Raw genomic sequence first — 72,089 nt, 5'->3', positions numbered from 1 at the left:
GGCAGAGCGGTTGTCCGGTCGGCGAATCTCAACTGGGCTAAAGGCCGATCACGACTGCAGCATGGATGTTTGGGAGTCGGTGTTCATTTATTCATTCATTTATTATTCCTTGAGGGCCCGTTAGGGCATTATACAAGGGGGGTCAATAACACACTAATAATCATAGTTTAAAATAAATTAACACTCAAAGAGAGGAAGTCAGCGATACAGATGAATCAAAGAACAACAAAATACAAGTAGTTATCAACATTAAACAATATTATTAATATTTTAACGGTATGCACTGTGAACATAAAAAGGAAGAAAAAATTTAGCAGATAGACATGTTTGTAAGTTCCAGGTAATTGATCAGTTCTTCGGCAAATCTATCAGAGTTAGTCTCGGTTACAACACTATCGGGTAATTTATTCCAGTCCTTGATTGTCATGGGCAGATAGGAATTATAAAATGATACAGTTGAACTAAAAATCGGGCGAACTTTGCGGGAGTTATCATGGCGGAGAGATATACTGTGGGGTGGAAGGAAGAGACATGCTCTAATAGAGGCATTGTTATAGTATAAATTATGAAACAGGGCTAGTCGAGAAAGAATGCGCCTAAATGAAAGTGTGTGAAGGTTAGCTTTGCTTTTTAGGCCTGTTACGCTAGTGAAACGAGAGTAGTCTGAGAAAATGAACCTTAAAGCTCGGTTTTGAATTGCCTTTAATTTCATAACTAGGTAATGCTGCCATGGGGACCATACAGAAGACGCATACTCTAGACGAGATCTAACAAATGTTATGTATGATAACTGTTTAATTTCAGGTGAGGCCAGTTTGAGGTTGCGCCGAAGATATCCTAATGATGAATTAGCCTTAGATAAAATAAAATTAATGTGAGTTGCCCAAGATAGATCACAGGTTAAATGAACGCCGAGGTATTTATAAGATGTACAGGGGTCAATTATTGTGTCGTTGAGTTGATATGAAAAGAGTGATGGGGACTGTGATCTGGTGAAAGACACTAGTTTCGTTTTATTTACATTAACTGTCATTTGCCATGTTTGACACCATTCTTCTATTATTAGTAAGTCAGCCTGTAAGAGTAGGTGATCATTATTATTACTTATCGGTCTGTATAGAGCACAATCGTCAGCAAAGAGGCGAATTTCAGATGTTAGGTTAGCAGGAAGGCCGTTAACGTATATTAAAAACAGCAAGGGGCCGAGAACACTACCTTGGGGTACGCCGGACGTTACACGAGAAAGAGGTGAACGGGACTCGTTTACAACAGTATATTGTGTACGATCGGATAGGAAATTTTTGAACCAAGTATTATCGTAAGACACGAATATGCCTTACGAAAACCATGCTGATTTTTAAAAAGCAGATTGTAATTTTCCAGATATTTCATGGTAGAAGAGAAAATGACGTGCTCTAGTAATTTACATGAGATGCTGGTGAGAGGTATTGGGCGATAGTTCGATACAACATTACGATCCCCACTTTTAAAAATAGGGATGACTCTACCAATTTTCCAATCAGACGGAAGCTTGCCGACATCAAGTGACTGTTGAAAAATAAGGGTTAAAAATTGGGATGAGATATGTTTTGTGTTTTTCAGCAATTTAGAATTTATTTGGTCATCACCGGAGCTGGCAGAATTTTTGAGATTTTCTATCGCTTTCACTATACCCAAATATGTTATTTCGATTGAAGGCATAGCAGAATGAGAAAGGTGATTTAGGAGAGGAATATTGTCATTGTTTTCTAGTGTAAATACTGAGCTAAAGTAGGTATTTATTAGTGAGGCGCTTTCACTATCAGACGCGGGAGTTCCATTCATATTAGTCAGGTGGATGGATTTATGCCCTTTAGGATGAATGATCTCCCAGAACTTATTAGGCTTATTCTTCAAAATGTTAAGAAGGTCGAAGTTAAAAAAATTTGATCTTTGCATTTTTCACTTCTCTTTTATATTCCTTAGCAGACGCGTTGTAATTATCCCATGCAATAGTATTGTCCTTTTTTTTAGCTTGCTTGAAATGTCGTTTCTTCCGAGCACTTAATTTGGAGATTTTCTTGTTGTACCAAGGCTTTGCATTGTTTGTTTTAATTCTGATGGTTGGAACGTACGTGTCAGTCAGAGTTGTTACCTTGTTTTTAAAGAGATTCCAATTTTCCTCAACTGTTCTTTGATAAAAGTTGATATGAAAAGTATCATAAAACTGTTGAAGATTTCTATTAATTGCATCATAGTCAGCTTTATTGTAGTCTTTAATAAATTTATAATGGCATGATCTGATGACGACGTCAAACTGCAGGTTTAAGTGTATAACATTGTGGTCACTAATAGCGGGAAGATGAGTGATGTTATTCACATGTGAGGGGTCAGTAGTAAGGCACAGGTCAAGAATGTTGCTAGAGTGATGGCTAAGTCTTGTTGGTTTAGTTATCATTTGGGAGAGGTTAAACGTAAGAGCTAGGTCGATGAACTCATGATCAAACTGATGACCTGATGAAAGGGAGTTCCAATCAATATTCGGAAAGTTGAAGTCGCCAAAGAGGATGACCGACGCATTTGGTTTAAGGGTATTAAAGATGGACGAGAGGGAGTCATGAAGTTCGCTAATGAAACTAGCGTGATGATCGGGTGCTCTGTAACATACACCAATCAAGATATCGGAACACTGAGAGTGAAGTTGAAGCCATACCATCTCGAGGTTACCTGGAACGTTAACTTGTGACGCACTAATATGATTGCGGATAGCGATTAGGACACCGCCACCCCTCTTTGTTAGTCTGTCGCATCTGTGTAAGGTATAATTCATATTGGGGGGGGAACACTTCTGAGTCAGCAATTTCGGGTTTCAGCCACGTTTCTGTCAGAATGACGAGGTCGGCAGTGCATGATTCAATTAGTGATAATAGGTCATCGAGGTTTGTTAAAACATTCTTATATTTGTAAAAACGACCGAACATGACTTGGTGTTTCTGCGTACTCGGGAAGACTGGGGTGGGCGGCGACGTGTACACATCTCCTATGGCTTTTTTTCTTCACATATACTGTTTTTTGCAGAGTCGAAGCAAAATGTTTTGTTATCAATGACTAATCTGTTCGAGCGCAGCTTGTACTGCTTTCCTTGTTGTTTCGCAAACTCAATCAGTTTTCGCCGTGCCTCGCGTACTGCTGGTGAAAAATCCTCGCTGACGGCAAAACCGGTATTTTTTAATTTGTAACACGCGCTCAAGATACTATCTTTATGCTTAGTAGAAGAAAGCTTGACAATGATAGGGCGTGTTTTATTATCGTTAAAGCGACCTAGCCTGTGCGCTCTGTCTACGAAACTAGATTGTAGCGAAAGACCCAGGTTGCGAGAGCACATGTCAAGAACCAGTTTTTCTGATTGGGCCCACGTTTCATTTTGTTTGTCAGCGTGACCATAGAACACAAGATTGGAACGTGGCATTCTATTCTCCGCGTCCTCACACCGTGATTCCAAAGTATGAATTTGTTCTGTCATGCTTTTTAAAGATATTTTTGTGCTTTCTGCATCTTTGCGTATCTCGTCCAAACTAGACACGCATGCTTCCACATTCGCTACTCTTTTAGTCAGGGCAGTCACGGCTGATTCAGTACGAGACTGATCTTCTCTCAGTTTTTTTAGTTCGCTTAAAACTTCATTTTGCCCTTCTTTAAGGTTTCGTACAATGGCCAGGACAGATTCTAATTGGGCTTCCTGAGCCTTAGTCATTCCAGGGTTAGTCTCTACATCACCGGATAATAAGAGAAGTAATTGGTTACAACAGCCACCGATGTAAGTAATGCTATCAATGATGAACAGATACCAATGGGTCGGGCACGACACCGCTATTAACAAGAGGTCATCGTTTTTGTAACAATCAAGGTGAATTACACCAACCTGAACGAGAGCGAGCGGTAAGCCTTCCATTTCCTAGAGCGGTGACGTGCCCGAAGTGCCGGTCCGGAGATTGTTGTTTAAGTAGTCGCGGGCTTGTTGTAGTAGAGCAGTGTTGCCAGCCAAGGTCTGCGCTGAGTTCCGTGATTGGCGGGAAAGGCGTTCCGATGGTTTCAAGTTGAAGAAATGGCAGGGCTGTTCTGTTGTCGATCATCCAGCCAAGCCGTTGAGAGTCGTTAGTCAGTCCGGTAGCTGTAGCTGGTGCAGGCAGGCAGGAGAACCAGACAGGCAGCCATGCTTGGATGAGCACCTGAACGAGAGCGAGCGGTAAGCCTTCCATTCCTAGAGCGGTGACGTGCCCGAAGTGCCGGTCCGGAGCTTGTTGTTTAAGTAGTCTCGGGCTTGTTGTAGTAGAGCAGTGTTGCCAGCCAAGGTCTGCGCTGAGTTCCGGGATTGGCGGGAAAGGCGTTCCGATGGTTTCAAGTTGAAGAAATGGCGGGGCTGTTCTGTTGTCGATCATCCAGCCAAGCCGTTGAGGGTCGTTAGTCAGTCCGGTAGCTGTAGCTGGTGCAGGCAGGCAGGAGAACCAGACAGGCAGCCATGCTTGGATGAGCACCTGAACGAGAGCGAGCGGTAAGCCTTCCATTCCTAGAGCGGTGACGTGCCCCTCGGTGACGTGACTCGAACGAGCACAGGCACTGTCTATTTAATTTAAGTATAGTCGCATCTTTGAAATGGCTCGTTTTCCCTAAGTCCCTACGTAGGGAATTCGAAGCCGCAGTTGCAAACCAGCAAGCCCCACCTCTGTTCCGTTCGACAGAATCGACAAACCCATATTCGCTTTTGCAAAGCCGCGCGAAAGCTCTGCCGTCAATCCACAGAAGCCGCGTTTAACTCGAAAAGTGAAGGCGGCGCCAAGGAGAGACAAGGGGTAGCGGGCGCCTTTCCTAAAATATGTCCCGCCACCCTAAGTTCAAACGGCATTGTATACAAATAAATGCCTACGGCGTCGGCTTGAGGCCCCCGTGTAAGCCTCGTACCGTTTATCTTTCTTTTATTAGCTTCCCGCCATGAGAAGTCGTACCGCAGGCAGAATGAAGCCCATTAGAGGAAACATCTTCCCCTTCTGGCGCTCGTCGGCTTCTTTCTGTATTCCGCGCTGCGGCGCTGATCTTCAGTGAGGGATGGAGGCGAGGACGAAAGCGGGCTTATGTTTAAGCCAAGGTCGTGGGGAAGTCCGGAGCGTCTTCAGGAGAAGCTCAGACCCAGACTACACTGTACCCAGAGCACTTGCTTCCTCTCTCAGTTGAGAAGAAAAGCAATTGGTCACCTGGTTGTACAAGCTGCATCCCCCCCCCCCCCCCCCCTGGAAAATCTCCTCGTGGTACTTCCCCTCCGCACTTCCCTTGGCAATGAGCACACCGTGCCAATAAGATACCTTTAGCGAGCCCGTGGGCGACAGCATCTCAAAGCAAGCCAAAAAAGACATGCCAAAAGACAAGCCCAAAACCAGAAGAATCCATCAAACGAAAAGTGATGAAAAGGCGGCCGCTAGAGAGGAAGGATAATCGGATCGTATCCTTGAGGAAGGCTGCTTGGCGTCTGCGTTTGGGAGCTTTCAGAGCATACATTTTTCGCAGACAACCTCCAAAAAGAGAGAGGGAGACAGAGAGAGAGAGAGAGAAAGGGGACTAGATATGTTGAAGGTATTTTCCCGCCGTGCTCGACGTGCGGGCCTTGTTTGGAAGTCTGCCTGCAGTCGAGGACCCTGATGTTTGGTGCGCCTAGGGTGCCTACATGTTTCCGCTCCGCCTTAGGGTGGCGCCAACTTCTTGTTACCCTTTCCCAGATCCTCTCCCACCTCCATTTTTTCCCACTTCATATTTCGCTAAACGTAAACAACGTTGAGTTTCTGTAGTATCGACACACCGGCAACACTGTGAGGCCACTTCCGTTTCCGTTCATATGAGGAGTCGGAGTCTCAGCGGGATGGCGGTGAACGTGGCTGTCGCTCTCTTTATCCGGTTGTTTCATACTTAGAAGTTGCGAGCAGCAAGTGTGCGTTGCTTTTATCGAAACGCGAGTTCCCGCGACAAAATGGAACGCAACAGACCGGCATTGAATGCCGAAACCTCGCCGTCGGAACGAAAGCGGTGAGCGCTCCCTAGCTTTAACGAGGATTAGTGGCGTAGTGCGAGCGCACGACCGGCGAGTGTGACAAAATGGTCGACGAAAACAGTGGAGTTTGTCATGGTAACGAGGTAGGCAACGCTGGTTTGTCGGCAACAGATATCACAACAAGGAGGTTAGAAGTACTAGGAGGGGGCACGTTGAAGTATTGGTGAAGCCTAGTCATAAAAAATTTAAACGATTTTGTGCCCAGCGTGACCGCAGATCTCTCTGGCGATTGGTGCGCGTGACACGTCACGTGTGAGATGGATGGTTGATTGTAGAAGGACGCCTTGCAGGCTTGCGCGCGCTCCGTCCGGTAGGTTTTATCAGATCGAAGTCTAGACTGTGGTGTATTGTACCCCATAGCAAGACGAAGGCTAGCTACAGTCACGTGATGTGGTCACGTTGGCCTGGTAAGTGAGGAGAGTAAGGAGGAAAATGAGAAAGAGGCGAGGCGGCAAGGGAGCATGGCTTGTGGAGGCTACGCGGCCGACGTCATGCCCTCTCCTACCCTTCTATTCTCCTTGTATCACAAACGTTGTCACCACCCTAAACAGCGGAGCGGCCGAAGCATGTAGGCACCCTAGGTGCGCCTACCCCACTGACTCTTTACTTCGAAACTCCTGGCGCCGTCCCTGTCGGGAAGACGTGCCTTGACCTTGACGGAGATAAACCCCACTTTGGAAGCGCCTATACTCCGTTCCACCTGCAGTCTGAGCGCAGTGGACGCCACAGGCCATCCCAGCCGATTCAGCGCCCGGAGAAAATCGCGTGACCTGCCGGTTGGGCAGAGGGACACAGGGAGCTCAAGGTCACATGACACTCTCCCCACGCTGGATTGGCTGGGATTACCACTAGCGTCCGCTGTGCTCGGACTGAAGGTGAAACGGAGTATAGCAGGCGCGTCCACCCACCGCTGTTTTAATCTTTTGTCCCTCGCGTCGATTGCTTGCGTTTTTTTCTTCGAGCTGACGAAGAACCCCGGGGGGGGGGGGGTTGCCTGGCGAGGCGTTTGGGGGGGGGGCGATCGCCCCCACCGCCCCCCCCCCCCCCCCCCCCCCCCTTGGATCCGCCACTGCGTCAGTTAGAGAACAAAGAAACCCCCACGGCGGCAGAAGCAGCCACAGCGGCGGCACAGCGGCGGCAGTATGACAACCAACGGCATCGGAGAATACCAGCTCGGAACAGGGAGCGCATGGGAAGAGTATGTCGAAAGGTTGGACGTGTACTGCGTGTGTCACAAGCTGGCTGGCGAAGAACCAAAGCGCGCGGTTTTACTCACTTGCTGCGGCGCCGAAACGTACTCGCTCATAGTTACGCTGGTAAAGCCTAGTCGTCCGACGACAGTGAACTATGCAGACATTGTGGCAGCAGTGAAGTCGCACATGCACCCGCGGCCTTCCGAGCTCTACGCAAGATCAAGTTTCACAAACGGAATCAAGCGGCGGGGGAAAGCATCGCTGACTACGTGGCAGCTCTCCGCAAGCTAGCGGGCGACTGTGAGTTCGGGGACGAACAGTTGCCGCTCGATGTCATGCTCCGTGATCGTTTTGTGTGTGGAATTCGCAGCGAGGCGATACAACAGAGGCTGCTCGCCGAACACAAGTTGACGTTCGACGCGGCGTATGACTTGGCGCTCACGGGGGAAGCCGCAGCCAGGCAGCTGAAGGACATCAACGAGGATCGAAAGACGGTCGCGGACGCCAGCGTGCATGCAACCGCAGAGAAGAGCTCGCCTCGCGAAAAGAAAGAGAGTTGCTACCGTTGTAACGGTAAGCATCTTCCAACTTCATGCAAGTTCAAGACCTCGACATGTTATAAGTGTCAGAAGCTAGGGCACATCGCGGCAGCGTGTCGTTCGAAGAAACAGGCGGTGAAGCCAGCGACGGGAAGCAAGCGTGGAAACGCAAAACAGGTGCACGAAGTGGATGAGTTATTCTCCATCTGCGAGCTAACCGAGGCACCAAAGAAGTACATGGTCGAGGTTTCCATTGCAAATGAGCAAGTCACCATGGAAGTGGACTCTGGTGCATCCTGTTCGATAGTCAGCGAAGACGCGTTCAGGAAAATTGAAGCAAGCTCAAGAAAAAAGATCCCTATCTTGGAATCGAGCACCAAGCTGGTCACATGGTCCAGTGAAACGCTGCCGACCCTCGGTAAAGCGATGGTGGACGTCATGTTCAGAGATCACGTTGCAACATTACCGTTGCTAGTGGTCGGAAGGCAAGGCAACAGTTTGCTGGGCAGGAACTGGTTTCCAGCGTTGGGGATTGGAGTGCAAGGCATCCAAAAGCTGAGCAGCTCCGAAGAGAACCTAGCGGAAGCTTTTCAGAAGATTTTCGGCAGCGACTTGCCAGGATTCACCCCTTCACATTGAACTGAAAGACACCGCCGAGCCGAAGTTCCTCAAGAGTCGTCCGGTGCCATTTGCCCTTCGTGAAGACGTCAACAACGACCTGGACCGCCTCCAGAAGCAAGGCATCTTGGAGCCTACCCAGTATGCCAGCTGGGCGACGCCACTGGTAGTGGTAAGAAAAAAAGACGGATCCCTGAGACTGTGTGGGGATTATCGAAGTACGGTGAACAAGGCAGTGAAAAGCAATGTTTACCCTCTACCCACCACCACCGAAGTGTTTGCAGCAATAGGCACCAGCTGCATCTTCACAAAACTCGACCTCGCGCAGGCCTACCAGCAGCTGACGCTGGGCGATGAGTCTGCAGAGCTCCTCACAATCAATACCTTGAAAGGACTGTAAAGAGTCCGACGACTGCCTTTCGGTGTTTCGGCAGCGCCGGGACTGTTTCAGCGTGTCGTCGACAGTCTGATCTCTGGAATCCCTGGTGTTGTCGCGTACCTGGATGATATCATCATCTCGGGAAAAACGAAACAAGAGCACAACGAGCGTGTGGAGGCTGTGTTGCGACGGTTACAAGACGCCAGACTGAGGGTCAACAAGGACAAGTGCCAGTTTGGCAAGACAAGCATAGAGTACCTTGGACACAAGATCGATGCTTCGGGGATTCACCCAAGTGCCAGCAAGGTTGCAGCAATCCACAGCGCTCCAGCTTCAACTAACAAAAAAGAACTACAGGCCTTCTTGGGCATGGTGAACTTCTACTGTTGATTCCTGGAAGGGAAGGCAGAGGTTGCAGAGATTTTGCATCGCCTGCTAGACGACGGACGTAAATGGACCTGGACAAGGGAACACCAGAACGCTTTTGAAAGCCTCAAGAAACTGCTGACTTCTGAGTCTCTTCTGGATGAAGTACGACACCAGTCGTCCTCTGGTGCTATGCTGTGACGCCTCACCAGTGGGGGTTGGAGCTGTGTTAGCACACCAAGACGACGACGGGAATGAGCTTCCTATCGCATATGCCTCACGTCCTCTTGGCAGGAGCGAGTGGAATTATGCACAAATCGACCGAGAAGGTCTTGCCGTTGTCTACGGGGTTAGACACTTTCACCAGTATCTGGCAGGAAGAAGTTTTTCTATCGTAACGGATCATAAGCCGCTACTGGGATTGTTCGGCACAGACAAGCGCATGCCTGAGGTCCTTTCACCTCGAATGCTACGATGGACACTCCTGTTGAGTGCCTACAACTACCAGATCAAGTACCGGAAAGGTCAAGAAAACTCTAACGCGGATGGTTTCAGCCGGCTGCCACTGCGTGGAGATGTTGACGAATCAGCACCACCCGGTGACATCCTGTTGCTTGAAGCCGTCCAGTACCCTCCACTTCTGGCTACTGACATTGCGGCCTTGACCGGAAAGGACACCGTGCTCTCAAGGGTGAAGCAGTGGGTGCTCAGCGGATGACCCGATGACAGTTCTGGAGGAGACTTCGCACCATTCGAAGTGAGGCAAACAGAATTGTCAGTGCATCGAGACTGTTTGTTGTGGGGTAACCGTGTCGTGATCCCCAAGGCGGCAAGGTGCCAAGTCCTACAGCTCTTGCACGCAAATCATCCTGGAATGACGGCGATGAAGGCAATGGCTCGTAGCCTAATCTGGTGGCCGAAACTCGATGAAGAGATAGAGGAGTTTGTGCGCTACTGCGACAAGTGCCAAACCAACCGTCAGAGCGACCCCAAGGCACCAGTACACTTCTGGATTAAACCAGAGCAGCCCTGGAGCAGGTTGCACGTCGACTTCGCAGGTTCAGTCAAGGGCGAGGTTTTCTTGGTAATCGTCGATGCATATTCCAACTGGGTGGAAGTAGAGATCATGCCATCGATGACTTCTACTGCCGTAATCAGGAGCCTGCGCAAGCGTTTTGCATCACATGTTTTGCCGGACGTCATTATGTCTGATATTCACCAGCCAAGATATGCAAGACTTCCTCAGGCTCAATGCTGTCCGCTTTGTGTACACAGCTCCATACCACCCTCCAAGCAATGGCAGGGCAGAGCGGATGGTGAGGGAGGTGAAGGCGACACTCAAGAAGCAGTCGGAAGGAGGTACCCCCTGCAGAATCTCTTGATTTCTGTTCAAACAGCACACCACCCCCCACTCAGTGACCGGCAAGACACCAGCTGAGCTCATGATGGGATGGAAGTTGCGTTCCCCACAGGACAGGCTTCATCCGGATCGGATTAAAGAACCGGAGAGACCAGACCTATAGGTGAAGAAGTTCCAACTAGGGGATGCGGTCTACATGAGAAGTTTCATCCCTGGCCCGCGATGGAAAGCAGCAAAGGTGGTTGCCATAATGGGCCCAGTCTCGTACAGAGTGCAGCAGGAGAACGGCGAGATTCATCGACGCCACCGTGACCAGCTGCGCAAGGCTTGGCTGGACGTGAGCATCAACTCAACGAGCCGGGACAATACCACCTATCACCTGTCGTCAAGAGCCAACGGAACAAGTGCCTTCACCAAATGCGGAGGTCCATGACCAGCCGACAAGTCCTCCTCTTCGAAGATCATCAAGACTGCGTCGACCAGTCTCGAGATTGGGACCTTAAGTGTATTAACTAACTAGAGTGCACCTTACTAAGAGGGGAGGGATGTAATTTAGTGACAAGTTTCACTGTTTTCGCTATGTTTAGCGGACTTCGTGTTTTGGTTGTCAACCTTGTTATCTGTTTGTTATCGGATCAGCAAAGTAAAACCTACCAGTCGTAACCAAGACCGCGATGTGTTCGGCTTAAGTCATTACACTTTGTGTTTCCGGGGCTTTACCATTCGCAAAGCACCAACTGGCTCAAAGAGCCACTTTAATCCTGTTTACGAAACATAGAAACACATTTCAGTGTTTTTGGAAGAAAGAGAGGAAAGAAGAGGGGGGGGGGGAGCTTAGATCAACGCGTGTCAGGGTTTTGTCCGGATATAACGCCAGGCCAGCTAGGAACAACAAATTTTGGCTTACAAACTTTTTTCTTTCGTTTGTTTGTTATTCCAGACGTAACCTTAATTGTTTTTTTGGGAGGGGGGTTACGTTAGACGTAACTTTCATTTCTTTATTTCGGGTTATGTCGGACGTAACGCTAGACACTGCGTTCCAAATTAAATATTTGGGGATAAAATTAGAAACATGCGTTAAGTGGTGCCACTAACCATTCATACAAGCACAGGCAGTTGCATTTGTTTATCTATCCATTAGCAAGTCATCACAAGCTGTATATTCATCCAGCGTTGTTTGTTTTTCCATCGTTCTTACCGTTCACTGATCTCTATTATACAGGGTAATTCAAGGAGAGACCATGCTCTTTAAATCGACCACAAAATTCGGTTTCTTAACCTATCGCGCTACGACTTTGTGCAGCGTTGCCCACTGAAGGTGCATTTTTCAAAATAAAATTTGCAAAGAGCGAACTTACCTGAGGAAAAAGTAAAGAAAGAAAAAGACTTAGCTCCTATGGAAACGCAGCGACGCCACCGGTCTTAAAACAACGCGGCGCCGTTTCGCACGGGAGACGAAAGGTGGCGCAACGAACGCCGCCAGCGAACGAGCATACGGCGCCGAGAGCCGGCATCTTTAGCAGATGGCGTTTTCGACTCAAAAGCGGCGCGCGCTCCGCAGGCGGCGACTGTCGCAGAAACTAAAACAGGCGCGGTAACAACAAGGAACTGCAGTTCCTTGTCTGCTAAAGACGCCGGCTTTCGGCGTGGTATGCTCGTTCGCTGGCGGCAGTTGGCGTAGCGACCGCTTGCGTCGACGACCGCTTGCGTCATCTCTTGTCTCCCGTGCGAAACGGCGCCGTGCTGTTTGAAGACCGGTGGCTTCGCTGCGTTTCCATAGGAACTAAGCCTTTTTCTTTCTTTACTTTTTCCTCAGGTAAGTTCGGTCTTTACAAATTTAAAAAAAAAAAAAGAACCATCTCTGGGCAACGCTGCACAAAGTCGTAGCGCGATAGGTTAAGAAACCGAATTTTGCGGTCGATTTAAAGAGCCCATGGCCTCTCATTGAATCACCCTGTAGTAGGCTGGATCGCGGATCGGTAGCCCGTCGGGGGCACCACCGGCGCCATTTGTTGACATCAGGCAATATACACCAAAGTCTATGGGAAAAACACGCCAAAGTAGAAATATTGAAGCTTGTACGCGATTTTTGATGGCGATTATTTTATGATTTGCTGCGATCCTTATATCAAGTGTTTGGAGATCGAATCGGTATTTTTCAAGCGTTCGAACGCCCATGAAAAAAATGAAACGTGCCAGAGCACCCGAGGCTGGTCTTTTCGTCTGGAATATGTACGGCTTCGCAGATTTCCTCCGTCTTTCTTCCTTTCCGAGGAGGCAACAGTTGGTTGCACAAATCTCTTGTTTTTATTTTTTTATTTATTTTTTTTTTTTGGGGGGGGGGGGGGAGGCTTTAGGTGAAATAACTTCGCGCGCCCGGAAAAATGGTGGGAACAGCGTCGTCCCTCGGAAGAAATCTGTCGCTCTGGGTCTGGACGAGCTCACCGTTTACGATGAGCTTAAACGTCTTCACGATGTATTGCTATTCATAGTGTTTAGTATACACCACACACGTACTGTCGAGGGTTCTGCCCGCACGCTTGATGTTCCGGGGCCATGCCTCCAAGTGCTTGGCGTCTTTCGGGGCACGGAACAGCGGCACTTTCACTTTGCAAGACTGGTAACCGCTGTTAGAGTTTGGCACAAAGCAAGATTTGGCCCTTTTAGACGGCTTCGCACGCCAATCTACAGCTTAAAAAAAAACAAAAAAAAAACGGCTACGTTCTTCGCGTTTGTCGAAGCTCAGCCGCACTGGAAAGCGACCGGCGATGTTGCCAGCGGCGGTAGCAGGACTCCTGGATCGAACACCTCCAAGGGCCCGTCATCCGCTTGCGTCGTCTCCGTGCCCGTAGAAAAAAAAAATCAATCAATCAATCAATCAATCAATCAATCAATCAATCAATCAATCAATCAATCAATGTTTACTCTACAGTGCCCAGGAACAACCCTGAGGTCTTGGCGCTGGAACACTGGTGGATAAAAAAAAAACAAAAAACGACAACATTATACACATCTCCGCAGAAAATAAGATACATTTTTAAGCATAATACTAGGCAGTGCACGAGTAATTAGTATATTGAAATAAAAACGAGGCAGTAACAGTAGACACGGAACACAAGACCGTAGGATATCAAGTGCACCACCAGAAAGCAGGCCATGGAGATGACGAAATTCAGACATAACAGAGTCATTCAGCAATGCTCATCCTGCACGGGCAAGTTTTTAATAGAAAGGACAAAGTCCAGTAGCAAGGGTGGAAAATATCAAGTTTTTCCGAGTAATGATTCAAACGCTGTGCCATTCTCACAATTGTGTTTACCGGACTAAACGTTCTAGACCGGCGTATTCAGCATGGTATGGCCGATGGCTAAACGTTCTAGAAACATAAAAAAATGACAGAAGACGAGTAGGCACACGTGGGACCCTAAGGCACAGTTCAGATAACAGGTTTGGAGAATTGATGAGTCCATGCAGCGTTTTAAACAAAATAGTAAGTCCGCGTTCTCCCGACGCCGGTGCAAGCTAAGCAAACCAACACGCTCTAACGCAGACTCATATGTTAAACAGTGAACATCCTCCTTTATGTAGCGATGTTTAAAGAAAGAAACAAACTTTTTTGCACACGTTCGATCTCCATTGAGTGTCTTTTAGAAATTCCATTCCAAACAACTGAGGCATATTCTAACTGCGAACTGGATAGCGAACAGTATAACGTGATAAAAGCCGTCGGATTTTCGAACTCCCCGGTTAAGCGAGAAACAACACCCAACATTCGCAATGACGAGTTAACCAGCCTACCAACGTGATCAGAGAAACGCAACCCAGAATCAACCATAACTCCAAGATCTTTCATTACACTTACTCGAGACAAAGTCTCTCCTCGAATATTATATGCGAAAGAGATATTATGAGTTTTCCGAGAGAGCGTCATGACCTTGGTTTAGGACGAATTCAAGAAAAGGTCGTTTTCAGAGCACCATCGGTAGAAAGAACATGCATCTTCCTGGAGCTTAGCACAATCATGTTCAGTAACAATTTCTCGATAAATTTTTATATCGTCAGCTTATTGCAGGAATGAAGAATTTAAAACAGCAAAAGAGGCGTCATTTGCGAAAATTGTGAACAGAAGGGGTCCTAAGACAGATCCCTGAGGAACGCCAGAGCGAGCCTTGTATAACGAAGAGTTCATGATGTTGACCCGGACATATGCGTCTCTCTCTGACAAGTAGCTTTTTAACAAGTCATGCACTGAACCACATACTCCATAGGAGGAAACTTTGGATAGAAGAATATTGTGATTGACTACGTCAAAAGCCTTACTTAAGTCAAAGTAGACAACGTCTAACTGACCTCTGTTACACAATAATAATAATAATAATAATAGTAATAATAATAATAATAATAATAATAATAATAGTCTTTATTAATAAAAATCAACACTACAAAATGTCAGGTCTGCCGAAGCCGGTGAGGGCTAGCGTGGCGCGACCCGGCAGTGGAAGCACATTCCTCACAACAAGAAATACAGCACAAATCAGCGACTGGTACTCAAAATTTAGAATGCTTATTGCTATCATTAAACAGTCTCTTGACATTCTTTTTAAGGATTTGGAAAACAATATAGTCAAGTAAGGCCTTGAGTATTTTGGGAACCTAAAATGCCCTAATGTGGCTATACACCTTTCCAAGAAACACTCGACCCCAGGGGCTGCAAACCGTTCTCGAGCCCAGTGACTGGGTTTGAGGCTAGACTCTCACCGGCGCCCCTGCTAATCCTAACCGAGTGGACTGTGATTTCGATAGGCGCAGCCTGCATAGGCGGAGTTTCAAACACTGCTGGCGGCTAAATTCTCGTCTTTATCCGCTGTATTTTGTGTTTCATGGTGCATGCATTCTCCCGAGGACATTGGGAAAGCATTGTACCATATTTGAAAAAAAAAAAAAGCAAAGAAACCCTGTAAACTATTTTTGCTGGGTACGCGCACGACAGAACGAATGCAACTGGAATGTTAATTGTCGTTTTTTGTTCGTTTTTTTTACGATAAGGTCTGACGGCGCCGCCCGATTTGCCGCGTGTCAAATGACAAAGCGCTTAGCTATCGAAAATAATTTACAACAAGAGATAGAGATAATATAGTAAGGGTGCAGGCGAGCTGATGAATGTTGAGACGCCGTCCTGTTCCTTTCTGTTCCTTCGACTTACATGTTCTTTTCTGCCACAGTCTCAGGTTTATTCGACATTTTTACCAGAAGATGGCCTAAAGGCGTGCATTTTCACGCTCACAAAAAACGTGTTTACCGATGGAAAGGACGCGGACCTACCGTTTAGCGAGTGTTAACATTCGAACAATATATTGTACTATCACGATCAATATGAGTGCGAACACCGCTCCGCGTGGCGCGCTGTACTATCAGTGCCCCCTGGCGATTGCACTTTGAAGCATCAGTGCACCTTGCGGTCGAGACATATCGACTGTAGCGATCGCCGCGCCACTCTGCACTTCCGGGTCTTCTGCTAGCGAAAAAAAGCAGCGCGAAAAAAACGACGCGGGGACGTGTGGGTCTTCGCTTTTATCGCGCTGTTTTCTATGATGAAGGGCATCACCCACACTCGCACCGCGCAAACTTCTTCCCTGTGCGCATTGGTGGTCCTTTGCACTCGCAAAACTCACGCAAGGTACATAATAGGCAGTCTTAGTTGATCGTTTTGATACCCCCGATAACAATATGATGCCCTGCCCTGGACGACCTGAGTTCGTCCACACTGTTTGTACCGCTCCCCCCGACGACGAGCTCGGCTCGTCCACGCTACCATGGACGAACTAGGCTCCGTGTCACCTCATGTTGTACCGCAGCGAAGGCTAGAAGCGCGAGCTCATTGCGTTGACAGATGCCCTTGGTGCACGGGAGCGTGTGCCGCCGAGATGTGCCCGAGAGCAAGGAGCTCGCGCATGTAGCCTTTCCTGCGGTACATCATAAGGTGAAACACAGTATTCGCGACTCCATTGACCTATAGGGGACGCCACTATCGGGCAAATATGGCGGTCGAATCCAGGTCGTGGCGTGCCATGTGCCAGCTCAACGCACAACGCTGGGGCACCGGCAAGTAGGCATTGGACTCAAAATTGGTTTTCCCGCGTTTTATCTGCCACGTTTGGAACCTGCAGCGAACGTGTTCGGGTAAGCGAACTTCCAGAGGCTTGACTTTCTTCAAAGAAACGAAGAAAGGAGTGCCCACTGTCCTTCCACGGTGCTGATGAACGTTGACAAACATGTCTAACTCACGCGGTCACGTAGGTCGCGTGCAGAGCAACCTGGGTCACAAGGCGACACTACGGTTACGACACAGTCACCGGTAGAACTGTTCTGTCGCGCAAACCACCGACAACATGGAAACACGGAAGCCAGGAGGGACGAGCAGAAATCGCGAAGGGACCTGTTCCGGATAGTTCAGTGTTGTCCCGCGAGGTGCCGTTCGTTTTGCTGGAGTCGCGAATAGGGCACATAAAAAAGATCGGTATTTTCAATCTTTTTTTTTTTATTTTTGCGGTAGGCAAAGGCCTAAAGGCGTCGGCGAAGTATCGGGTATTGTTATCGGACTCATGGGAACAATCTATTAAAACTACCTAGTAAAAGGATGACGCTAAATATATTTATACAGGTAATTTCTCCTGGCGCACATTCCTAGCAGAAAATGCGCTCCGTCATTGGAGAACAGTTTGGCAGTTTCGCCGATCGTTTTTCGCTAGCAGGTGACCCGGAAGTGCAGAGTGGTGCAGCGATCGCTAGAGATGATATGCCTCGACCGCAAGGTGCATTTGTACTTAAAAGTGCAATCGCCAGGTTGCACTGATAGTACCGTGGGCCACGCGGAGCAGTGTTCGCACTCATATTGATCGTGATAGTACGTACCACGCGATGCAGCGTTATCTGAAAATAATTCATCTGAGTAAGGTAACACAGTCACAGTCGACGACAGTCATATCTTGACGATCGAACGGAATCCAAGATGACTTCGTTTTGGGGCAAGTTTTCGGGAGAGCTTTCTTTTTTCACAACAGCACCAAGGCAGAAGAACAACGAACGCGACTGACCCGTTTCCCACCCCAACCCGGACAACTATTTTTGGAGATGACTGAGGACGCGGATTATCTCCTGGAGGGGGATAACAGTTGTCACTGTTCGCAAAATCGCGTCGAGGGCCGTTCGACGTCCTTCCTCTACTTCGTTTCCCGCGAATGTCGAGCAAAAAAGCTTGAATGGCAGGCACTTACCTGCCCTAGGGTACCTACATGTTTCCGCTCCGCTTTAGGGTGGCGCCTTCTTGTTACCCTTTCCCACATCCTCTCCCACCGCCATTTTTTCCCACTTCTTATTTCGCTAAACGTAAACAACGTTGAGTTTCTGTGGTGTCGAAACAGCGGCAACACTGTTAGGCCAATTCCCTTTCCGTTCATAAGAGGAGTCGGAGGCTCAGCGGGACGGCGGTCATGACGTCATGGCTGTCGCTCTCCTCATTCGGGTGTTTCATATTTTCAAGTTGCGAGCGGGAAGTGTGCATCGCTTTTATCGAAACGTGAGTTCCCGCGACAAAATAGAACGCAATAGACCGGCATTGAACGCCGAAACCTTGCCGTCGGAACGAAAGCGCTCCCTAGGCCTAAGGAGGATTAGCGGCGTAGTCCGAGCGCACGACCGGCGGGTGTGACAAAATGGTCGACGAAAAGAGGGGAGGTTGCCATGGTAACGAGGTAGGCAACACTGCTTTGTCGGACACAGGTAGCACAAACGTTGTCGCCACCCTAAACAGCGGAGCGGTGGAAACATGTCGGCACCCTAACCAGCCCTCTTTCTCATACACTCTAAAACCGGTCTCTCATAAAAAACCCTGTCCCTCTTATTTTAGAGGGGACAACGATACTTTCAGGGGGAAAGTTCTTTTTAAGAGGGAAATGGAAAAGTAAGTCAGCAACATCCAGAGGGACACCAACATATTAAGAGAGACCAAGGAATCCGTCTCCTTTGTCCCTCTGAGTAGGGAAGACCGACAGAAAAATGCATGCTTCTCTTTTTATAATAAGAGGGGACTGGTCCCTCTTAACTGGACCAACGTAGTTCGGTCAAGAGGAAAGGTGCCGGCGCACTAATCCACGACAAAGAGTTCAGACGGTGCTAAGGTTTGGCGCCAATTCACGGAGCTGGAAACGGTCGTGGCCGGAGAGTCGCAAGCGTCATGATGGTCGTTTAACTTCCTTCGGGTGAGTAATACTGTTACATTGACGCTTTGTTTTGAGTACATTGTGGGTGGGAATAACGAGCCATCAATATTTTCACTCTGGCTGTGAAATGCACGAGCTTTGCCCGTAGAGTCAGAGTTTTCAGCTTGACGGCCGCAGTCCGCGGTCGCCTCCTGCATGGATCTCCTCGTTCAGCTAGGACAAAGCGTCGCCCGTCCTTGGCCCTGCCGTGAGCCGCATGGCTGTTTTTCGCACAAAACACTTATAACGGTATTGTTCGGGCTAGGGTGTCCCCATGTGTATGCTTCTGTCTTAGGCTGGTGATATCAGATCATTTTGTGTCCCACGCTTTTGTCTACTTTTTAATTTCGAACGCGCGTTCGATCTTCTCCCAGCTCGAGCTGCAAGTATTGGGACTGCTACCCCGCCATTTTATAACCGGCAATTTCTTTGCTCTTTATTCGTAAGTGTGCACTGTCGGCATCGGGCACTACAAGGGATGGTATCAACCTCCCGAAGGCGAAGGGACGATAAAGTTGCCCGCTCGTCATGCAGTCAGTGTTCGTAACCGTATATGGTAGACATCGTTAGCGTTGAAGAGGGTATCAACTTTTGCTTCAAGTGGGAGGCGAGCAAAAAGCCACACTGTGTGTGTGTGTGTGTGTGTGTGTGTGTGTGTGCGAGTGTGTGTGTGTGTCTGAGCGCGCGCGCGCGCGCGTGTGTGTGTGTGTGTGTGCGCGCGTGTCTGTGTGTGTGTTTGTGCGCGCGCGTGTGTGTGTGTGTGTGTGTGCGCGCGTGTGCGTGTGTGTGTGTGTGCGCGCGCGTGTCTGTGTGTGTGTGTGCGCGCGCGTGTGTGTGTGTGTGTGTGCGCTCGTGCGTGCGTGCGTGTGTGTGTGTGTGTGCGCGCGCGTGTGTGTGCGTGTGTGCGTGCGCGCGCGCGTGCGTTTGTGCGTGCGTGCGTGTGTATGTGTGTGTGTGTGTGTGAGGAGGATGGAACCATCTAAATCAAATGAAAGCAAAAAAAAAAGTTGTTTCGCGCGTTCGCTTTGCGTTGCCATGAGCGTCTAGTCCAGAATGACGCGACCGTCTGCGGAAAGAGGGGAAGGGGGCAGCGGTGGCCCGGGAGCGCATGTTTCTTGTTTTTTTTTTCCCTGGAGTGTTTTTTTTCTTTTGTTCGTTATAATTTGACAGTCGCGGCCGCAAAGCTACCGGTCACTTTTTCTTTCTTTTTTTTCGGCGCCGACCATGCTTTTTTTTTTTTTTTGGAGATTTTATGCATGTTGTTTGTTTTCGGCTTTGTTTTCCGTGGTTCGTTGAATTTCTTTTTTTCTGTGTCGCAAACGTGCGAAAAATATGGACGAAAGATTGCTTTTTTGTTTCTTTTTTTGTATTGCCGAGCGCTTTAGGGCTAGGTTGACAACGGCTGTTAAGTGACTGTTACAAATTTTGTTTTCAGATTGGGGCAATGACTACGAACGTTGACACGAGGGGAGGGGAATAAGTCGGGGGTTCTGCCAGAGCCACCTAGATGGTTCTGCTCGGAATGCTCGTGTAACGAGTTCTACCGGGACCCTGTGCACTGTGGAACGCGCCACCCGGAGTAGTGTGCTTACTGTGGCCACCCGCTCACAGCGAACTCGGTGAGTATGAACTTTTTATATTCTGGTATGTACGTAGGCTCCATTCACGTTCTGTTAGCATAAGCGTTGTTTCTGAAAAAAAAAAAAAAAAATAGTAATAAACAAATGTTGCTTTCTAGAAAAAAAAAATGCATCAGATCTTTTCTGCAGCTTCAAGCCGCAAATAAAATTCATGTTTTCCAAGGCAGACTTTTGAGCGAACCTCGTTCTCCGCAAACTTCGAACTTTATGGCACCAACAACGTATGTTTGTTTTGTATAATATATTTTTTTAATTAAAGTATTACAAAATTACACTAAGCCCTGGTCAAGATCAAAACCATGTAAAATTGTTTTTTGTGCGAGTCAGTACTAGCACAAAAAACAATTTTACGAGGTTTGATCTTGACCTGTGCTTAATGTAAGTTTTAAGAACTTTAATTTAGAAAATTTAATATACGAAAACGAACATACGTTTTTGGTGCCATAAAGTTCAGTAAAATCATAATCCTTACTTTATTACCTACAATATTTAATAGTCATTCTTTTTTAGATGATCTATGCAGTCACTACACATTGAGTTTCAAATCTCTTAACGGTTCCCATTTTATTTTCGCACTTGTTTCCTACCGCCTCTTTGAAAACAGGTAAAAGCGCTCCATTACCTTCATTGTAATTCCCTCTCTTCGTGTCTAAAAAAAAAACACACTACAATTTCTCATTCAGTTGAAGGTGGAAGCAGGGCTTCGGTTCCAAAGCACAATGGTCACCATGCTGGGAAAACTGGAGGAGGTGAAGAGGGCCTTGTGCGGAGACGACCCAACAACATTTTTGAACATTAAAGACCACCTCCGCTCTTGATTGGCCAGACGTTCTCTCATCACCACGGTAAGTGAAAAAGCGGATGCAAAAATAGAAATGTAATTTCGACGCTGCCACAATTTTTGAACAATTGCTGCTTGCAGGACAAGCGTACCCCAGACGAAAGAGTTCCAGGACCCAAGATTTTCTTCGGAAAAACAGATCGTTTCTGGGAATCAATCAGTGAAACTCTCCTCTAGCACGACTCTTGAGGAGGCACTAGGCATGTGCTTATGCGTGTATTACATAAGGCGACTGTCCTACCCTGCGGCATATGGACAAACCCTTGGGCCAGTGTCTGCTCGTTTAAAATGACGAGTTTCTGATTCAATTCATATCGGAGAAGCTCAGAAAATTGCTTATGGCCGTTCAAAAACAACAGAAATTCTGAGCTTCTGCTGATTGCAAGAAACACCGCGTAATTTATTTTAATGCTAGAAAGCATGTAACTACATCCTAAAAAAAAACATGAATCTACTTCCCCGAACAACATTTAGATAGCCAATAACCGTAACTCACGGAGGCAGCTCAGCGAATCACGTTGCCGAAACATCTGATTAGACCAAAAAACGCAGTCTAAGTTGTGACATTAAGCAATAGAAAAGGTCACGCTTGCATTGCTTAGTATCACAACTCAGACTGCATTTTTTTTTGTTGTATAATCAAACGTTTCGGCATTGACATTCACTGCGCTGCCTCCGTGTGTTATGGTGATTGGCTTTCCGAGCGTTGTACGGGAAAGTAGACGCACGGGCTTTTTTTTAGAGTGAAGTGTTATTTTTTGCGATATCCGCTGTAAAAAGGCAATTTCAGCACGGTCGCATTGTTATTGCTTATGATAGCCAAAAAGAGTCACTTTACAGCACGAAATATTTTGTGTGATAATTCCTAAGAAACGCCAATTTCTGGCTTCGTTCTAACGTTTTTTTTTATCTGTATAATCTACCAGAAAATCGTTATAAAATTACTATTTTTATATCTATTGTATTGTGTCATGTCAAATAAAACATGTGTTTACTTTTAAAGATTGCTACTGTTTTATTTTTCATATTGATTTCGTTTATCAAACATGATATACCGATCAATTTTCACTTCTGCTACGCAGCATAGAATAACTTTGGCTAAACAATATCAGCGAAAGTGCGCGAATTGCATCACTGCACTGCAGCATGTCAGCTGACAGTCGAAACACGAAGGAGCAGAAATTCTACGTTAAAATAAAAGATAACCTAAAGCCGGGGTCACTCTACTTATACATCATACAAAATACCCTGTGCAGACATGTTCCGAAACGAGTCACCGCGACATCCGTGCTTTGAATGTCATGTAACAAAGCTACCTCGTGAATTGGTTGCCTCGTGGCACACGAGGCACGGATGTTGGGGTGACTTGTTTTGGAACATGTATGCGCAGGGTATTTTGTATGATGTAAAAGCAATGCGATCCCGCCTTACCACTCATTCACACTGGAAGCGGATCCGCGTTCGCAAAGCGGTTGCGAACGCGGTTGTATAAAGATCCAATACAATGGCACGCGCACTTGATGTCATCGTGTGCGCGTGCAATTGCACTGGACCTTCATACGGTAACCGGACAAAAGCTCACCGGACAAAAGCTCACCGGACAGAAGCTCACCGGACAAAAGCTCACCGGACAAAAGCTCACCCGTTTTTTGACAGACCCGGACAAAAGCTCACCCCTTTTTTTGACAGACCCGGGCAAAAGCTCACCTCGATTTCTTTTTTTTTTCCTACCCGGGCGAAACACGGGCTGAAATAAAGTGCGGACGCAATGGGCATTGGACCATTTTTAGGAGAACTTGTACCTCATCCACCATTGAGTTGCGAATTTTTTTTAAACATTTTGAAAGAGCGGGAGTTCGGCCTTTTGGAAAAGTACAAGACAGATGACCAATTTAAAAAAAAAAAAAAAAAATATTGTGCGGGATTTTAGATAGGCTCGGGTTCCTTCCACCACAGCTTGTTCCACAAGAACTAACCACCAGAGAAAAGCCTACCGGTGACATCGGCTACCTGCTGGACTATTTTGATTGCACGTATTTCAACGGCCGCTTCCGTTATGCTTCTGTTCCATCTGCGGCGGCACCCAGAGCGAATTCTTCCCTTCGCCTGACTCTGCGCCGACGGCGACCGGAGTTTCCCCCGGTACGGTGGAAGAATCCCGGAGAAAAGCTCACCGGAGAAAAGCTCGCCGGAGAAAAGCTCACCGGAGAAAAGCTCACCGGAGAAAAGCTCACCGCAAAACCGGCGGATGCGGAGAAAAGCTCACCGATTTTTTTCTTTTTATATGGAGGCTGTTGGATCATGCGTAACATATATCAATTTATTATCATTAAAGTTCGTCAGCTTTGTCAAAAAGAAAATGTCCTTTTTTTGTATTATTTGCCAAGCTTATTAAGTATATTGCTCCCAAATTAATAATGGCGGGTCAGTGTTTTCTGCGGCTTACTTTCTAGGCAACTAAAGCCTAACTGAAAACTTTATGAACTTGAATAACGTGAAAAAGTTCGAAAACTTATGTCTCCCTAAAACCTAGAAATCAAAACTGTAAACACCGAAAATCCGAAAGTGCATGCGCAACAACGCGGTGCCTGAAATTCTCTTTGAAGCTTTTTGAAACAGTCAGTAGGATATCGAGGCTTCTTTCTTCCACGGACATGCACGTTGTCTAGCCGTTCATGCTGGTGCGTCCGCACGTTGCCTTTAGTGATAGTGCCCTTCTAAGGTGAGCCACTCATGACTTTCAGAGCTGCCCACTTGCACCGTTGTTACTCGTGACCTATATAAGAAGTAGGCTTCTGTAGGGTAGCGAGTAGGGCGAGTTGGTAAACGTTATGCATGATGAAAACCGCTCAAACGACGACGACGGAGTGAAGACAACGAACACGACAGGACGAAGCTGTTCTCGCAACTAAAGTTTTCTTAGTGAAATTAACAGAAAGAAAACAGCGTAGCCGACACTGATGACATCAACAAACATCTACTTATCTATTAGGCACTACACAATATTTGGACCTCAAGCGATTCACACACCGCTATTCATATTAGCTCGCAAAAAACAAACCTCTTTATCTGACAGAGCTACCGACGGCGCACCCTCAGCTGTCAATAAATTGTTGCCTTTTTTACCGGTGTACGATGTTCTGATTTTATACTTGCGGCTTCATTGATTTACAGAAGGGGTGATTACTAATTTCTGAGGAAATAGTAAATATGCCCAATGAACATTAAGAATATTACAAAAACGAGGACATATTTTTAATGAAGAAACGAATGGGAATTGTGTTAAATTGCCAAGTTTGACGCAGAATCAAGCTAAGCTAAAAAAATATCGGTGAGCTTTTCTCCGCATCTGCCGGTTTTGAGGTGAGCTTTTCTCCGGTGAGCTTATCTCCGGTGAGCTTTTCTCCGGTGAGCTTTTCTCCGGTGAGCTTTTCTCCGCCGCCCACGGTGGAATATGTACGACACCACTCTTCAAGATAAAGACCGGATGAGCAACACCTGCGAAATGTAGAGTACCGGGTTCCAGAAGCTCGTCGGCAACACCCATCCAAGCTTCTTGAGGCTGATTGAATGCCTACAGCAAAATCGGGCGCTCGTTGCCACGGCACTGACAAAAGCCCGGAGAGGTGAGCCCACCGTAAAGCGGGTGCGAAAAATTACTCTGCACCTGCAGAATCGTCTTAGAAATATTTGCGAGGGCTTGCATGTACATCGAGATCTACCAAGACTGCTGGAGCTAGTGGGGGACTGCATTCGCTTCTAACCAATCGATAAATAAAGTTGTTTCTACTAAAATCAACAAACCATGCGCCTGTCAGATTTAATTTATCGTTGCCTTTTTGTGTCGCACGCATGCACCTAAATTGTCCGCACTCGAGTTAAGACCAACATGAAATTTTCTCGTGGTGAGCTTTTGTCCGGGTCTGTGAAAAAATGGGTGAGCTTTTGTCCGGTGAGCTTTTGTCCGGTGAGCTTCTGTCCGGTGAGCTTTTGTCCGGTGAGCTTCTGTCCGGTGAGCTTTTGTCCGGTGAGCTTTTGTCCGGGATTCCCTTCATACAACCGCGTTCGCAACCGCTTTGCGAACGCGGATCCGCTTCCAGTGTGAATGAGCGGATAAGGGGGACTATATACCCCTGCATTTTAAGCGGGCCACCGTCCCTCCAAATTTAAGGGGGAAAATATCTCAAAAATGTCCCTCTTACTCAGTGGGACTGACCTCGAATTTAAGGGAGACGCCTTACCGCTTACTTGAAGAGGGGTGGTGTCTCACTTAATTAAGAGGGAGCATCCCCATGTAATATTAAGAGGTCTGTCGCCCCCCTTAAAGTTAAGTGGGAAAAAATCGAAGAAATGTCCCTCTTACTAAGTGGGACCGGGCTTAGAGTGTAGTGGAAGATAACGCAGAAAGTACGCAGCACGCATAAAAAAAAATATTAAGTGGAAACTTTCAAGCGGGGCAAGAAAATGCCGAATGCAAAACGGCAAAACATAGGTAGAGTATCGCGATGAGCGGGTTTTCACAGTCCAAGAGAGTGGCAGAAAACTTCTAGCTGATAGAGGGCGCCAGAGTCGCACCAGCCGCATCGCATCAGCAACATGGTGTCGGCCTAGGAGCGTTCTTTGGAAAGGTGTATAGATACGTGGGACTTCAAAGCAAGTATTGCACCTTGTTACACGAGGTGCAATTCTTTAAATAATAAAGTGCCCGTTACAAAAGTAGTGCTGAACGACAGTTTGTAAAAAAATTCCTCCGCTCATAACACTATACACCTTTCCAAAAAACGCTCCTAGGCCGCCGCCATGTTGCTGATGCGATGCGGCTGGTGCGACTCTCGCGCCATCTATCAGCTAGAAGTTTTCTGCCACTCTCTTGGACTGTGAAAACCCGCTCATCGCGATTCTCTACCTATGTTTTGCCGTTTTGCATTCGGCATTTTCTTGCCCCTCTTGAAAGTTTCCACTTAATATTTTTTTTTATGCGTGCTGCGTACTTTCATCGTTATCTTCCACTATGAGAAAGAGGGCTGGTAGGGTGCCTACATGTTTCCACCGCTCCGCTGTTTAGGGTGGCGACAACGTTTGTGCTACCTGTGTCCGACAAAGCAGTGTTGCCTACCTCGTTACCATGGCAACCTCCCCTGTTTTCGTCGACCATTTTGTCACACTCGCCGGTCGTGCGCTCGGACTACGCCGCTAATCCTCGTTAGGCCTAGGGAGCGCTTTCGTTCCGACGGCAAGGTTTCGGCGTTCAATGCCGGTCTATTGCGTTCCATTTTGTCGCGGGAACTCACGTTTCGATAAAAGCGATGCACACTTCCCGCTCGCAACTTGAAAATATGAAACACCCGAATGAGGAGAGCGACAGCCATGACGACCGCCGTCCCGCTGAGCCTCCGACTCCTCTTATGAACGGAAAGGGAATTGGCCTAACAGTGTTGCCGCTGTTTCGACACCACAGAAACTCAACGTTGTTTACGTTTAGCGAAATAAAAAGTGGGAAAAAATGGCGGTGGAAGAGGATGTGGGAAAGGGTAACAAGAAGGCGCCACCCTAAAGCGGAGCGGAAACATGTAGGTACCCTAGGGCTGGTAAGTGCCTGCCATTCAAGCTTTTTTGCTCGACATTCGCGGGAAACGAAGTAGAGGAAGGACGTCGAACGGCCCTCGACGCGATTTTGCGAACAATGACAACTGTTATCCCCCTCCAGGAGATAATCCGCGTCCTCAGTCATCTCCAAAAATAGTTGTCCGGGTTAGGGTGGGAAACGGGTCAGTCGCGTTCGTTCTTCTGCCTTGGTGCTGTTGTGAAAAAAGAAAGCTCTCCCGAAAACTTGCCCCAAAACGAAGTCATCTTGGACTCCGTTCGATCGTCAAGATATGACTGTCGTCGACTGTGACTGTGTTACCTTACTCAGATGAATTATTTTCAGATAACGCTGCATCGCGTGGTACGTACTATCACGATCAATATGAGTGCGAACACTGCTCCGCGTGGCCCACGGTACTATCAGTGCAACCTGGCGATTGCACTTTTAAGTACAAATGCACCTTGCGGTCGAGGCATATCATCTCTAGCGATCGCTGCACCACTCTGCACTTCCGGGTCACCTGCTAGCGAAAAACGATCGGCGAAACTGCCAAACTGTTCTCCAATGACGGAGCGCATTTTCTGCTAGGAATGTGCGCCAGGAGAAATTACCTGTATAAATATATTTAGCGTCATCCTTTTACTAGGTAGTTTTAATAGATTGTTCCCATGAGTCCGATAACAATACCCGATACTTCGCCGACGCCTTTAGGCCTTTGCCTACCGCAAAAATAAAAAAAAAAGATTGAAAATACCGATCTTTTTTTATGTGCCCTATTCGCGACTCCAGCAAAACGAACGGCACCTCGCGGGACAACACTGAACTATCCGGAACAGGTCCCTTCGCGATTTCTGCTCGTCCCTCCTGGCTTCCGTGTTTCCATGTTGTCGGTGGTTTGCGCGACAGAACAGTTCTACCGGTGACTGTGCCGTAACCGTAGTGTCGCCTTGTGACCCAGGTTGCTCTGCACGCGACCTACGTGACCGCGTGAGTTAGACATGTTTGTCAACGTTCATCAGCACCGTGGAAGGACAGTGGGCACTCCTTTCTTCGTTTCTTTGAAGAAAGTCAAGCCTCTGGAAGTTCGCTTACCCGAACACGTTCGCTGCAGGTTCCAAACGTGGCAGATAAAACGCGGGAAAACCAATTTTGAGTCCAATGCCTACTTGCCGGTGCCCCAGCGTTGTGCGTTGAGCTGGCACATGGCACGCCACGGCCTGGATTCGACCGCCATATTTGCCCGATAGTGGCGTCCCCTATAGGTCGATGGAGTCGCGAATGCTGTGTTTCACCTTATGATGTACCGCAGGAAAGGCTACATGCGCGAGCTCCTTGCTCTCGGGCACATCTCGGCGGCACACGCTCCCGTGCACCAAGGGCATCTGTCAACGCAATGAGCTCGCGCTTCTAGCCTTCGCTGCGGTACAACATGAGGTGACACGGAGCCTAGTTCGTCCATGGTAGCGTGGACGAGCCGAGCTCGTCGTCGGGGGGAGCGGTACAAACAGTGTGGACGAACTCAGGTCGTCCAGGGCAGGGCATCATATTGTTATCGGGGGTATCAAAACGATCAACTAAGACTGCCTATTATGTACCTTGCGTGAGTTTTGCGAGTGCAAAGGACCACCAATGCGCACAGGGAAGAAGTTTGCGCGGTGCGAGTGTGGGTGATGCCCTTCATCATAGAAAACAGCGCGATAAAAGCGAAGACCCACACGTCCCCGCGTCGTTTTTTTCGCGCTGCTTTTTTTCGCTAGCAGAAGACCCGGAAGTGCAGAGTGGCGCGGCGATCGCTACAGTCGATATGTCTCGACCGCAAGGTGCACTGATGCTTCAAAGTGCAATCGCCAGGGGGCACTGATAGTACAGCGCGCCACGCGGAGCGGTGTTCGCACTCATATTGATCGTGATAGTACAATATATTGTTCGAATGTTAACACTCGCTAAACGGTAGGTCCGCGTCCTTTCCATCGGTAAACACGTTTTTTGTGAGCGTGAAAATGCACGCCTTTAGGCCATCTTCTGGTAAAAATGTCGAATAAACCTGAGACTGTGGCAGAAAAGAACATGTAAGTCGAAGGAACAGAAAGGAACAGGACGGCGTCTCAACATTCATCAGCTCGCCTGCACCCTTACTATATTATCTCTATCTCTTGTTGTAAATTATTTTCGATAGCTAAGCGCTTTGTCATTTGACACGCGGCAAATCGGGCGGCGCCGTCAGACCTTATCGTAAAAAAAACGAACAAAAAACGACAATTAACATTCCAGTTGCATTCGTTCTGTCGTGCGCGTACCCAGCAAAAATAGTTTACAGGGTTTCTTTGCTTTTTTTTTTTTTTTCAAATGTGGTACAATGCTTTTCCAATGTCCCCGGGAGAATGCATGCACCTTGAAACACAAAATACAGCGGATAAAGACGAGAATTTAGCCGCCAGCAGTGTTTGAAACTCCGCCTATGCAGGCTGCGCCTATCGAAATCACAGTCCACTCGGTTAGGATTAGCAGGGGCGCCGGTGAGAGTCTAGCCTCAAACCCAGTGACTGGGCTCGAGAACGGTTTGCAGCCCCTGGGGTCGAGTGTTTCTTGGAAAGGTGTATAGTCGGTGACAGGTCAAGAACGAAGTGGAATCTCCTCGCATCTCTTTCCACATCAGCAGAGCTAACGCTGGAGTGGAGGTGACCTCCTCTCCACCGTTCGGTGTGCTAAAGTGGAACGGGGTGGGAGGAGCTTCCACTTCATTCTTGACTTGTCACCCACTATAGTCTGTATTCCAGCCTCCATTAGCCACGAGAGCGAGCACAAGCGTCGCTGCGGTCGCCGCGCCCTGATTGGGTGGAGTGTGCCGTGACGTCACGGCGAGGAGCGCTCTCCCGGTTCCTTCCCGATTTCGCCTTGCCCCTGTCCTCGTACATTCGCTTTGAAGATGGTAAGATTCGGTTCCGTGCCGCAATGCACATCTCGAAAAGAACCCGGTATCAGTTTTCACCTCTACCCAAATTCATCGAGAAAAAAGAAGGAATGGATAATGAAATTAAGAATGGGGAAGGCGCCGTCAGCGTCGACCGTTGTGTGCAGCAAGCACTTCGATGAGCAGGACTTCGTCTACCCGGTGTACAAAGCTCTGGGCAAGTCCGACACCGGCGCGACGCGTACATTATGTGAGCGCGTATTCCCATTTAATTTTATATCTACGCGTAGGCTACAAACACCGAAAATTGTCGCCGGAGGCAATTCCGTCGCTGAACCTGCCCGTGCGTCCCCACGACACGAGGCGACCGGGCGAAGCGGCGGCGAGACGCCGGCCTAAATGTTTATAAAGTTCTGTTCCTCGCATGTTGATGAGCTAGCATTGACGTTCATCTTTCACTGGAATTTTAAATGGCATTCATGCCGGGGGCTCTTGGACGAGCGGCGATGTGCTGCAACCGCTACGTGCGCGTGCCGCACGCGTACGAGTCGCCAGTTGTGCACGTCCTCGTTCTGAGACTTTCAGATGCCTGCCTGTACACGTGCGTGGTCGGGGCGGAACTCTGACACCTATGAACCGTGGACTAGCTCGGTCATCCATGCGCTTATTTTCGATAGAGCACGAGCACCAACTAGAGATAGCGTTCCATGGTAACCAGAAAGGATACTATAACCCTTACTTTTTAGAGCGCAGCTCTTAGGGGCCCGTTCCCGGCTTGAGCGGCGTCGGCGTCGCCGTCGCAGTCGCCGTCGGCGTAACCAAGGGCATCCCAAGGTCACGTGACCCCTCCCCAAGGGTCTGACCCCAAGGTCACGTGACTCCCCAAGGTCACGTGACTCCCCAAGGTCACGTGATCCCTCCCCCAGGGTCACGTGACCCCCAAGGTCACGTGACACCCAAAGTCACGTGGCTCCCTAAGTCACGTGACCCCCGATGACGTCATCAGTGACGTCACTGATGACGTCACCGGCATCCGCATCGTCAGCGTCATCATCACTGATGACGTCATCAGTGACGTCACTGATGACGTGACCGGCATCCGCATCGTCATCGACATCATCACTGATGACGTCACCGGCATCCGCATCGTCATTGTCATCATCACTGATGACGTCACCGGCATCCGCATCGTCATCGTCATCATCACCATCCGCATCTTCATCGTCATCATCGCTGATGACGTCATCAGTGACGTCACTGATGACGTCATAGGTATCCGCATCGTCATCGTTACTGATGACGTCATCGGCATCGGCATCGTCACGTGACCCCCCTAGGTCACGTGTCCCCCACCCAAGGTCACTTAACCCCCCCCCCCCCAGTACCCTTCCCTCCTCCTCCTCAAGAGCTGCGCTCTAATTCGACGTTACAGGGAGTTGTAAACGGCTTTCACTTTTTTTTTTACTTTCTCCGGGCCTATAAATTTTGCGAATTTCGCGAAATTTAGGGGCAAGCGACATACCGGCGTCTAGAAGCCCTGAATTTCCTCGTCCACAATTTGCGCAATTTAGCGGTCGCGAATATGTCTCTTTGGCCGATCCGTAAAAAATTGGGGCTGTGAAAATCAGAAGTTTTACAGTAGTACATTTTCGCTCAATTTCCAGTGTCAGTGTTATTGGACATTAGTAACTCAGTTCGGTATGTTATCCTGACTGATAAATTGTACATTTCCCTAACTAAATTGCATTTTTTTCTCCCGTGTTTAATACGCCACTCATGTTACTTCTGCTTTTGTGTGTATTTTCCTTACCTTGGCCTGTTTACCGTTGGAATACTGGAAGTAGGCACCAGTAAAAGTTCAATGTAGGTCAGCGCTGCTGTCTGTTAGTCATCTTGTACTTTGTCGGTGACTGTGCGCTGTGCGTGTTTAGGGAATGAACTACCAACTAGCCGAATCATCAGCATTGCCATTTCAATAAAATGTTAACTTTCAGGTGAAAGGCATGCTGGTGCAAATCCACAGCAGGTGCCACAACCTCTCATGTTCCTACAATTGGACCTCCTGATAGTACAGGAAAACACGAGCAGCAGCCGGATTTCGGACAGCTCTCCGGTAAAAGATGCCGCCGCAGCAGAACAAGTTCTGGAACCCACGGAGGATGACAGTTTGTGTACGAAAAGGTTCTGGTGTTCTAGTCCTGATACAATTTTATTTATGTAAAATCAAATTCCTAGATCTCATAAATAACAAATATTGCAGTAAAAACTAATTATACATTAAGTGCCCTTCGTTCCAGAAGTTTTGCACCATTTGAGGGATAATATAAATGAGTCCGCAGATATCATTGAGATAGCCGATTGATCAGATGGAAAGCTCGGCCAGTTGCTATGTAACCATTGTGTGAACAGGACAGAAAAACAGTTAATAGGTTGGGGGCCAGTCTGGTGTTTCCATGTGTATTTCGCACCGTTCCTAGATTCAGTCAAGTGAAACACTACTAGGAAAACAAGCAGAGGACATTTCCCATTCACAAAAATGACTGGTGACATGGGAAATAAATAAAGTACTGCGTTACTGAAGTAATAGTCATCCTAATACTGCATTCCTGTTTAGAAACTATGGATACTACAAGAATGTTAAATGATATGTGTCCTCTCATTTTGACTGTTTGTGCCAGCAATTGAGTAATGCATCTGCAAATGTAGTCATCATTTCATTTCATGTATCAGTGATCCGGACGCTACCTGCCCCTTCACCCCCTCCTGAAACATTGGTTGTAGGCTTAGCTGCAGCGAGTGCCAGTGCCTTCTCACTTCCCAGTCGGAGCCCTGGCAAACAGATCACAAATGTTGAAGGTAGGAATTATATCTATGCTTCATTTCAAACAATTGAATTGTTTCCTTTTGATACCACTTCGCTTTAATTTGCAGAACTCACCGCAGAGCTGGAGAAGTTTCAACGCAACATTGGTGTTCAAGTCGATACCATGAGCGACCCGTTCAAGCGAGAACAGCTGGTAACAATCTCTAAAATAACATATGAAAATGGGCTGCTGGTGCTGACAGGAGTGTGTCATTCGAGTTGTTTTATAATATAACAGAGCTCTACACAGAAGCCCGCACGCTCCAATCATCCCGCAGCTTCTACATAAGTGACGACGACGCCGTGCTGTTAACGTTTATGAAGTTGTATCACGATGTTACGTTTTCGCTGTTGGCAGTGCTCTTTGGTGTGCACCGAACAACAGTGTCGAACATCTTTAAAGAGTCCTTTGTGATACTCCCAAGCGTTCTCGAACATGCTGTCTTCTGGCCGGGCAAAGACGCCGTGGTTAGCTGCCTAACAACCTATTTCTGGGAGTACAAGGACACGAGGATGGTGCTCGACTGCACAGAGATAGAAGTAGAGAGGCCAAAAGACCTTATGTCAAGGTTGCTCACATACAGGCATTATAAACGAACGTACACGGCAAAGGTCCTAGTAAGTGAAACACCAGGAGGGCTAATCAGTTACGTAAGCCCAGCGTAGGGTGGAAAAGCATCCGACACATTCATCACAAAGCGGTCCCAGCTGCTGGACAGGTGTACTCCACATGTCGACAGTGTGGACAAAGGGCTCCTGATTAACGAGCTGTGCAGAGAAAAAAATGTGCGAATGATCAGGCCTCCCTTCCTTATGGAGAAACAGCTGACGACAGAAGAAGCCAAGTCCAATCAGTTATCAGTCTATAGCCTGTGCACGTGTTCATGTGGAGAGAGCAATTCAAAGGATCTACCGCATTCTGAGAAATCAGTTCGATCTAGATCTCGTGCCGTACATAGAAAATATCTTCACAGTGACTGCTGGCAGGGTAAACCTTTTGCAGCCTCTGTTCAGTGAGGACAAATTTCTCTTCAAGTAGAAATGCGGTTAGTGCGAGTGCTTGTCTGGCTTAAGTATTCAGCATGTATGCTTATTTTTGACCATGTTTCTTTTTATGTAGACTGAGATGAAAGGGTATGTAGTCCGTTACAAAAACGGTTTATCTTAATTTCTTTTTAATGACACAATCAAATAACAGGGGAACTAATAAGCACAGTACAAATGCATCCAAATAATTACCACACAGAACATCTATCTTTAAGTAGCACTCAAGCATAAATTTCAAACAGTAATTAACGTTGCAAATATTAGACAAACATGTTTCCAGTCCCACGTTTCTTTCGTGCATTTTCTTGTAATAAAGAGCATGATTATGCCTGCTCATGATTTTGTTTTTAATGTGACCAGTTGCTGTCTACAGGCCCTTCAAATCCAAATTTTTACATTACTATGCATATGTCAGTACTACTTTAAAGGGGTCGTGAAAAAATATTACATTTGAACTTTTCTAACAATCGTACTGGGACTGGCGTGACCCAAGTATCCTCCTCACATGGGCTGTGTAAAACAAAAATTTCAATGCCTTGGTGCCTCGCATTCAAATCTACCTTATGGAGTTGTCGGGCACTCACTGATTACAATCTTCCAACATGCCCTTTGCAAGCCTGATTTGAAGAAACCTGCGCCTGTAAGCTATGATAGGTAGCCAAGACCGCAACTGTTGAAACAAGTCTCTATTGTGCAAATTCTAAATATGTCCTGATCATTCTGATAAGCCCACAACCAATGACCAAGTACAGAGAGTCGTACTACATGCACAATGCGCGCATGACAAATTCTATGCTTCTTGGATTCATCAGAATGATAAAGATAAATTTACAAGTCCCTAGGTTTCTCTGCAACTGTCATTGAACAGAGAATAATGAAGCGAATGAGTGTTCTGTAGGTACGCCTGTCAAGTTATTTGTATTTGGCAAAATTAAAAAAAAAATGCTGCATGACCCCCTCAAAGGGATGCTGAACCGAAATCTGGATTCCACAAAATAAGGCCACAGAAGTGTTCAACAGGACGCTATGAACCCCAAAACATCCTCATTCAGCGATATCTCGAACGGATGGTCGTATTTTTGGACAAAAAGGGGCGCGATTGAGCGGAAAATGTGGCGTAGCTATTCTCCGGGAAAAATTGAGAATGAGAGAAACCAGCCTTCCTTCTTTCCTCCCCGCTTCGGTTCGCTGCCTTAAGGGGATGAAGCGAAAAGGGGGTATGAGAATCGGGATGTAACAGGCCTCGTCTGCCTCATTCAGTCGCTTCCTTCTTTTAAAAAAAATATGGCCATCCATGGGAGATATCGCTGTATGAGCGATGTTATGGGGATTGTACCATCCCGCTTACTGCACCTGCCTTGCTTTATGATGTCCAAATTTTAATCCAGAATCCCTTCAAGCACATTCATTGTAAAGAAGTTCCAGACAGGACAAACTTGATTCAGTTTAAACAGACATGTGGGAGCACATACTTTTCAAAGAAAGATGAAGCTCTTTCAACCACATCGTGAAAGTAGTCCTCGTCTAATTCTACTTTGATGCAAAGATTGTCGTGCTCGCTAATGTAGACAAACAAGTCACCGTGCCTGACCCCTGTGAGACCCATCTGCATTTGCACCTGGCAGAAAAAGGTCGTCGTGCGCTTCAGATTCTGACCTGGAACAATGTCTTTGGTTTTTTTCATATTTTCCCGCAGGAACTTTATTATTGTTTCAGGGCACTTAACCTCAAGGACGCGCTTCGGGCAGCACTCGCACTCCACCAGACCATCTGGTTTGGCACCAATGTAGGGTCGTCCCTCCATAACATACAGGCCACACTCTCTCACCACTAAATTCCCATGCCCTGCATACTTGGTTTTGTAGCGCTCTTTCGCAGTGCCTTCCGTTTCACTGCCACGACGCATTGAGGGCGTTCGGGCATTTGTTTGGCGCATAATCTTCTTCAATAGGGGCCTCACGTCATGAGGGCCCTTCTTCGTTCTCAGTGTTTTCACCCTTGTATACGCACTCTACGCAATGGATGCGGTAACCATGCCCACCCTGTGGCGCATCCAAAGATTGGATTTCTGTTGCTCCCGTGTCGACAACTCAATTTCTTTGACGTCCTTGGCACTCTTGCTCTCGTGTAGGTGCTGAAGGACGTCCTGTAGTTGCAGTCGTTTGCCGCTGCTCCCAGCAAGTTTGCTCAATTCATCCAAAGAGCCCATCAGGGTTAAATCCCTGGGTCCAGGCTCCGAGGTGGGGTCGAAGTCCATGGTAGCTTCCACGGCTGCAATGTAATACAATAGTACTATCTATGAAACATAGCCCCAACCACTCACTTTACCCAAAATGTACCCAGAACCAAAATGCATGCTTGTCAAAACCGAAATGTGTACAACCCATGCATATACATACATTTTGTGAATGGTAGTAATCGAAAAAAAGCCACTTTCACAGATAGCAAACCTTAGAAAATAAGGTTTCTTCTCTGCTCCAGTCATAATGTTGCCGAGATAAGTGAGCCTACCGAAACATTCCGAATGGTTGGAGCCTGCTTGTGGCTAAGCATATGAGTTAACAATGGTTCACTAAGTGCAGAGCATGAAATAACATCAGAAAGACACATAAACCTCGAAGAGACAGCCGCCAATCTACTAAAGGTTGTGTCTCACCGTTAAAGCAACTGCTTAACTCTGTTCGCAAACATGGGTGAGACATGATTTTAGCATTCCTGTCGCATTGTGGCAACAGCAATTATCAGGTAGCACGCTGTCGCCCGACATTCAGCTTTCGTAACTTCATTTCCGTCACCAAACAACATTCTACTGCACTGCACTGCGAGCTTGCTTTCATCAAGTCTGTCTACCACAGTTTGTGCATCATGAAATGTCACCGCACAGAGCGATTTCTGTGCGAAGGGCAAGTTCGTCTGCTTCTTGCGCAGGGGGCAGCGGTGACGTCAGAACGTCGAGCCCTGATTGGCTAATCGCGACCCGCTATCTGAGCGTCGTCTGCTTCTCTGCAACGTCGCCTGCGTCTGTCTTACCTTTCCTGCGACCTTCGGAAGTGAAGGTCTTTACGAGCGAGCTCGACTTCGCCTTTCAGAGAGGGCAGACGAAGTAACTCGAGCGTTACGTTGCTTTTGTCTAACAACTAGCCAGATTTGTGCTATCTCAAATACTCTACTCAAGATATTGTATTTAAAATATCCTTTAAAGTATATCGGTATATTGCAAATACTTTTAATCGAGAGTATTTAATACACTATCTTAATTACATTTCTGAGTATCTTGTACTCATTATCTCAAATACATTTTTGACATTCCGCCATTTTCCGAGTTTTCTGTATGAAGTGGCGTGGGCGTGGTACGAGCAAACGTGAACATTCTTCCCAGCAACCAAATCATGTTGCTAGCTCCGATTAGCTAAGGTGACTTCGATTGAGCTCGTGAAAACATCGCTTTTTTGCCGATACTGACTCATATTTCAGCCCAATGTCCGTACAACCAAGGTTTTTCCCTCGCCTTCCCAACGGCGCCTTTTGTTTCCTAGAGTTTCTCCCAAAAAATCCTCAAACAAAAGGGGTGGTTTTACGCAAGTAAAGAGAGCCACACTGAGGCGCAACGCAGACCGGAAAAAGATTTACGACAACAATGCAGACTTGAGTGTCAAGAAAATAACAAATGAAAAAATAATATAAAGTGGACACGCACAAAAAAAATGTTTTGCTTTTTGTATAATTGACCTTGCTACGAGAAAGCGTCGAGGTTTTCTTTCGTTTATTTCTTTTTGTCGTCAGTCCGTCACTTATTTCTCCCGCGAACAGTGTCTGTAAGCGAGCATTGATAAGCAGAGAACAGGACAGGAAACGAGCTAGGAGCTGGATGACGTCTCAAAATGCCAACGAAGCGTCCCCAAACGTTGAGTGCCTTTCTGAACGCAACCTACTTAAAGAGGGTGCGACCGCTGCCGTGGCTATTATGTGGGTTCTCTTAGTTATCCATTCACTCATATTCGTATCCCAAGTTCGTTTATAGTGAACTCCCCATATAGGGAATGTAGATTGTAGTTAAACGATGTGTCTAAGGTGCGCCGCAGGACGTGATAGAAAGCGATGTCATTATTGTCGAGGCGCTCTGACGCGTTTGTTACCCCCACACCTCGGTGTTTGCCCAACACGAGGCCTGTGCACATTCCCACAGGTCTTGTAAGAATTTTCCTGTTGTCTCCTTTAATAGAGCGCGGGGCGCAGTGTAATAAAAAAATACTAATAATAAACGAAGTGACGTTAAGTGTCGGATCTCTCCCGAAAGCTGTAGTAGGAGGATGCGAGCTTGAGGGCTTTTGTGCTGAGCTGGGCACTGTGCATGCTGCGTTGTTCATGCAGGCTGTAGTGGTAACAAAAGAGACCCTCCTACCCCTCACCGGAGAACACGAACTCCGGCCGAACGCTGACGCCGCGTTCGGTTACGTCAGCCGAGTGCTGAGTCATTGGGGAATTGTAGTAGACCGCTTCCGCAGCCCGCTAAGCACCCGGATAGCGCTCCGTAATCCACCACAAGGCCTTGAATTATGCAGAGAAGGCTGGCGGCGCGCACGCGTAGCTGCGGCGTTTACTTTAGCGACACCGTAGCGGAGAAGAAAAACGGTCTACTACAATTCCCTATTGTATTCGTTGTCCCCATCCGTGTAGTTCTAAAGTTAACCGCTTAAGGCGCCACGGTCTGATCTCCTCCCCCATAGCTAAAGCGACCTCTTTCTTGTTGTCCCGGAAATGTTTTGCGACATGTATCAGTGATATTAGGCAATTGTAGTAAACCGTTTTTCTCCTCCGCTACGGTATACCCGTGAAGAAAACCCCGCAGCTGCGCATGTACGCCGCCAGCCTTGGCTGCATAGTTCAAGGTCTTGTGGTGGATTACGGAGCGTTATCCGGGTGCTTAAGGGGTATCCACACGAAGGAGAAATCCGCCCCTTTCCTCCGCGGATCGCGCATCACGTGAGACATACGTCATCTCTTTTTGACGCCTCGCGGCGCGTTCTCCTCCGTGGCGGAGGCGCGGAGGGTTTGTGCTGACAGCACGAAAGCTCCGCAAGTGCACGCGGTGAAGCTGGAGACGGAGTTTCCCGGGATATTGACGTCACGACATCCGTCCGCGGAGTTCTCCTTCGTGTGGATACCCCTTTAGCGAGCTGCGGGAACGGTCTACTACAATTGCCCATTCCTACGCGCGTTGCCGGGCAAACGCGTATGCAAAGCGTGGCCGAATGGTTACCGCGCTTGGCTCTCGCGCGGAGGCTCCGGGTTCGATTCCAGGGGGCGGACTCCTCTTTTATTTATTCTTTCAACTTGACATTCTCGTAAGTTTGAAAACCTTGACGTTTGATCGAGTGACGAATGTTCTACGCGCCGAACGTTCTACGCCAAATGTTCCAGAAACCCACGCGGGTACAAAAGGTGCTCCGAGTGGCGGCCGGGAGTTAGTCTTGTCCCAGGGCTCAATCCTGCTACTTCGCCGACATCTACGTCGACTGCGACGCTAGCCTTTCTCTATTGTTTTGGGCACAAGTTCGCCCCATTAAACGTTTAGTTTCTTCAGTTATTCGCCGCCTCATCATTTGTCATTCGTGACAGTATCCTGCTGCTTATAGTTGGACTGCAGAAAATAGCTCTAGGATACTTTTTTTTTCGTCTTATGTTGTTGCGTGCTAATAAACCATTGTGGTAAACCAGATTTGCGTAGCTCTATAATTGTCGTTGTTACTGACCTCGAAACAGATTACGCAATACGGGAGTATCTTCAAAAGTAATTTAATTACATTCCTAAGTATTTGTACTCTACTCAAGATACTTTGCAGTGAAAGTAACTTGAGTAGTATTTTAAATACTTTACGAAGCAGGTATTTAGTAACTTAATTTAAATACTTTTATCGAGTATTTTGTCTAACACTGCAACTAGCAGACGCCCATCAAGGAGAGAAGTCAAAGGACTCACTGGCGAAATGTCCCGAGGCGCCGAGGTTTGTTTGCTAAGAATCGAGAGTGAGGGTGGTTAATGTCCGCAAGTTCTCTCCCAAATACCTTTTTCCTCCTTTCGCGTGCGGCGAGACTCCTCATAATTTAACGGCGTCGGCGGGTTGGCGCGGTTGGCGCAGTTAACGTCGTCTGCTTTATGTCCGCTAGTCAAAGCGATGGCTGCTTCATCTTTCCTACGTCTGTCGGAGATTCACCGCTTTTTCACCGGCAAAAAAGCGGCCTTCGAAAAAGGCGAAGGGATACCTTAAAGATACCTTAAAGGATACGTTCTTTCTTTTGAGGTGAAGGATTTCACTCTAGTTGCGAATGTTCAGGCGTCGTTTCAGAATTGTAGCCACGCGGTAAAGGTGACGCTCTCCGATTAAGGTGACATTTTAAAGAGTCACTGTGAGTGCCCTCGCGGGGCCGCAAAGTGAAGCCACATGGTGGCTACCGCACTTCACGCGGCTCTAAATGGACAGTCCAAGACTGACCTTCCACAGCAGTGGCTGCAACGCCCCAAAAGCAGCATGCCGCGGCAGGTCGATCGCTCAGGTAGGAAGTAAACACCATGTTCATCGCTATGTTAAAACGTTTAGTTGCACGAGTTTCGTGAATGGTACCTCGCGTTTAATGAGTTTTTCAAAGATAATCAGCTAAAGAGAGATAACAGCCGATATAGTGACTGTAAATAAACAAATGCGGCTGTGCGATCGGTACTGTGAGCACATCATAGCCCAAACGTGCTCGATCGCTGCTTGCTGTCACAACTTTCTCGCTCGACTAAAAGGCTGTTGTCAGGTAGCGTATTGGGGGTATGCATGTGTGGCGTAAACCCAAGTGGCAAAAGTTTGAAAACCTGTGCTAATTTGTGGAAGAGAATCCGAGCAAGATCGATCGAGCTACCCGAGCGGCGTCGAACGTATCGCGGAAGTTATGTCGTAGACTCGTTGACACCAAGAAGTAATTATTGTTATAATGCAATTAAATGCAAAGGCGCAAGCGAGCTGGACAAGAAGGACGAAAATAATCCCTGGAGAAGGGGAGCAAGAGGGACAAAGGACAAACAAATCTTTTTTTTCGAAGGCCGCGTTCTCGCCGGTGAAAAAGCGGTGAATCTCCGACAGACGCAGCAAAGGTAAAGCAGCCACGCTTTGACTAGCAGACATAAAGCAGACGACGTTAACTGCGCCAACCGCGCCAACCCGCCAATGCCGTTAAAGAGTGAGCAGTCTTGCCGCCCACGAAAGGAGGGAAAAAGTATTTGGGAAGGAACTTGCGGACTCTAGCCACCCTCACTCTCGGTTCTTAGCAAACAAACCTCGGCGCCTCGGTACACCTCGCCAGTGAGTCCTTTGACTTCCCTCCTCGATGCGCGTCTGCTAGTTGTTAGACAAAAACAACGTACCGCTCGAGTTATTTTGTCTGCCCTCTCTGAAAGGCGAAGTCGAGCTCGCTCGTAAAGACTTGCACTTCCGAAAGTCGCAGGAAAGGTAAGACAGACGCAGACGACGTTGCGAGCAGACGACGTTGCAAAGGAGCAGACGACGCTCAGATAGGGGGTCGCGACCAGCCAATCAGGGCTCGGCGTTCTGACGTCACCGCTACCCCCTGCGCACGAAGCAGACAAACTTGCCCTCCGCATAAGCTGTAGATTGCTTGCTACCCAAGCAGCAAGACTGCTCAAGGATTAGACAGTGACAACAGTGTTTCCACTGCTTTTGCGGAAAGTTTTGGAGCTCGGGAAACCCCAGAGAGCACACCGGTCGACGCCTGTATACCTAGCAACCCAGCTTGAGAAGCTATGCGCTAGCATTTGCGGTGGTTCTCTGGTCTTACATCTATACCGAATATACGAAGAGCTGGAGTCCACCGTATCAGCATATTTTTCTGTCGCACGGCACCTAGTTGAACCAACATAGTTTACAGCAATGACTGCTGGACTGGCAGTCACTGTGAAATCAATAACAGCTTTTAGCAGTGTATACTTTTTACCTTTCTTGTGTACTTTACGATCACTCATGTTTGATGTTTAGCTATCAAACACACCGGAAGTAATACACGTTTCCAAGTGCAGCCTCCGGGTGCCACCATCTTCTTGGCTGGGGTGCGCTTCAAGGCACGCCATGATCCAATTACTACAGCCTTCGTGAGGCATCGTAATCAGAATATGGCATGCCCCATGCGTACCCCAGCTAGCAAGACGCTGGTACCCAGAGGCCCTGCTCGCAAACGTGTGTAGGCTGCCCTAAAAAAATCAGCAACACCAGTCTTGATTAATTGTCACAAAACTATGGCCAGCATCATCGTTCATGTTTCCACTTTGCCCTTCAAGCATGGCATTGCCTCACTACCTTTCTTGCATAAACATCACCATTTGGAGACAGTTTAGTAGGCGTAACTTGATATTTCTATATTACCCACACTTTTTATTTTAATGATAGCCTGCCTAACTGACCTGCCTCAGCGGCACATCTGTATATTTATTTATTTGTTGTATATAGGCAACCAGGGCCTATACAGAGAAATCCCTAGGAAAAGTAAGATAATCGCCAAACACCTTACTGACGAACATGCCTGTGTACTATCAAATAAAATTTGTTAGCCTACCGACCTGGCAAGACGCGTCATGCACCATCATTATTTGCCTGTTAGCACACCAGAAGCTTTTATGTCAAACACGAATCGTTATTGCTTAGGTATGCCATGTTCCTACCCTGCAGCGTGACGGTTGTCAGTCAGCACGTTTACCGACCGTTGCTGAGCATGTGCTACTATCCTTGTGTTTAGTTTTAGGCTAGTTAGGGTGCACAAGACGTGAATGATGCCACAGAAAACTGCTCCAGACACACCAATATTGTAAATACGCAGCATGTTTATCGAGCGTCCCATTACTTGTCCAACGATTTCTTTTCATGTAAGAGTGAAGTCTCAGACGCATGCTCGGCTCGAATTAATTTAACTGTGTGCGCATACCTGCTTCGACTGCAACTTCGAAATGCATTTTCGCAGCTGACCGATGTCCTACATCCTTCAGAAGCCTTTTGAGGACGTGTCCCTGGAGTCGAGGAGTCTCTCTGGGTTTTACCTGGGAAAAAAAGCACAAATAGATGTTAGCGATCAAGATGCAGATACTTGCCATGCAGACACCCAGGGTGTCTGCAGGGGTTTATTTCTAAAGAATGAGAGACGAGCGATCCAATAGACATTCAGCATAGAGGATGCGGTACTTAAGTATTCTTTCTGGACCAGAACTGTTACATAAATGGGATAGCCAACATGAAATAGTAACATCTTAGGGACCTGTCATATTGAAGAAACAGTCGGATAACTTGGCCCATCAACACAGAGAAACATATTTTCAGAGACCCTACCACATTGCAGCAACGGTTCAAAAACATGTTACTGTCGCCCGGCAACCATTTTTGCCAACTTGCCCTCTGACACCCAGAGAGCACCTTGTCGAGCGGTGCTGACAGTGCACTACCATTTTTTATGTTTACTTTCGTTGTGTGTTGTGTGGTACTGCTGAAAATGGACTTCTACAAAGTGCAAAGGGCAAAAAACTACTACGATATGTAGGCACGTTGCCCGAAGAAGGGGGCGGGTGGGGGTAGGGGGTGCTAGGCAACCCCCCGCCCCCCCACCCCCCCTGCTGTCCCCAGCTTTGCTGGGGCCTCCTCTCCTGTCTGCCATATGGAATTTCGTCATAGGTGCCCCCTTCCCTCGCCCAAAACAAAACCCTGACTATGTGCCTGACAATATGGCTTTCAGTAGTGCTTAACGCTTAGAAATATCACCATAAATTTTTTTTCTGTCCGTTATTTCTTAAGATCGCTCTTCATACGCAGATAAAGCTATCTGTTTTCTCGTTGCCCCATAATATGTACAGCCACGGACCTAGGCGACACAAGTTTCTGCTCTTTTGGTTACCGAAAACTATCGCACCGAGAACATTACTGTTGTCATCCATGTCAGGCTGTCATTTATCCAATGTGACACGACTGTCGAGCAAGAGAGCCAACGGCTTGCAAGTTCACAGATTGCTGGCGAACATGTTGTGTTGATGTCGTCACTATGTTTCGGTCAAGACTTGTAAACATATGAATAGTTGGCGTTAGTAAGAAGATATGTGGACGGCATCATAATTTGCACGGCAACGAATGATCTAACGGGCAGTCTGGAACGTGCGATAAGGTCAGCGGCTCCGGAATTGAAGTTTACCACGGAAAAACCAGAAAGAGGGGTCCTAGAGTTCTTAGACTTACGTATACATGTAAATCAAGGGGTATGTTGGGAATACAGAAAAGAAAATTCTAAACCGGTGTTGACAAGGATTAGCTGTTATTCCAGGACCGTAAAAGCTGGAGTTGTAAAGTCGTTGGTCGGAAACGCGCTAGACAGATCGTGTGTTCATTTCATCACGGATTCGGTTAAAAGACAATGCAAAAGGTTGATCAGTGTAGGGTATAAAGACAGTTTTATGAAACGGCAGTTAGAAATGGTTATCAAAGGAAGGAGAGAAGAGGAACAGGGTAAAAGGACTAGATTTGCCGTGATCCCCTATTTTCATGAAATTTCGCACAACTTGAAGGCATGTGCGAAAACGTTTGGAGTAGACACGGTCTTCAGATCAGATTTTAAACTCAGTAGATTGACGCCATTTCAGACAGGTGCGAACAACTGCAAAAAGCACCTTCGAGAAAAATCGGTAAATTGCGAGAATGGTGTGGTGTATGAGATACCACTGGAATGCGGGTTTAAGTATGTAGGACAAACATCACGATGCATCAACGACAGATTAAGTGAACACAAAAGAGACGTGAAGAACAATGCACCGAACTCAGAAATCGCAAAACATGTCAACGAATGTAACAACTGCACTGCTATTTGGTCAGAGACAGAAATCATTCACAAGGAGAGGAATGATTTAAAAAGGCTAATTAGGGAGACGGTACGAATAAAGACTTTAGGTAATTGCACAAGTCAGGCGTCGTTACAGTTCGGTGAAAATTCCAAAAGCTTTTTAAAAATATTATTATGTTTTTTTCTTTTTTTTTGGGGGGGGGGGGTGGGAGGGGGGATATAGACCTTTTCATTTCAATAGTTGTCTGACCGTCGGGTAGAAGGCGCTGGAGCACTCCACGCCATGAGGTTGCTTCAGTTTGGTTCATTTCGGTTTCAACGTGCACGCGATTGTGTTGCTATTTCATGCTGTTTTCGCTTCGTTTGTGATACAAAATTCTTTCTTGTAGCACACAGTGAATGAAACAATCTTACTGAGAAACTTGGAGAACCAGGAAGTGGTTTCGAGCCTAAATGGCGAGCACTTTCACGAACACCAAATGCGTCTGATTACGGCTATCGTTCAGTTCGACCATGTTCGGCGGTAAAACAACCGCGCTGATGTACTGGGAGGATTACCATCATCCACGGCCGTACCAGCAAACACTAGTGTAAAAAAAAAAAAAGAATTAGGAGCAGGAATATTTTTGCCTCCCACCGCTCCAGCACGCGCTCGTTGCCTGCCGCCGTGCTTTGGCTGCGCGTGCACCGTGTGGTATGGAAGGGCTCGCGCTCAGGTCAGATTCTACCGCTCATTTTATATTGCAACAAACTATAATGAATGAGTGCTTGTAGAGAACGTAAAGATGAAGTGATATTGCCTCCGCCTGTTTTATTAAGAAAATTAAGTTAGAGAAATATTTTTATAGACCAACCTAGGCCGACTAGAAAGGTTCTTTAACTGAAGTACTCATTAACAATATTTCACAATATTGGCCTTAAGAAATAGACCATTTGTTGTATGGACATTTGCTTACGACGTTCTCAAGGTATAAGATAAGTGACATGCCCCTCAAATGTAGTCTGAAATTCATCTTCTGTAAAGTTTGCCAAATAAAATTAAATGGCGCAAAAGAGGTGATATATGGAAAGTTTGGCTGATGCCGGGCGTTAGGCGCCACGCTATGGACATATATATAAAGCTCTTTACTGGTTTGAACTGATGCGCTTTGTAGGTTTCGGCGTTGCCAGCTACTGAATGTAAATTCCTATTCGCCGTCGACAACGCTGCACTCTGAAGAATTTCATGCGGACAGATTCTTTTCGGTGTTACATATTGTGCAACCCCGTCACTATCAAGCTGTCCATGGCACTTTCTTACGCGGGGAGTCGCAATACTTTGTTAAAATTAAAAAAAAAACTGAAATAAATTGCATGTTTTTTTTAAAGAAAATCATCTAGGCAATTAAAAGGCATGGGACCAAGCACGGTATACAGTTTCTTGGAATTCACATATAAACCGATCAAGCGGATGTTTATATTGCAGAAACGATTAAGAACGTCAAACACGTGTAGGCGATAATGTAAACAAATTGTCTGACGCTGACGTACCATTATTTCTAGCATAAAACAAATTAAATTAAACGTTTGTACTCTGTCTTGTCTACGAGTTTCCCCATATACCGTAATCGAAAGCAACCGTTCTCGAAGTGTTATAAATACAAAACACGATGCTTTAAGGACACACACGTGGCTATTTATGCTGAGTAATTTTGACACCTTCCTCAAGATCCTAAATGCGCGATCACAAATATACTTACCTTGTTCTTCCTATATTCCGCCACCGTAAGCAAACCTGATTTCTCATAGGTTACATTTGAGCCCTCATGCTGTTTTAGAGCCATACATGTACTCAATGTGCGTGAGCGCTAACGCTGACTCATGTGCTCATATTGCTTCTTCACACGTATCCGGCACGCCGACGTTAAAAATAGTCAAAACTTGTTACAAAACTAACTGCAGAAGTTGTGCACATAATGATGTAATGCAATTACGTGGTAAGTATAAGTATCGGATAGCACTTTCCGGAGTAAGGTAAGGAACGCGGCGAAACGCGATGAAAACCATGAATTCAACGCATCCACCAAGGCGCGGAGTAGCACGGAGGGGAGAGCGGAGCAACATGTTGAAGCAACCTAATGGCGGCCGCATCACGTGATTCCAAGATGGCAGCGCCCATGCGGAGGAGGGTGAAAAGGTCTATACTATACTGTTCATCTTTGCACCGTTTTAGGTTCAGTGCGTGTCATCCTTTCGTCGAGGAGGAAAAAGAAACATTTTAAGTGGAAAAAGGTTTCTTTTTGGGTGTGTGTGTGAATCTTTCTTAGTTTGGAATAGGTACTGGTCCTTTTGTTATATTTTGGGGGAGATTGCTGGGTTATCTTTGTGAATCGACATGAAGGCCGTGGAATTAGAGGGTTTGGCGTTTGGACTGTTTAGAGGTTGTTCCTTTCTGTTGGTAGTGACTGTCTGGAGGGTTTGGCGTTTGAACTGGTTAGAGTTGCCCCTTTGTGTTGGTGGTGGGCTGTTTGTGAGCTATATAAGGACGAGGACTAAATAAACCTGGTAGCTGAGTTTGAGACGTCGTCCTGTCCCTCTCTGTTTCTTCGACTTTTATGTTCTTTTCTACCCCAGTCTCAGGTATATTCAACATGGTTAACATCCACCATCTCGCCTGCACCCTTACTATTTTATATATGAATAGAGAGCTAGGGCAGAAACAAGCTGGTGGTGGTTGAATATGAAGCACGGCACAACATGAAGGGAAACCCTCAATGTTGTCCTTTGTTTCCCCGGCATCAGGGTTTTTAGTTTGTCTTGCTTAGCTTACTTTCTTTGCGCGAGGTAGGTCAACCATCATTCTTGGCTCATATTTCTCCATGACGCGCTCCTTTTGCAGTTTGCCCCACTTCTGAGGCTGGTCGGTTGGCGATAGCTGTTCGAACGTTCTTGCAGCGTTGATGTGAAATAAAACAGCCACAATGTGCTTGCACTTGTAGTTCCTGCAATAAGAGAAGACGCAACAAAACAGACGGCTTTGGGAGATGCGAAGAGTGTATTTTGAAAATATTTCACCACAGCCACTAAAGAGGTAAGCTAGACGAGTCCCCTGTCGCAATTAGCATGATGTGAACATGGCACTTATGTTTGGGCACATAAATGTAAAAGCATTTGTTTATGAAATACTAGCATAAATAATCCAGATGTGGTAGCCGCTCAACTAAATTAAGCTAAATTAAGCACCCTTGAGCGAAAGAGCTAGCTCTTCTAAAATGTTTGCCTTAAATTTAATATTTAGAGCGAAGAATATGTGCCGATATGACAAGCAGGCCAGACTAGCAAAATCCCATGCTTATTCAGGTCTCGTTAAAACCTTTAATTCCTTAGCTACAATATCTGGCGAGAAGGGTACAGGGGTCGGATACTAAATTTTGACAGTGCTCTGGCCTCTAGCAGACAGAAATCATACTTCTGAGATTTTAAGTTTTGCGAATTTTTGAGATCGCGAAATTCACGAAAATTAAAGGCACACGAATATGAAGGATTTCACAGGTTCTTTTTATGGAAACGAAGTTGTGTTGTTTCAGATAACTGTAAAACTCGAGCGTATGGTTAGGCTCGTGGCGGAGAAGATCGGCACGGCCCCGAAGCATACCCTGCCTTGCACGTGGCTTGGTCGACCTCCGACCTGCAGACGGCGACTTTCACCTCGTGCGGGGTGTCAGAGATTGCGGATGTTTGTAAAACAAACGCCAGGAATGTGTAGCGGTCGCCGTGGGCCGTTTCAACGGCGCACTCAACGACGTGGCCAGAGTAGTACACATCCTCGGCCTCGATGAGGCACCGACCTGTCTCGCAGGCCTTGTCCACATACCGATTAGTGCTCCTTACCGGCAGCGCAACTGCAAAGGAAAATGATTACCGCACCGGTTACCGAGGTCGCTCAGACCGCGGTCGTTACACCGTTCCTACGCCAAGTATTTTCAGTCGGTGGACGCGTTCCGCGCGCAGCGGAGAGCTGGGAACGAAGAACGAGCTTGCTTACCAGGAACTCGATCGCTGGTGTGTCCGCCGTCCATGAGGGAGCACGAAACAAACCCGGACCCGATTCCTGCTCGAAGTTTTCACAAAAGTCGTCCGCCTCGCGAAACCAGGAAGAAAAACAAAACCGTCGTAGAATAAACAGACGAGAAAAGATCTACCGCACCGAGTACCGAAGCAGCCCGCCGCGTACGACGTACACAATCCGAGCCGGGAAAATTCGCTCCTCGGCGTGACGTCACTTCGACCGGCCGTGAGAGGGCGCCACCCAAAGTTCTCGGGGCTAATACACCGCTCCAAGTAGGTCGATGCAGAAAGGCAAAAACACTCTCGAACCAGAGCGCTGCGCCAACGCTCTGCTTACCCTTTCCCTCGAAAGCTCGTCTGCTTCACGGAGTGAACTCTTACTGCCTTGTCTCTGTCGTTTGTGTTATTTTTATTGTCCCTGTCTGTTTTAATGTGTTACTGAAAGGTGGAAAAAGCACGTGCGCACTTTACGGACGCCAGTTGTTTCGTCAATGTTAGGCACCGCTTTGATATGGCCTATGCAAGAAAAGAATCGATCGGGCAGCACTGTGCTGTAATTGGTTGTACAAATAAAAAAAACAAACACGTAAAGTAAACGCTGATTCAGTGTGCGAGATCCACGCTGTCAAACAGGATGAATGCGGGTGCGGCATGCTTATGCTGCACCGGCTCACCGCTGCTCTGGACCTACAACGCCGGTGGCTGGCGAATTTGAACAGGAAAGACTTCGTGCCATCGAAGAGCAGTCGTGTGTGTTCCGACCATTTCTTGGGTGGCCGGCGAACTGCGCAGAACCCCGTGCCGTTCCTTCGCCTGGACAACGACCGAAAGGTAAGCGGAGGGTGGCTTAGGCATTGAAAAAAGAAAACATTTGCGTGACTCTTGGTCCACTGATTTAATAACTCTATTTTGCTTGAGGTGGTAATTGGCGGGCGACGCCTGGTGCGGAACGAAAACGAAAATATCGGCAACGTCCATTGTGCAGTGTCTCACTTCAAATGTTTCTTTCTTAGGAAAACAGCAACTGACACAAGAAGTGACAAAGACAAGGCGCATTGCCTTGTCTTTGTATTTTATTTCGATATTTCCCCATGCCTGACATTCATATTTACATTATTGTTCCCGGCGAGTTCAGCGCAAATTCACATGTCGTAATTCGAGCCATTCTTGCTTCGCTCAATCCTGAATTCCACTAGCGATCCCCAATTTTGCTATCTATCGAAACGCCGAGTTCGGTTTTGGGAGCGACGATTGCTCCAGAACCGCGCTAAAAATTACTCACAAAAAGATGCCAGGAAAGCAGGATGCACTTTTCCCCATGCCTGACATACAAATTAGGATAGTGCTTTCCTCCATGGACGAAGAGCCGAGGGCGCCGAATACGGCAGCCGTGCCGACCGAAGCAGCTGCGATCGGTATGACTCGGTGAACAGGGTAACATTGCAGTAAAGGCGGTCAGTCATTCGGACGGGTTCAGATTCTCCCAAATGTCCGGATGAGGGTAGACGGCGCTAGACTCGTCAAAATGGCGCCGCCCAGGAAGCCCAACTTCGAACGGTGTTATCCTATCTCTCTTCTATTTTGGCTTTTATCGGCCATTTTGGCGCCGAAACATATAAGGTGCAAGGGGTTTCAAGGTTGCTAATTCCCGTCTCTCAAGGGGACGCGCCGCGAATGACCGAAGTTAGGACGCGCCCAGGTTGGGACGCGCTACCTTAAGTCACCGGTAAGACATGGTTGTATAAAAACAATATTAATTGTGCCGCAAAACCTTGTAAACTAAAAATTTGGGAAAACAAAACGCGCCTGTCATTTTGTACTAATATCCAATAAAAGTTCCTACAAAAAAAAAAAGAAACTTCCGTTCGTTTTTACGCAAAAACATGCCTTCTAAAAGCTCATAGTGACCACAGTAAAAAAAGAAAAAAGATTGAGCCGCTATCTTGGCACCTCGAGCCTGGGAGTTTCGGTACTCTGGTAACATTCAATGACTCTAGCAGTAGCCATATAAAGCAACTTCCATGTTTCAACTCGTCGCTAAAGGATGGCGTTGTTATCGTATTTAGCTCGTTCTCTGTGGACGCCAGCGGCCCAGGTTTCAACGGTGAGTTTCCCTATTGAGTGTTCTACAGATTTCCCGCTCATTTTAATCCAAGCGACGGAAAATTTAGTCCAAGTGCCGCCCAATTTAATCCAAGTGCCACATAATTTAATCCTTGCGCTACCGAATTTAATCCCGGGGTCAGTCAATTTAATCCACAATTAAATATGCACTTATTGTCTTCCGGAACGACCTCAAGGATGACGCCTCGAGGACAACGTGTAGGATGACCTCAAGAGCGACGTCTAGGACGACCTCAAGGACGACATCTATGCAGAACTTGAGGACGACGCCTAGAGGACGACGTTTAGGACGACCTCAGGGACAACGGCTGGAACGACCTCAAGGACGACCTCTAGGACGACCTTGAGGACGACGTGTAAGATGACATCAAGGATGCGTTTAAGACGACCTTGAGGACAACCTCTCGGACGAATTCATGAACGACGTCTAGGACGACCTCAAGGACGACGTCTAGGTCGACCTCAAGGACGACGTTTAGGACGACGTCTAGGACGATCTCAAGGGCAACTTCTAAAACAACCTCGCGGACGACACTTAGAGGATGACGTCCTCTAGGTGTTGTCCTCAAGATTGTTTTAGAAGTCGTCCTAGACGTCGTTCTTGAGGTCGCCCTTAAAACTGTCCTAGACGTCGGCCTAGGCGTCGTCCTTGAGGTTGTCTTTGAGGTCGTCATCAAGGTCGTCCTTAAGGTCGTCCTAGACGTCGTTTTAGAGCGCAGCTCTTAGGCGCCCGTTTCCGGCTTGAGCGGCGTCGCCGTCGGCGTAACCGCGCGGTGCATAATGGGTGAATTTCACGCTAAATATAGCGGAAAAATTTCCCGGCTAAATCTAGCGGAAAACTTTCCCCGCTAAATCAAGCGGAAAAAATTCCCCGCTAAATCTAGCAGAAAAATTTCCCCGCTAAATCTAGCGGAAAAATTTCCCCGCTAAATCTAGCGGAAAAATTTCCCGCTAAATCTAGCGGAAAAGTTTTTCTGGGGTCACGTGACCCCCCCCCCCCCCTGACGTCACGTAATCCTCCCGAGGTAAACGTGACCCCCCACCCCGAGAACAGGTGACCCTCAGTACCTTTCCCCCCTCCTCCTCAAGAGCTGAGCTCTAACTCGGAGTTACAGGGAGTTCGTTGTAAACGGCTTTTATTTTTTGAAATCATCCTAGGCGTCGTCCTCGAGGTTGTCCTTGAGGTCGTCTTAGACGTCGTCCTTGAGATCGTCATAGGCGTCGTCCTCGAGGTCGTCCTAGATGTCATCCTTGAGGTCGGCTTAGACGTCGTTCTTTAGGCGGCGTCCTTGAGGTTGTCCTTGAGGTCGTCCTAGACGTCGTCCTCGAGGTCGTCACAGGCGTCGTCCTCGAGGTCGTTCTAGATGTCATCCTTGAGGCCGTCCTAGACGTTGTCCTTTAGGCATCGTCCTCGAGGTTGTCCTTGAGGTCGTCCTAAACGTCGTCCTTGAGATCGTCATAGGCGTCGTCCTCGAGGTCGTCCTAGATGTCAACCTTGAGGTCGTCCTAGACGTCGTTTTTTAGGCGACGTCCTTGATGTTGTTCAAAACGTCGTCCAAGATGTCATCCTTGAGGTCATCCTAGACGTCGTGCTTTAGGCGTCGTCCTCAAGGTTGTCCTTGAGGTCGTCCTAGACGTCATCTTGAGATCGTCATAGGCGCCGTCCTCGAGGTCGTCCTAGATGTCATCCTTGAGGTTGGCTTAGACGTCGTTCTTTAGGCGACGTCCTTGAGGTTTTCCTTGAGGTCGTCCTAGACGTCGTCCTCGAGGTCGTCACAGGCGTCGTCCTCGAGGTCGTCCTAGATGTCATCCTTGAGGCCGTCCTAGACGTTGTCCTTTAGGCGTCGTCCTCGAGGTTGTCCTTGAGGTCGTCCTAAACGTCGTCCTTGAGATCGTCATAGGCGTCGTCCTCGAGGTCGTCCTAGATGTCAACCTTGAGGTCGTCCTAGACGTCGTCTTTTAGGCGACGTCCTTGATGTTGTTCAAAATGTCGTCCAAGATGTCATCCTTGAGGTCATCCTAGACGTCGTGCTTTAGGCGTCGTCCTCAAGGTTGTCCTTGAGGTCGTCCTAGACGTCATCTTGAGATCGTCATAGGCGTCGTCCTCGAGGTCGTCCTAGATGTCATCCTTGAGGTCGTCGTTGACGTCGTCCTTTAGGCGACGTCCTTAAGATTGTTCAAAAAGTCGTCTTAGACGTCGTCCTTGAGGTCGTTCTAGACGTCGTGCTGCAGGCGTCGTGTTTGAGGTCGTCCAAGAAGTCGTCCTAGACATTGCCCTCGAGGTGGTCCTAGACATCGTTTCTGAGGTTGTCCTAAACGTCGTCCTCTAGGCGGTATTCGAGGTCGTCCTAGAAGTCGTCATTGAGGTCGTCATTGATGTCGTCCTCTAGGCATCGTCCTAGACGTTGTTAAAATAGCTTCGCTGGTCTTCCATCTTCACGTGAAGTGAAAGGGCTCTACATTTTAGAGCGCAGCTCTTAGGGGCCTGTCCCCGGCTTGAGCGGCGTCGGCGTCGCCGTCGGCGTCGGCGTAACCAAGGTCAACCCAAGGTCACGCGGCCCCCAAGGTCATCCCAAGGTCACCCCAATGTCACGTGACCCCCCGAGGTCACGTGACCACCCCCAGGGTCACGTGACCCCCCCGCCGAGGTCACGCGACCTCCCCGATTGACGTCATCGTCACTGATGACGTCACCGGCATCCACATCGTCATCATCACCAGTGACGTCATCAGTGACGTCACTGATGACCTCACCGGCATCCGCATCGTCATCGTCATCATCACTGATGACGTCATCAGTGACGTCACCTATGACGTCACCGGCATCCGCATCGTCATCGTCATCATCGCTGATGACGTCATCGGAGTCAGCATCGTCATCGTCACTGATGACGTCATCAGTGACGTCACTGATGACATCATCGGCATCGTCACGTGACCCCCCAAGGTCACACCAAAGGGAGCCGTCGGACGAGGAGAAGGGCTCACTGGAAGGACCTCTGGTCCGACGCTGCCCTCTGGTGTCCGGGGTAATTGAAGTGGAGTATAAAGTAACTCAAAAGTGACTATAAGTCAACGAAAAAGTAATCAGATAATCAATATTGTCACGAATGACAAGTGATAACGCGATAATAACTGAAGAAACTAAACGTTTAATGGGGCGAACTTGTGCCCAAAAATAAAAGGAAAAAGAAAGTTAACAACAGAGCGTCGCGGGCGTCGAAGGCGGCGGAGCAGCAGGATCGAACGCTGAGGCGAAACTGACTTTGGCTCACCACGCGAAACCCCTTGTACACGCGTGGGCTTCTGGAATAATCGGCGTAGAAAGTTGGACGCGTAGAACAATCGGACCTCGAAAAAGCAACAGGATTCGCGAATTTTCCAGAACACTAAATCGCAGGAGTAAACTAAATAGACGTCGCTCCCAGGAATCAAACCCTGGCTTTTCGCGTGGGAGGCAGGCGCGATAACCGTTAGGCCACGCGCGCGCTGCCTACTTGCCAGCTGCGCGCGCGGCATTACTGCCCCCTTTAAAAAGTGCATCGCTCCAATGCAGCACAAAACAAAACAAAGCAAACAGAAATAACGGTAAACTAAGGAGTCATTTGGAACACATAAGGTCCACAGTCCTATCGAGCGTAGTACGGCTTCATGCGCACGACGTGGACGACTTCTGGTCGTGGAGGGCGGCGTGATGAGGTCCGTGTTCCGTCGGGCATCACCTCGTAGTTCAGATCCCCGAGTCGACGGAGCATTTTGTAGGGTCCAAAGTAGCGCTTCAGTAGTTTCTCGCTGAGACCACGGCGGCAGATCGGTGTCCACACCCACACCCGGTCTCCGGGTTGAAAGTGGACGTCCCGGCGACGAAGGTTATAGCGGCGTGCGCCGACTCGCTGTTGGTCGTGAATCTTGATTCTTGCCAGTTGGCGAGCTTCTTCCGCGCGTTTCGAGATCAGTTGAGCATTGTTGTTGCCATCGTCGGCCGGCACGTGAGGCAGCATGGCGTCGAGCATTGTGGTAACCGTCCGGCCGTGTACCAGTTGGAACGGTGTCATTCCCGTGGTTTCTTGTACGACTGTGTTGTACGCAAACGTGACGTACGGCAACACCTCATCCTATGTTTTGAGCTCTACGTCGACGTAGATGGAGATCATGTCGGCGATCGTCTTGTTGAGCTGCTCCGTTAGCCCGTTGGTCTGCGGATGATAAGCGGTTGTTCGTCGATGGCTGGTATGACTGAGCCGAAGAACTTCTTGAGTCAGCTGTGCCATGAAGGATGACCCGCGATCTGTGATCAGCACTTCGGGTGCGCCGTGTCGAAGGAGAATAGACTCGACAAAAAACTTGGCGACTTCTACCGCAGTTCCCGATGACAGGGCTTTCGTCTCGGCGCATTGTGTGAGATAATCGGTCGCGACGATAATCCACCGATTTCCTTGCGTCAATGTTGGGAACGGCCCAAGTAAATCCATTCCGACCTGCTGGCAGGGCGTAGTCGGTGCAGGTATCGGCTGCAGGAGTCCTGCTGGCTTCGTCGGAGGCTTCTTACGTCGTTGGCACTCAAGGCACGACCGTGTGTACAGGTGGACTGTTTTCGGCAGTCTCGGCCAGTAGTACCTACTTGTCACGAATCCGGGCGAGCGTACTGCCAAAGTCCAAAGTGTCCAGCCGTTGAGTCGTCATGGCATGCTTGAAAGATTTTTTCTCGCAGGCTGGCCGGAACAACCAGCAGCCAGGCAGAGTTGCTCGTTCCGAAGTTCTTCTTGAAGAGCATGCCTCGCCACAGAACGAAGCTTCGCAAGTCTCGGGCCAAGACTCGCGGAACTGAGCTTCCTTGACCTTCGAGGTGGTCGATCATGGCGCGAAGTTCGGGGTCGTCTCGTTGAAGTGCTCCCATGTCGGTATCTGTAATAGCTCCGAGAAAACGGGTGTCATCATCGTCGTTGGTGCTGTCGTGAGGAGATTCGACTGGGGCTCTAGACAAACAATTGGCGTCATTATGCTCGCGGCCAGACTTGTGCACAATGGTAACGTCGAATTCTTGCAGTCGAAGGCTCCAGCGAGCGAGGCGTCCTGTCGGATCCTTGAGGTTGGCGAGCCAACAGAGAGCGTGGTGGTCCGTGACAACGCGGAACGGGATCCCGTACAGGTATGGGCGGAACTTGGTTAACGCCCAGATGACAGCGAGACATTCCTTGTCGGTTGTCGAGTAATTTTTCTCTGCCTTGGACAGTGCCCAGCTTGCGTAAGCGACCACCCTCTCTCTGCTCCGTCTTGTCTTTGGACGAGCACCGCACCTAGCCCGGCGTTGCTGGCGTCAGTGTGAACTTCCGTTTCCACTGATGGATCGAAGTGTCCGAGGATAGGGGGCGACTGGAGTCTTTCCTTTAGTTCGTTGAACGCTTGTTCTTGCTCCTCCCCCCACTGCCCATTGGAAGTTCACATCGTCCTTCGTCAGATGCGTGAGCGGCGCAGAAATCTTGGCAAAATCGCGAACGAAACGTCTGTAGTATGCGCACAGCCCAAGAAATCTTCATACGGCTTTCTTGTCTGACGGCTTCGGAAATTCGGCGACAGCGGATGTCGTTGCAGGGTCAAGACTTACACCTTGAGCACTCACGACATGGCCCAGGAATTTGAGCTCACCGTAAGCGAACCGACATTTTGACGGCTTTAGTGTCAGTCCGGCACTCTGGATAGCCTGTAGCACGGCTCGCAAACGTCTGAGGTGCTCGTCAAGGTCGCTGGCCAATACCACGACGTCGTCGAGATAGACGAGAGAACTTTGCCATTTCAAGCCGGAAAGAACGGTGTCCATTACGCGCTGGAATGTCGCCGGTGCTGTGGATAGTCCGAACGACATCACTTTAAATTCGTACAGCCCGTCCGGCGTGACGAAGGCAGTCTTTTCACGATCTCGTTCGTCGATCTCGATCTGCCAGTACCCACTCTTCAGGTCCATCGACGAAAAGTATCGGGCGTGGCGCAGCCGGTCCAAGCTGTCGTCGATGCGTGGCAGCGGGTAGACGTTCTTTTTTGTTACAGCGTTCAGTCGTCGATAGTCCACGCAGAACCGAAGAGTCCCGTCTTTCTTTTTCACTAGGACCCACGGGCTGCTTGAGTGCTGAACAATGTCGTCATCGAGAATTTCTTGGACCTGCTTCTGGATGACTTCTCTCTCTCTCACAGAGACACGGTACGCGACTGATGAACAGGAAGCGCGTTGTCTTCAGTGACAATTCGATGTTTCGCAACGGTCGTTTGGCGCAACTTTGACGACGTGGAGAAGCACTCATTGAACTCGGCGAGAAGGTCACTGAGTTGTCGTCGTTGTGGGGTAGGCAGGGTCGGGTCGATGTCAAACTGCGAAGGCGGCGTTGTCTTGAGTGGCCACAAAGAGAGGTATTTTGATATTTCGGCGATTGCGGCTGAGTCCGGGAGTTCCTCGCCGTGACCCACGGCGGTGCCTTTTCTAAGGTGCTGGGCCTCCTGTCAGAAGTTGTTTACGAGTGCGACAATGTTTCCGTCTTGGAGCTTCGCGACGCCTCTTGCGATGCCGATCCCTCTTCCTAGAAGCAACTGGAGGCTTCCTTTGAGCAAAACGTCACCGCAGAAAGCCTCATCAACCCCGACGGGTACGAAAACACTTGACCGCGGTGGTAGGTTCACGTGGTTTGCGAGGACTCGTACCGCGGATGACGTCGCTTTAGGTTCCTCCGGTGGTAAAGCAGGTTTCCGTGGCGTCAGCCGGTTTGCTCCGAGGTCGATGACGGCGCCATAGTCGCAGCGAAAGTCCATTCTGTGGATAACGTCCCTCGAACAGTCTTGCAGAACGACGAACTTGACAGCACGTCTCACCATGGATCTCGACGCGAGCTGTGCATCTCCCAACCGGCGTGATGAGGTGCCCTCCGGCGGTTCGTATTTGAGGTCCATCCCATGGCGTCGTGACTTTTCGAAGGCGGCGAGAGAGCCTCCCACTCAAGACTGAGTAGTATGCTCCGGTGTCCACGAGCGCTGATGCTTCGTGGCCGTCGATGACGATGTTTAGGTTATTGGACACCGCTGCAGGGGCGTCGTTTCGGTCTTTGGTAGCGTTCGAGTGAGGGCCCTCCGACGTTCGTGGAGGATCTTGGCGTCGGTCGTCTTCGGCAACTCCACTTCCAGGGGTTGCCGCGCCTAGTTTCCTCGGCGAGGAGCGAGAGGTGACAGGTTTTCACGTCGGGGCCGGCGCATCGGTGAAGCTGGACGTCGTGGCGACGGCGACCGGAACTCTCGGCGGGACGCAGGCTCGGGGGACTGAGGTCGTCGCAGGTACTCGTCGATCTCCCGAGGGCGTTCGCCATAACGGGGGCGTGGGTCATTCGAGCGGAACCCCCGCAGACCGAGTCGTCGGTATGGGCATTGGCGGTAGGTGTGGTTTGCTTCCCCACAGTGGAAACACAGAGGGCATCGGTGGGGCGTTCGCCACACTTCGGTCTTCCGGGGTGCGTGGGGCTCCTGGCAGGCGTACTGGACCTGGACGTCGTGGCGGCGGTCGTGCTGCGGCGCAGGAGACTGACGTCGGGGCGGCGCGACATAGGCTTAAGGAGGAGGTGGTGGCCGTCGGGCCATTGCGGCGTAGGTCAGAGTGAGCTCCTCGGGTGCTGCTACGCTGGCAGGAGCCTCCGGTTGAATTGCCCGCTGAACTTCTTCGCGTATCACTTCGGCTATCGACAATGAAGCCGGCTGGTTGGCAGTAGGCAGCAGCTTCCTGAGCTCTTCCCGGACAACGTCTCGAATGACCTCGCGAATGCCTGGGATACTGGAGCTAAAATCACAGCTAGACGGCGCGAGGGCAGCGAGGCCGGGTGGTCGATGGTAGTGAGGGGCTCGGGCTTGCAGGGCACGCTCGATGTTCGTCGCCTCGGTGACAAAATCTTCGACTGTAGTTGGAGGGCTACGAACAAGGCCACCGAAGATGTAGTCTCTCACGCCCCGCATGAGGATCCTAACCTTCTTTTCTTCCGTAGCCTGAGGGTCGGCGCGGGCGCTCAGGTGCAGAACCTCTTCCATGAAGCCGGTGATGCTCTCGTTGGGGCCTTGAGTTCTGGTACGAGGTAAGTCTTCGGCCCTCTCTCGGCGATGCTGGTTGACAAATGTCGCCTTCAGCTGGCTCTTGAAGACGTCCCACGATGCCAAAGAAGACTCGTGATCTTCGTGCCAGTACCTGGCAGTCCCCTCGAGCGAGAAATACACGTTTTGCAGCCGTTGCTCGTTGGTCCAGCCATTGTGTCGGGCGACGCGTTCATACTGGTCGATCCAATCTTCGACGTCTTCGTGGAGTTCACCATGGAACGGAGCAGCCGTCTGTGGTGCTACGGGCAGGTAGATGACGACAGAGGTGGCCTGCGTCTGCGACTGGTTGGCCATCGTCGTTTCTTCGGCTTGGGCTTGTCCGGCAGTAAACCCAATTCAGGAGACTGACCTCTGATACGACGGCTTCTTCGGCCTTCGGTGTCTTCCGGGGCTGAGCACGTCGCTTGGCCGGGATGTTTTTGGAGGGGTACGCTCCACGGGCATAGAATGCGATACCCCGCACCTCCACCAAAATGTCACGTGATATGACATTTTGATTTTTGGGCACAAGTGATGAGGCGATGATAAGTGAAGAAACCAAACATTTAATGAGGCGAACTTGTGCCCAAAAATAAAAGGAAAATAAAGAAAGATAGCAACAGAGCGTCCCGGGCGTCGAAGGCGGCGAAGCAGCAGGATCGAACGCTGAGGCGAGACTGACTTTGGCTCACCACGCGAAACCCCTTATGTACATGCGTGGGATTCTGGAATAATCGGCGTAGAAAGTGCGACGCGCAGAACATTCGGACCTCGAACAAGCAACAGGATTGGCGAATTTTCCAGAACACTAAATTACAGGAGTACACTAAATACACGTCGCTCCCAGGAACCGAACCCTGGCTTTTCGCGTGAGAGGCAGGCGCGATAACCGTTAGGCCACGCGCACGCTGCCTACTTGACAAGCTGCGCGCGCGGCAATATAGCTAATATTTATTAAATTGGCTGTATAATGACCCAAAGTAATAAAAATACTGGGTCAATAGTAGCTCAAACCATTTGAAGGGTAATCATAATGCAAATTTAGCCCATAAGAACGCAATTGGTTCGATATTAGCTCAAAGTAATCAAGAATCATCAAACTGTCAATTAAGCCGAATTAATGTTGGCTGGGTCAATAGTAACTCGAATTAATCAAGAGCCGTTGCTATGAAAATTCAGCTCATGATAGAGAAATTGGTAACGCAATAACCTCAAACACTTATAATTGTCACCAATATGTTAATTGTGCGGATTTAAAGGCCATTTGGTTAATAGTAAATAAAAGAAAATCATCATGTCAATTGTGCCCGTAATAAATCAATTAGTTGAAAATTAGCAGAAAATAGTCAAGTCTTATCGCAATGTCAATTAAGCCGAATAAGGATTAGTTGGGACAAAGGAGCAATAAAAATGTGAATCGAGCTCTTAGAAAACCCATTTGTTGAATGTGACCTCAAAGCAATCAGAAGAGTTACCAAATTGAGAAATAAGACAAAGCCATTGGGTAAAGGTAACTCAAAGTAATCAGAAGACTAATCATAATATACATTAGGGTCATAGTAAATACGTTTGTATGAAGATAAGCTCAAAGTAACAAAAGAGTCGTCATTTCGGTCGAATTCAAGTCCACTGGGTTAAAATTAACTCGAAGTAATCAGAAGAGTAATAATAATGTCAACTGAGTTCATTATTGATCAATTGGAGGTATAATAACACGAAGTAATCATAAGAGTAGCCAAAATGTCAGTTAGGCCGAAAAAAAGTTCATTCGGTCAATAGTAAGTCAAAGTAATCAAACAATAATTATGATGTCGATTGAGCTAATAATAAATACTTTTGTTAAATATTAGTCCAAAAAATCAAAACAGTCATCGTAATATCAATGAGGCCGAATTGAAGTCCTTTGGATCAAAAGTAACCTTAAGTAATTAAGACTAATAATAATGTATGATTGAGATAACAACCGATAAATTGGCACTATAATTGCACCAGGTAAACAAGAATTGCCAAATGTCACTTAGCTCGAATTAAAGTCAATTGCATTGAGAGTAACTGGAAGTAATCAAAAGAGTAATCATAATGTCCATAATCATCACATAAAAATTCAATTCGTTGAAGTAATGAAGAGTCATCATATTGACATTTAATTCGAATTTATGGCCAATGGGTCAAAAGTAAGCCGAAGTAACCAAAAGAGGAATAATAATGTCAACTGAGTTCATTATAGATCAATTTGTCAGTCAGTTTTCTTCCACGCCAAGGAATTATTCCATTAACCACGAAGACAGAAAATGTTCGAACATACAAGGACTTAGGAGTAATTTTTTCAGAGGGGACCTCACCTGGAACGATCACATCCATAACACCGTTTCAAGTGCATGTAAATCACTCGGATACATCAAACGCAACCTTTTCAGCTCATCTCAGACCGTCAGACTAACCGCCTACAAAGCATTTGTGCGATCCAAACTCGAAATACGCCAACATCATCTGGTGGCCTCATCAAGCACACCTTCTTAACAAGCTCGAATCTGTTCAAAACAAGGCATCGCGTTACATCGTGCATGACTATTCACGAACCTCGAGTGTCACTATTATTAAAACCAACCTGGAGTTGAAACCTCTAACCGTTAGAACTAAACTAACCCGTCTTGTTTTCCTTCATGGCATCCACTAATCATCATCCGAATTTCCTAGCCTCTATCTCCAAGATCCATCTTACGTTTCAAAGCGCTGCGACCTTCCACTAAAAATTCAGCCTCTCTTCTCCAGAACTAACAAATTTCAAAATTCCCCCCTTTTACTTGCTCTTGCCGACTGGAATTCCTTACACGCTCACATCGTTCATAAAACTAATACTAATAAATTTCCCAATATTTGTGATTCTCATTTGTAAAGTATGATCAATGAATGTTTTTTGTGTGTTTTGTTGTTTACCTTTTAATATTCTACATTGAATGTTGTATTTGTCCCCCTCCCCCCTCATGTAATGTATCCCAATTAGGATACCTTTGAGGAAAATAAATCTGATCTGATCTGAACCTTTAGAACGACCTCAGAAACGACGTCTAGGACGACATCCTAGGGAATGACGTTAAAGACGACGTCTATAACGACGTCTAGGATGTCCTCTAGGGCGACGTCGTGGACGACCTCTTGGACGACCTTAAGAACGACGTATAGGGCGACTTCGCAGACGACGTCCTAGAGGACGGCGTCAAAGACGAAGTCTAGGACTACTTCTCAGAAGGCCTCAAGGACGACTTTAGGACGACCTCGAAAATGACGTCCGCATACGCACGGCGCATTCGAGGCCAGGTACCGTACCGCGAAATCCGGGTCAAGTAGCCAAGGGATCTTATCGCATTAAGCAATCGTTGACCTCGAGCGCCCGAGAATCGTGTCGCTTCTTCTCTACCCCGCGCATAAAATTCTCCTTCCTGGTAAATTAAATATGCAAATAGATATTCGCAATTTTCGGGGTATTAGCGGGCTTCAGCATCGGTGACAGACACCTCTGGTGTTGCCGACCCACGGAGTAGATAATCCTTCGGCTTTTGTAAAAAAGGGGGCGCTCCACATTCCCCCGTACACTATCACGAACGGCCGAGAACATTCTCGAACTTTCGTTGGCTTTATGCTGTTACGGTTGCTTATGTATTTTCACAATCGCGAGAGCCGCAGTGCGCACAAATCAGCTCGGCCACGGTTCATTGCACTTGGCAATTTTCGCTTGACAGATGAAACACCTCATCCCGGAATTTCTCATTCTTATTTCCATCTCCGCTTTGCGCCAACAGCACAGGGCTTTTTTTTTTTTTCTACTTCTAGAGGATATATTATTATTTCGGTTACAAACAAATAAATCCACTTTGCCATAGCGAATATAAGTTTCGACGGTGAAAACGTAAAACAAAAAAAAAAAAAAATGATCTAAACGATGGACTTAAAAATGGCACAGAAGCTTTCTCGCAAGTGGGAAATATATAAACAAAAAATGTGTAAGCTGTGCGCTAAATATAAATTTCGGTGACGCGTTTTTTTAGTTTTGTTTGAAAATCTAATTTCTATAGTCAACAACTATACAAAGGATCGAAACCGCTTAAGGTAAAACAAGACATACAGTTCTGTCGTATATAGAAAGCTATTTTTCACGGGAAGATCGAGATGGCGCAGTCGAAGAGCAATGCAGCTCTGTGAAAAGCAAATCGGCAGCAATACATTTAAAGTACGAAATAGCAGGGAGAAAAAGGCAAACAGACACAAATAAAGTCCCTTTCGCTTCGACCGGGCGCAAAGTGCTTGATTGGATCTAAGGGCTGCATTTGTCTTATCCAATCCCGCGCTCGCTGCTGGCAGCGACGGAAGTCGACGTTCATGTTTTTCAAGATGTTCGCCTCCGCTGCTCCTTCGGCTGAGAAGTGCCTTTTCGCGCGACATTGAGTGATGTCCGCGACAAACTGAATTTCCCCTTGGAAGACGCAAAACGGAATGGACACCGTGTTCTTCGAATCTTTTGAAACGTGTCGGATAAAAGCGCTGCTGTTCTTTTTATTTGCTTTTAACTCTGAGGGTTTGCGATAACGGAACACTTCCACGGGCCTTGTTACTTGTGACGCAACTTGCCTAGGTGTCTTTTGTGCACGATGAGTGCCAACTCGAAATGTACGTAAGCCATCAGTGAAGAGGCTGACGTAAATCCCGTCAGGGCGGTACGCAGCTCCCACAAGGACGGAAAGCGTGTCGGTGAACTCGGATTCGGCTTAGAGACTCGGAGGTGGAGTGCAGACAGAGTGCTCGAGGTGCCTTTCAGGACTGTTTTGTGGGAACTTCGGAGAGCGGGCAACTCTCGAACCACATCTCCCAGCTAAGTGTGCCTAAGATCAGTTGGCGGCCTGGAGTACACGCAGGCTGACCTTTGAAAGAAACTCATTTACTGGGTACGCGAATTTGACATCCTTGGAGTGTGTGCTTTTGAGAAGATATTGTGGTAAAAGGAGAGCTTAAGTCTAGAAGTGAAGCCCAAACGACGAAAGCCGACAACTGATCTGTATTCTGATGTTCGTTATAACCCGCGATATTTCAAATATTTAAGAACAAATATCCCCAAGTAGCATACCAGCGTTGGCCCGATGTTGGTACAATATTGGATTGATTGGATTTGAATATTAGATCAAATATCTTAGCGCAACCCGCTTTAACGCTGGGGCTAATGAATATTCTGATATTTGGCCTATGACGATTCAGGTTTCCTTCCGTTCTCATCCTAACATAGGCGTTCCAATTTATCCAATTTCATACCAATATTTCTATCAATATTATGCCATGATTTCCAACATTGGACCCCAGTAATACTCACGCATTTCCAATATTGATGTCCAATGATAGGCCATGATTTCTGATATAGTTATCCACTATTGTGCCCCGATTTCCGATATTGGTTTTCAGTATTATGCCACTATTTCTGATATTTGTATCCAAAATTGCCAGGACTTCAAAATTGGTATCCAGTGATACGCTAATTTAGTCTAATATTCTTAACCAATTATATTCTGGCTTTTCTAATATTGTCTTCGAATCAAAAACCATTTTCTCCAATATATTTTTATGGTTACATAGCAATTTTCCCAACATTGCCAACTAATGATAGACCATTTTCTTAAAACTTGTTATTCATTACTATCCCAGGTTTTCTACTCTTGTAATTTATTATTAGCCCAGCTTTCATAATAATGTTAAGAAGGATAAACTCGGACTGCGCCCTAATGGCCACCTTTTTAGCAGTGTTTTTGCAAATCTTTGGCAAGCCATTTTTTATTCATTGCTAATATGTATAAGGAGAAACATTTATCGTATCATGACTTTGCTTTTAGTAAGTGAATGTCCGATCGAATAAAAATGAAGTCATCTATGTTTGCATTGCCCTTAGAGACAACAAGCACACATAGAGTTTTAATGATTCTCATTTTTTTCAACAGTGACATCTCCCCGTGGGTGAACTAATGCAATGTCGGCCCTTTTTGTCAATTGTAAGTCAACCAAAATAATAAAGTCGACAATTGAATGCCCCTTTGAAGTAGCAAGCTCCAACGTAGCTACAAATTAACACTGATGTTTAAAAACATTGCCGCCTCGAATATCTTCATTCGCAAAATGTAAGGTGTTTCAGCAGGATTCCCTGCTCGATGGTGCCTCCCAGGTCGCTCACTCAAGAGAGCTGCGAAGCATAATTAAATTGAAAGCTTGTGTAATAATTGAACAAAATGTGTCGTTCCGAAAAAAGAACAACATAAAAGAAGGTGATTGCTTGCTAAAACCGAAAAAAGGCGGTTTTCTTTTCTTAACAATTCAGGTCGGGGCACGTGATTCACGCACAGAGAACGTGATGTACTGTGAACAAACAAAATAACAGACAATTAAAATATAGGTTAACACAATAATATTTTTGTTTGGCACTGGGCGAAAGAACATTTCAGACGACACAAAAATAAAATACGTCTCGAATTGGCAACTTGCCTGTATTAAACTTCTCCCAGAAAAAGTTAATGAAAAAAAAGACTAAAGCCTTTCCATGGGAAGAGATAAGACAAGCCGTATGGATTCAGTAGTGATTGGAAAAAGCAGTTATATCTTTCTCAATCATACGCATTCGTATGGGGGCCAGACAAGTTACCACATACATGATTAGTTTACTTGAACCAATAGCAGATAAAAAAAGCTTTAATCGTTAGCTTGCTTTAGCGAAAATATCGTGCAACTAATGCAGTGTTGTTAAAAAAGATCTGCATTTAATAAAAAAAACACCGCATTTAAATCGACTTATGTCTACCTTAAAAGGTATAAAAGCGCGAAAACAACAAGGACATGGACAGAGCAAGACAAACAAAAGGCCCCCTCGCTGCTGTAGTTTATTCGGAAAGAACACGTAAAGTGCATGTAATCGCGGTGAGAAGCTCGCTAGGAGCGCTTCTCTTTTCCTCACTTTTCCTCACGCGGTTATGTTTTAATTTTTATTGTGTATAGAAGCTTGGCATTGCACGTGCTTCATGGATAAAGAAAGAATAAAACAATTAAAACAGGGACAACACAACCACATCTTTCAGTGAAAGATGTGGTTGTGTTGTCCCTGTTTTGATTGTTTTATTCTTTCTTTATCCATGCTTAAACCAACACGCTCTTCTCCCAAGCATGCACGTACTTGCACCAGCAAAGGCGCAAAGATGCACAGGTGCACAGAGGTGTAGCAAAGGTTCGCAACTCACCCTGAGTTGTGAAAAAATTTCTCCAGGCGGCGATACCAAAACTTCTCACCGGCAATAGGCCCCATGACCAGTCTAGGCATCATCGAATTGGCGTAAAGAATTTTTGAAAAAATCATTCTGTTTGAAAGGGCGATGGACGCCTCACTTACACAATCTTTACCTTTATCACGAATTTCGAATACCTCATGCAGTTCTCTGGTTTTTTTTTTATATCTAGCAAAAATCTTAACATCACGTAACTCCGGTAACCAGGAGCACTTACGGCAGTGAACGATGAGATGGCCAGACGGGCTAGGATGCGTGGCAGCCGCGGGCTCACGCGCACAGTCATCGATACATTTGCCCTTCTGGCTGCCCCCTGCACGACACTGGGATCTGGTACACAACGCCCTAAGCACACTCAGCAAATTTAGCCTTGTGTTTCGCGCTGCAAAGTTCAGACGACTGCTCGTGTCTATTGATTCTATGGCAGAGCCATCTTATTGGGCGCCGAGAACACAACGGGAACGCTGTAGCGCTGGCCCACTTTGTTTAAATTGTGAGACACTGAGCGTAAGTGTGGCATCACTGTTTGCCTCACATTGGGCGTCTCACGTGCGAGTTTGCCTTTAAGTGTAGTCGGAAGAGCTCCAACCCAAATCCAAAAAACGGTTCTCCCCGATGTTTCAAAACCTGCTCGGTTTGTTCATCAGGGGTGACTAAATCGCGAGGAGGAGCAGCAGCTTTCATCGACTTAGCTGTTTTCTACTCGAATTTTCTTCTTTTATACAGATGGTTTCTTGTTTGTTGCCGTCGTCAGGGGGCGCAATCTTCGGACTGCGCCACCTTTTCCAACCCTGCCACCCTTACCTGCTGCCACGAAACTTCAGTGTACTGTGCTGCAGTGCGAAGAAGGTACTTGCACGCCCCCTCAGCTACATCAACCGCGACGCCACCGCAGTAGCAGCGCACTCTCAAGCAATCAAATCTTTCAATGCTTTTTTTTAATAAGGCCTTTGCTTGTAAAAGAACTCTACACTTATGACGGCACTTATATAACTGTTTGTTTCTTTCGTTTCGTCAGTGATGTATAAAAAAACAACAACAATGCGATTCGATCAAAAACCTATACATGTGGCCAATCGTTAGTGATAGAGATTGGAAAAAAGCACGGACAACAACGAAAGTAAAAAGTAAATTTAGAATCAAGTGCGTTGTCACGTGATATTGTGTGGCGAAAAACGAATGCTAAACAAGCTATAAAATTATACTCCTATCAGAAGATCACCAGAGTGTTCCTTCTGGAAGTTATTAGTACCTAATATGATAAGGACAACGCATGCAAAGCACAGCTGTCAAAATGCAGTTTATCGTTTGTACGTGCCATACCAACGAAGGGCATCTGGCGGGCCCCCGCAGCGTGCTCGATGGATTTCGACCACCTAGGCATCTTTTGACGTGCAGCCGAAGACTCGGTTAGAGGGCGCCTTCACCACATAAAACCTCTGTCAGATTGAGCACTGGCGTGAGTTCGCGGTCTTAGAAATTGATGCGAGTAATGCGGGTGTTTCACTACAAACAAAAGGATTCAACATGTTTCATTTTCTGCATTGTGATTCGTGAGAGGGAGTATCAGCACCCCCTGGCAGCACTCAGTATTAGGTCAACATTGGATTTGATGCGGCAAAGAATGGCCCAGCAATGAACCAACTGAGCCATATGTTTACCAATATTGGAATCACATTGGCCAATAATAAACTATCAGAGCCAATGATTTTCTAATATTGTTGGTACGTTGGCACTGGCCGGTCAACATTGGACTGTCAAAGCCACTGGCTTTCCAAAATCGGATATATGCCGGTATATATCTAATATTAAGCCTGCCACTCACCAAACAGCCGGCATGGCTCACTTTCTGCAGTTGATTATGCAGCTAGTGCCGATACCATACTTCGTTTCAGCTTCGGTCCGAGCGCGGGCGATGTTATGAGCCGAAGGGCCAATCAAACAGCGAAAGAGGCACAACGTCATGGTGTGCCCTCTGCAGTTGATAGGACCAGCCGGTATTCGCCGTCTCTCTGTGCGTGCTCCTCCGCCAGCTAGTCTTATCAAGCGCAGAGAGCACGCCATGACGCTGCGCTTTTTGCGGTGTTTGATTGGTCCTTCGGCTCATAACATCGGCCGCGCTCGGACCGAAGCTGAAACGAAGTATAGGCACGGCGTCACCGTACACGCCGTTTTTCGTCCCCGAATATACCAACGGACTCAACCACGTCATCACCAACCAGGACTGGTTGAATCTTCATCGAGGATCATCCACGTCACTCGCCACGCTTCACGAAAATATCAAAGGGCTCGGCACTCACCAAACGGCCGGAATGGCTAACGTTTTGCAATTGATTAACTATAGTTGTAGAAATTACTGCAGATTTTTGGTGATAGTGCCGTGCCTTCAATAGTGTCGTGCCATTTTGTGAGATTGTTGGAGCGTGTTAATGTTGCTTCTGCCGTCTGGAGGCGTTGAGTCAAAGCCAGGTCCAACATATATAGAAGCTACTTTGCAAAAGACCCTAGACAACCAAGGCGATATGAGTAAACAACTTCAATGAGGTGAAGACCGGAACAGATGGTCTTAAACAAGAAATGACAAACTTTAACTCCAAAATTGCCAGGTTGGAAAAAAACACCGGTAAATATTCAAAAAGAAATGACAAAGTTAACAGTCTGAAGAAGGCTGTTGCGATTCTAGAACGAACGGTAAGTCAGCAAAATAATAGACTTATCGACTTGGAAAATAGAAGCAGAAAAAATAAACTTTTAGCTTTTGTCTTACGCGAGCAAGATAATGAAAGCACCGAAGTGCTGAAGCAAACCGTAACGGAAGACGTATTCGAGAAAGTTTTCGGCGTCAATGTAACTTCCGTCGAGCGAATTAACGAACTTAAACAAAAGCGTGATGAGGCAAATAGACCTGTAATGACGAAATTCTTCTACTGCAACGAAAACAATAAAATTCTGAAGAACAGCAAAATTTAAAAGGAACAAAGATAAGCATAAGCGGTGACTACGCAAAAGAAAGAATAGAGATAAGAAGACGGCTTTGGAGGAGCGCGGCATCAAACAAAGGAAGGGGCGATGAAGTTTCTCTAGTCCATGATAGGCTCAGGATTAACAACCAAGCATTTCTGTGGGACCCCGCACTATATATAGCAGCTACGTTCTATCCAACCCGGTACGTGACTAACTGCAAACAAGACAAGAAAAAAAAAAAAAAGAAAAAAAAGAAAGACGTTTAGAATTCCCTGTAACGCCGAATTAGAGCGCAGCTCTTGAGGAGCAGGAGGGAAGGGTACTGAGGGAAGAAGGTGGAAAGTCCCTCACCACTAACATGGGTGTGCATCGACGTGTGCTTAACGCAAGTCGCAGAAAATGCACATCTTTCGTGAGAGCATTGCGTGTAAATTTGGCGGGAATTTAGCGGGGCAATTTTTTCCCCTCACTTTAGCGGGCATTTTTTTCACTAAATTGAGCGGGGAAATTTTTTCCGCTAAAATAAGCGGGGAATTTTTTTCCGCTAGATTTAGCGGAGACATTATTTCCGCTAAATTTTGCGGGGAATTTAGCGTCATCGTCATTTTCAATGATGATGTCACACGTGACGTCACTGATGACGTCGTCAGTGACGATGACAATGAGGATGACGTCATCCTCATCGTCATCGCGTGGTTACGCCGCCGGCGACGCCGCTCAAGCCGGAAACGGACGCCTAAGAGCTGCGCTCTAAAACGACCTTTCTCAATTGAGAGTTATGAACCTAAATGCGCGAAGTGCGGTTAATAAAACAGAGACGCTGGAATATGTGTTTCTTTCTTGAGATCCCCTTGTGGCCGCCATTACAAAGACATGGCTTACTTCTGATGTTGCGATCGAGTGCAATGTTCCTCCGGATTATAAACTAACAAGGCCCGATAGAAACAGTAGAGGTCGTCGCGGTTGCTCTGATAAATGACATTAGTTGTGTGGAACTTGAATGCGACTGTGAAGAAGCTGTTTGCTGCCTAATGTCTTATTGCAATCGTGCGTTTCATCTTGAGGAAGTCGACGCCAAACGCGCGAGTTAAATGTTTAGACTGCTTGAACGAGTATATTTGCAAACATGTAAATGGTGACACCAGGGTAGTTCTAACTGGAGACTTAAACTTTCCACATGTGAACTGGGGCTTACTGGTAACACTGATTACACTGATATTTCCAACGGAAAAAAGTACTGGACATCGTTTTTAATCACAATCTTACCCAAAAATAGACAAAGACTGCACTAGAATCACCGATCACCAGTCAGTACTGGATTTAGCCTTTATTACAGATAATACAGCAGAATACGAAGTTTCTGTTATTGAAGGGATTTCAGAACACAAAATGGTCTTATTCATGACCTCCCTACCACAGCATGGCTACTGCCAGGCTTCTACGGCCATAGTTGTCAAAGACTTTGCTCGCGCTAACGATAGAAGCATTTTAGACTATTAAGAGACATCAATAAAAGCATTTGACCAAATCACCACTATTGGTACAGTCGACGATCTCTGGAATTTGTTTAAAACGACAATTTATTTCTTCATTGATCACTACGTTCCTAACAGAAAGAAATGTGCCTATCGTACAAATCCTTGAATAACCCGCGAAATCATTCACCTAAAACGTCAAATCACAATACATAAAAAGCATAGTAAGGAAAACGTTAGCGCGTTAAGAAACAAGTTAAAAACGACGCTGAAAGAAGCCAAGGAATGATGTTTTTCAACAACTCTTCACAACTTGATAAAAACTGCCCCCAATAAGTTTTGGCGTTTTTAAGAGAGCGAAAGGAACCGATCGAACAAGCTGTTGAAGGTGGAAATGGCCGAGCATTTTAATAGTTTTTTCCAGTCAGTTTTTTATCCCAGGATTTACAAATTGTGCGTGGAGTTAAAGGCTGTAATACAGAAAAGAGCAGACCACGAGTGGTGATAACCCAATCGAGGATATTTGCGAAGTTGTTATCCCTTCATTCGAAGAAATCAACAAGCCCCGATAAAATACCAAATGCGTTTCTAAAAAAATATGCTGAGTCGCTATCTCACTATCTTAAAATTATATTTGACGTATCATTACAGACGTGTGCGCTCCCACAAGAATGGCTATATTCCCGTTTTGTTCCTGTATTCAGGGTAGATAACTACTGACCCATATCGTCGACAAGTGTTTGCTGTAAAGTAATGGAGCATATTATTTCAGAATACATATTTACTTTTTTAGAGGATCGAGGAATCGGAAGGACTGCGCCAGCAAAATGAATTCAGAAACCTGAGACACGTGCCACTGTGAACCTTCGCAAAAGTATCGCAGACGCTCCTTTCGAACAATTCGTCCCTTTCTGTAACCCACTACTCCTCACAAAGATATAGCACTGGAGCGCACAGTCAGCTAGAGGAATAGTCCATAAACAATCAAGAGAGTAGTTTGGACAGACGCTGGCGCTCTTCGTCAAATATGTGGCTCGTCCTCCAACGCAGCTTCTACAGTGTAACTTCCTCGCTCAAAGACGATGTGGGTTCTTCGCCTCTGAGCTCCGTTTCACATTGCGATCGAGCGCAACTGACACTTCGACCCACCACAAGCGTCAGGTGACCTTTCGGTTGTGCGGAGCGAAGCACGGAGCGTGAAGTCACGTGTCACTGGCGGAGCACTGGATTGGCTAAGTTAGCTCGTAGCGTACGTTGCTTTTCATCGTAGATTTGTCTCTTTTTTGTTCCGCGGTCTACCTCCTTATATCTTTGACCTTCTTTTTTGGGGGCACTTCGCAAACTTTTTCCAAGCACCACAAGGGCGGGGATTAGCGTCAGAGGTTAGCGTCACCGTGGACCACCCTCCCGGAAACAAGCAGCGTGGAGATTGCTTTCATGCCCGAAAAAGCGCTCCGAAAAGACGTCGCTCTTTTTCCAAATGCGACTCCCCAACCTGTCCTGTAAAATACTATTACACAAAATAAACCGT

At 47.3% G+C, this 72,089-nt stretch overlaps 3 pseudogenes; 2 read left to right on the top strand and 1 right to left on the bottom strand.

Annotated features, from left to right (window-relative positions):
- The first annotated feature begins 32,922 nt into the window (after window positions 1–32,922).
- LOC115312521 lies at window positions 32,923–33,670 on the top strand (annotated as a pseudogene).
- A 1,449-nt stretch (window positions 33,671–35,119) lies between these two features.
- LOC115312523 lies at window positions 35,120–48,602 on the bottom strand (annotated as a pseudogene).
- A 19,946-nt stretch (window positions 48,603–68,548) lies between these two features.
- LOC115312524 lies at window positions 68,549–71,267 on the top strand (annotated as a pseudogene).
- The last annotated feature ends 822 nt before the right edge of the window (window positions 71,268–72,089 follow it).

This window comes from Ixodes scapularis, unplaced genomic scaffold, assembly GCF_016920785.2.
Source record: "Ixodes scapularis isolate PalLabHiFi unplaced genomic scaffold, ASM1692078v2 PGA_scaffold0__279_contigs__length_252992795, whole genome shotgun sequence".
Classification (NCBI taxonomy): domain Eukaryota; kingdom Metazoa; phylum Arthropoda; class Arachnida; order Ixodida; family Ixodidae; genus Ixodes; species Ixodes scapularis.
Note: the sequence above shows the minus strand (reverse complement) of the source record. Positions and strands in the feature narration are given on the sequence as shown.